This window comes from Lissotriton helveticus, chromosome 8, assembly GCF_964261635.1.
Source record: "Lissotriton helveticus chromosome 8, aLisHel1.1, whole genome shotgun sequence".
Classification (NCBI taxonomy): domain Eukaryota; kingdom Metazoa; phylum Chordata; class Amphibia; order Caudata; family Salamandridae; genus Lissotriton; species Lissotriton helveticus.
Window position 1 is genome coordinate 1225550273 of NC_136069.1, and position 72089 is coordinate 1225622361.

Genomic DNA, 72089 nt, shown 5'->3' on the forward strand with positions numbered 1-72089 from the left:
AATATAAAGCGAGGTAGGCACTCGCTAGGCCACCACGAGCAGGGTGGGCACCTGCACAGCAATTGGCGCGCTCCCAAGCGCTAGGCAGATAATCACAGCGCTCCAAGCGCTATAATTCAAAATAAAGCGCTCTCAGCGCTGGGGTGAAGGCACAGCGCTCCCAAGCGCTACAAGCCAAATAAAGCGCTCTTAAGCGCTATAAGTAAAATAAAGCGCTCCCAGGTGCCCTCAGCAAGCAGGGCAGATTCCCAGCAGTCCTTGGGCAGGCAGGGGGGACCAGGCTGGGCCCAGAGCCAGCACACTGGGTCTCCAGGCAGGGAGACACCCCAAGTGGCGGTCCTCTGGCCCAGCGACAGCAGCAACAGCCCCCTCAGGATCCTGGAAAAGAACAACTTCAGTGGGGACACAGCCCCATTTTTATACAGTGCATTCCTTTGTCTGAGGGTGCAGAGTGGGGGCGGAACCAGTCGCAGCTGGTTCTTGAGTACTCTGTTTACCTCAACCACCCTCTCTATTCACTGGCAGGGCTGGGGTCATTAGACACACCACAGGGGGGCGGAGCCAGCATTGTGTGGGGAAAACCCAGCCCATCCAGGACACAGGTACACTCCTCCCACACATCACTCATGCTAATCTCCCACTCACCACCGGGCAGACCCATCCAGACTTCCTGGAGCCTGGCATGCCAGCCAGCTCCAGCCAATCACACGCCAGCACCTCACAGCACACGTACAGCCATGTCTAGAAATGGCGCTTCGCTACTAGACACATACATGCTGCATACACCGTCTCGCAGCATTCACTCTCACGAGTTCACACATACCAGACTCAAGCCTGTACACCCCACGCATCAGGAACTACCAGGGACACATACATTCCCCATGCATTCCTATGGGCGGGCAGGCCTAGCTCAGCACATGCACTCAGAGTGCGCACGCACTTTCCACTGGGACACAGTGAAAGTGCGCAGAATCCCAAAATCACCATCTCCAGGTCACCATTTCAAGCAAAAAGTCTAGGGGTGAACCTGCCCTAAGGGCCAAAGTCCAACAGGGCGCTCATCTCCAGGACCTTTCCATCAAAGGCAAATGGACGGCGACACAACGAACCTGGCATATCAACCGGCTGGAGTTGATGGCGATCTTCCTAGCGCTCAGATCATTCTTGCCCGTGGTGCAGGGGGAGTCGGTGCTGGTTCAGACAGACAACACCACCAGCATGCACTACATGAACAAACAGGGCGGCACAAGATCTCAGCCACTGTCTCGACTGGCTCAAAGGATTTGGGACTGGGCTCTTCGTCATGAAATTTCTTTAACGGCGGTCCATCTGCCGGGGGTATCCAATATCCTTGCGGATTCGTTGAGCATGTCCACGTCATCCACTCACGAGTGGGAAATACATCAGCCGACTCTAGACCTGGTTTTCCGCAGTTGGGGTCGTCCCGTGATAGACCTCTTTGCAACCCCAGCAAATCGGAACTGCCGATCCTTCGCAAGCTGGCATCCCCACCCAGAGTCCAGCGGAAATGCCCTCCTCATGGATTGGAACGGGCTGTTTGCTTATGCATTTCCACCGATCCCGTTGGTGCCGACGACGTTGTGGAAGATGCGCAGGCAACCCTGCCACTTAATACTGATCGCCCCTCGTTGGCCCAGACAGGCATGGTTCTCAGAACTGCTTCTGTTATCCCAATGCACACCCATTCATCTGCATCCACGTCCAGACCTCCTGACGATGGACGAAGGTCAAATTTGCCATCCAGACCCATCCACGCTTCAATTATGGGCATGGAACCTGAATACATCGAATTTGCAAATTTAGATATGCCCCAAGAATGCAGAGACATTCTAGCGTCTGCTAGAGCTCCATCAACCATCAAAACGTACAAGCTAAAATGGAAGCGTTTTTGTCATTGGTGCGCTGCATCTGATATCCATCCAATCAATTCCACTCCGGAGCAGCTTTTGCCTTTCTTTTTGAGCCTCGCTCAGTCTGGTCTCTCTCTTGCCACCTTGAGAGTTTTTCTAGCAGCTATTTCGCGCTTTCGACACGATGGTTCAACGTCTCTCTGTTCATCCAGAATAATCCGACAGTTCTTTAAAGGTCTCTTCAGGACGTTTCCTCCTGTTAGGCGCCCTCCTCCGGCATGGCACCTCAAGTGGTGTTGTCACAGCTTATGAAGCCTCCTTTTGAGCCAATTCACAGAGCAGACATCAAGTTTCTTACCTGGAAGGTTGCATTACTTTTGGCCTTAACATCTTCTCGTCGTGTAAGTGATCTTCACGCTTTCACGATCAAGCCTCCATATTTGCAATTTAAGCCCGATGGAGTGTCACTTCGTACCAATCCTTTTTTTTTTGCCGAAAGTACCTACTGATTTCCATTTGAACTAACCTGTCTTCCTAAAGAATTTTTTCCCGGATCCAAGATCTCCGGCAGAACAACGATTACATTCTTTAGACATCAAACGTTGCCTAAAATTTTACATTTCAAGGACTACCCCTTTCCGTAAATCCGATCAACTGTTCGTAGCATATGGACGGATGCGGAGGGGACACTCAGTGACAAAACAAACAGTTGCAAGATGGCTCTCAGCAGCCAAATCCTTTTGTCACCAGCAAGCTGGCAAGCCTTTACAGTGTTCAGTGAAGGCACATTCGACGAGAGCGATGGCGTCATCCACCGCTTTGTTTGCTGGAGTGCCTCTACACCAGATTTGCCGGGCAGCGACATGGTCCAGCAGGCACACCTTTACCAGACATTACTGTTTGGAGACCATCAACGAAGCGGATACCGCAGTGGGGCAAGCAGTGCTTCGTCATCTTTTTAAATAAGGTGAGCCTCTGTTCCCTCCTCCTTTTCTTTCTGTGATTGCTATATGCTTTTAAGCTGTATGTTTTTGTCTTCAAGTTTGGAAAATGTGTTTAGCAATCCCAGTTCTAAGGAGATTACTGCTATCTATTCTATTCAAGCATGTGAATCTATGAAAGACACCCCTAATACTGGAGAAGAACAATTCTTACTTACCTGTAAACAGGTCGTTCTCCAGTATTGGTGTCTTTCATAGATTCACATGCGACCCACCCGTCCTCCCCTCAGAGGCTCTCTTCTCCTCATGCACTCTACTTCACTTTGGTGCTACGAAAATCTGAGGACTGGAGCTTCTGAGGAGAAGGTTCTAGAGGGTGCTTGAGCCTGATTGGCTGCAGTTTGGACTAACATAATGACACTGATATGTTACAAATGAGTTTTTCTCTTTATAATGCATTCCTATGGAGAACCATTGTGAGGTTTTTTTTTCAGTGTGTATTATCTCTATTTTATTATGTATTATGTTATTACATATATATATATATTAGCATTATTGCTATCTTTATGTACCGTGGGACTCCCACTTCGTCGACGAGGAATATTCAAGCATGTGAATCTATGAAAGACACCAATACTGGAGAACCACCTGTTTACAGGTAAGTAACAGTTGTTCATCGTCTGCGATACTTATCTGAAAGAGACACGTTAGTATTAGATTCCTTACCTTAGAATATCCCCAGGCGTCAGACTGGATCCGGAAATTTTTGCGTAGCAGTACCCTTGCGCGTCGGTAGGCGTCGTCTGCGGCTCCGCGTCCGTCGTTGGCGTCGTGGGCACCGTGATGACGTCGTCGGAGTACTTAGACGCCGCCTCCGCGTGCTGACGTCAGTTCTTCTTTTTTCCGCGCCAGCAAGCGCAGATCTGGAAAAAGCAGTAACCCTGGTAATTTTTTGACTAACTTTTTGATCTCTTTTGATTGTTCTCGAAGTCTATCGACTCCGACGGTGCCGTAGGGATGCCCGGGTTTAAGCACGGCGATGATTGCGACCGCCTGATGTCGGTCACGGATCCTCACCGCGTGTGTTTATCTTGTCTCGGCGTCGACCACGACGACAAGGTCTGCTCCGACTGCCGGGCTCTCTCTTCGAAGGCCAGACGGGAGCGGTCCCACAGGCGGCTCGAACTCCGGCAGTCGGTCCCGCGCCGCGAGAGGTCCCGATCCCATGGGAGGTCGAGGGACAGGTCGCGGGCTCGGAGCCACCACAGTTCCGAGGGTAGGCCGCACTCCTCCGGGTCGAAGTCGTCGTCAGGTAAGCGGCACAAGAAGTCCAAGCGGCATCATCGCTCCTCGGACTCCCCCCGACGCTCGCGCGATGCGGCCAGGGGTTCGGGTGACACCACCCACGCGGCTCCGACTGAGTCGCAGGCGCCGCGTCCAGTCCCATACCCTACGGTCCCTGGGCTCAACGCGACGCCGGAGGAGATCGAGCGCTTCCTCATGGCCATGAGGAAACTCTCTCCTCCGATGGGCTCCGCGGCGCCTTCGGGCCCAGCGGACCCGTCTGGGACCCCTTGCGGTTCGGGGGGATCTGCCCCGACGCCGTCGGGTGCTTCGGCCCCGGCGCCGCCGACGCCTTCGGGCCCGGCGCCGCAGGTTCCCGTTATCCCGACTCCGGACTACGAGGGGTTCAGTTGTTCCAGCGCCGCCGGCGCCTTCGGGCCCGGCGCCGCAGGACGCCGCTGGACCTCCTTCGGGTTCTGGTTCGTCGCCGGTGGACCTTACGACCTCCCCGGCGTCGGACCCTCAGGTGTCGCCTCCGGCGCCGTCCTCGGGCGGCGCCGTCCCCGGTTCCACCTTCGTTCCTGTTCCGGCGCCTGGACGGCCCCGCTGGGCACCGCTCCAGACGTCGTTTTGGGGAGTTTCACTTCTATGAACAGGCCCCATTAGCTGAGAACCCTGAGTTTCAGGAGATGGGTGATGAAGAGGACTGGGAGGGGTCTGAGGACCCTCTGACCAGGGAGTGTCAGACTCATGAGGACTGGACAGGAGACCTTGGGGAGGCCAGTGGCCTGGACACCTCTCCAGACACTGGTTTTGTCTCCCCTCCTACCGTGGCTTCGGAGGAGGGGGCAACATATAGTGTGGTGCTGATGAGGGCTGCCAAGGCCTTGGGCCTTGAGCTCCCCATCGCGGCCGTGAGGACTAACCTCCTCACTGAGGTCCTTAAACCGCAGTCAAGCTCGGCCGAGCCTCTGCTGCCCTTTAATGAGGCCTTGACCGACGTTCTTCAGGGCACTTGGTCCAAGCCCGCTAGGGGTTCGTCCGTAGATAGGAACGTGGCCAGACGCCACCGCCCAGCCCCGGGCGACCCATGTTTCCTGTCCTCCCACCCTACCCCCGAGAGACTGGTCATCCAGGCCTCCAATTCCCAGACCGTATTCCCGTCGGCCCCGCCGGACAGGGAATCCAAGAGGTATGACCAGTATGGGAAGAAGATCTTCTCATCCCTTAGTCTAGGCCTGCGGTCTTCCAACACCGCCTGCCTCTTGGGACGTTACACCCACTCTGTGTGGGATAAGGTCGCGGAAGTGCTGCCAGAGTGTCCGTTGGAGGTACGGGCCAAACTCGGTCAAGCCCTTGTGGAGGGCCGGGATGCAGCCAAGTATTCTATCAGGTGTGGGCTGGATACCACCGACTCGCTAGGTAGAGCGATGGCAACGACGGTGGCGGTCAGACGCCACGCCTGGCTGAGGTCCGCCAACTTCTCGGCAGATGTCCAGAGCACACTCATGGACATGCCGTTCGATGGCCGTCGCCTCTTTGGCGACAAGGCAGACCATGCGCTTGAGCGCTTTAAGGACTCCAGGGCTACGGCCAAGTCCTTGGGCCTCTCGGGCCAGCGCCAGCAATCGGCTGCCTTTCACTCCTTTCGTGGCCACGGAAGGGGTGCGCCCACATGCGCCACCAGCCACGCTCCGCAGGGCAATACCCAACGCGGTGGCGGCCGTGGGAACCGCCCGTCCGGGCGGTCGGGGGCAGCGGCGAGGTCAATCCACACCTTCCCCCGCAGCATCCGCCTCAAAACCCTCCTAGTCCGTGCTTTCAGGCCCATGTGACGCCAGTGGGGGGCAGGGTTCGCCATCACCACCTCCACTGGCGCACTGTCACGTCGGACAGGTGGGTGCTGCAAATCGTCTGAAGGGGCTACTCCCTCCCCTTCGAGGCGACTCCTCCAGCCATGCCACCGCAGAACCACCGTGTGTCGGAGGATCATTTGCGACTTATGCAGGAGGAAGTTACGGCACTCTTGCCCAAGGGGGCCATCGAGCGCGTTCCTGGGCCAGAAGTAGGGTGTGGTTGCTACTCCCACTACTTTCTGGTACCCAAGAAGGGCAAAGGGGGCCTACGCCCTATCTTGGACCTACGGAACGTCAACGGCTTCCTCCGGAAGGAGAAGTTCAAGATGCTGACACTGGCTCAGATCCTGGCTGCCCTGGACCCAGGAGACTGGATGGTAGCGTTGGACTTGCAGGACGCTTACTTTCATATCCCCGTCCTGCCTGCCCACCGGCGCTACCTGCGGTTCATGGTTGGCCACGGGCACTTTCCATTTACCGTGCTCCCCTTTGGCCTTACCAGTGCCCCACGGGTGTTCACAAAGGTGATGGCGGTGGTCGCAGCTCCTCTGCGCAGGTTAGGGGTTTCAGTCTTCCCCTACCTCGACGACTGTTTGTTGAAGGCGGGCTCACCCCAGACAGTCGTCAGCCACCTCCAGACGATGGCAGACCTCCTGCACCAGCTGGGGTTCTCCATCAATGTGCCGAAGTCACACCTGTGCCCCTCTCAGAAGCTCCTCTTCATCGGAGCAGTTCTGGACTCGGCGCGGTTTCGGGTTTATCCACCCGAACAGAGGGTCCGGGATATTCAGGCTCTGATTCCCATCTTTCAGCCGTTATCCCGGGTTTCTGTCAGGTTGATGCTGCGGCTTATGGGGCTGATGGCCTCCTGCATCCTACTGGTGCATCACGCCAGGTGGCGGATGCGGGCTCTGCAGTGGGACCTGAAGTTTCAGTGGGCCCAGCATCAGGGCAACCTATGCGACCACGTCCTGATCTCGGAGGGCACTGCGAGACAGCTGCAGTGGTGGCTTACGGACCGCGATTGGGTCAGCGGCAGATCCCTCTCCCTTCCCCAACCGGAGCACGTAGTTGTGACGGACGCGTCCCTCCAGGGCTGGGGAGGCCACATGGGAGAGGCGGAGATCAGAGGCCTCTGGTCTCCGGCGGAGACCCGGCTCCACATCAACCTGTTGGAGCTCAGGGCGATTCGTCTGGCACTGAAGGCATTCCTCCCCTCTGTCCGGGGGAGTGTAGTGCAGGTGTTCACGGACAACACCACCGCCATGTGGTACTGCAACAAACAAGGCGGGGTGGGGTCGTGGACCCTTTGTCAGGAGGCTCTTCGCCTTTGGCAATGGCTGGAACGCCAGGGCGTGACCCTGGTGGCTCAACACCTGGAAGGTTCTCTGAACGCCAGGGCGGACGAGCTCAGCTGTCGGTGCCTAATGGATCACGAATGGCGTCTGAACTCGGACATGGCGCAAGGCCTCTTTCAGCGATGGGGAGAGCCTTGGTTAGATCTATTCGCCACCGAAGAGAACGCGCAATGTCATCTGTTCTGCGCGTTGGAATTTCCAAGGCGGCACTCGATCGGAGACGCTTTTCATCGCGAGTGGAGTTGCGGTCTGTTGTACGCCTTTCCGCCTATACCACTTCTGCCCAGAGTGCTGAAGAAGATCAAGCGCGACCGGGCCCAAGTCATCCTTGTGGCTCCGGACTGGGCGAGAAGGTACTGGTATCCAGAGCTACTCAGTATGTCAGTCGATCCCCCGGTTCGTCTGCCTCTTCAGGAGGACCTTCTGTCACAGCAGCAGGGGACGGTCCTCCACCCGAACCTGTCCAGTCTCCACCTCCATGCTTGGAGATTGAGCGGCGACAGTTGAGGCCATTTGACTTGCCTCCTGAAGTTTGTAACATCATTCTGGCAGCCAGGCGTCCCTCCACAAAGTCGGTATATGCCTGCAGGTGGAACAGATTTGTGGCATGGTGCACAGCAAAGGCTGTGGATCCCCTCAATGCCCCTCTTTCTGAGGTCCTTCTCTTCCTTCTTCCTCTTGCTCAGCAGGGCTCGGCTCTGGGCACTATCAAGGGCTACCTTTCTGCCCTTTCAGCCTTTCTCAGGCTGCCTGATCAACCTTCTTTGTTCAAGTCCCCTATTGTTAATAGATTTCTTAAAGGCATCACACACACGTTTCCTCCTGTTCTGTTTGTGATGCCTCAGTGGGACTTGAACCTGGTTCTTACATTTCTGATGTGCGCTCCCTTTGAGCCACTTCACAACTGTCCTCTCCGCCTTCTAACTCTGAAGACTGCTTTCCTGGTTGCCATCACCTCTGCCAGGAGAGTGAGTGAGCTCCAGGCCCTTTCTTGTACTCCACCTTTCCTTTCTGTCCATCCGGACAAAGTGGTGCTGCGTACCAAACCTTCTTTCCTGCCCAAGGTTGTCACGGCCTTTCACATCGGGCAGTCTATCACCTTGCCAACCTTCTTCCCGCCACCGCATCCCTCTAAAGAGGAAGAGCGGCTCCACCGTCTGGACCCAAAACGTGCGCTCTCATTCTACTTGGATCGCACACGCCAGTTCCGGGTGGATGACCAACTCTTTGTTGGTTACGTGGGCGCGAAGAAGGGGAAAGCGGTGCAAAAGAGGACCATCTCCCGGTGGATCATCCTGTGTATCCAGGCATGCTACTCCTTGGCTAGAAAGGAGCCTCCTGCTGGATTGCGGGCTCCTTCTACAAGAGCCACGGCGACTACCACTGACCTGGGCAGGGGAGTGCCCTTACAAGACATCTGTCAGGCAGCTACGTGGGCATCGCTGCACACGTTTGCAAGACACTACTGCCTGGACAGCCAAGTCCGGAGGGATGGCTTCTTTGGCCGTTCCGTCCTCCAAGACTTTCTGCTGTGATTATTGGTTCGCAGACCCACCACCGGGGTTGGTATTGCTGGGGTATCTATTCTAAGGTAAGGAATCTAATACTAATGTGTCTCTTTCAGATGCACAAGTTACTACTTGTGTAACGATATATCTGTAAGAGACATTAGTTAGCATTAGATTCCTTACCGACTCACCCATCCTCCCCGTTCTGCGAACCGATATCTAGGGTTAGGGTTATCCCCTTTCAGGGCCCTAGTTTCAATGGCACCAGTGTTGGTTTTTAACATGGCTCTGCGTTTCTGGCGCGGAAAAGCTGTGTCTAAGAACTGACGTCAGCACGCGGAGGCGGCGTCTAAGTACTCCGACGACGTCATCACGGCGCCCACGACGCCGACGACGGACGCAGAGCCGCAGACGATGCCTACTGACGCGCAAGGGTACAGCTACGCAAAAATTTCCGGATCCAGTCTGATGCCTGGGGATATTCTAAGGTAAGGAATCTAATACTAACTAATGTCTCTTACAGATATATCGTTACACAAGTAGTAACTTGTGCATTAAGAGATCATCGTCGACACCCAAGATCCCGCTGACGATTTCCTCGCCGCCGATGGCGTCGACGACGAGATCATCACCATCGACATCGACACCGTTGACGCAGGCACCGTCGACGAAGGCTTCCTCGTCGAAGGCACCGTCGATGAAGGCGCCGTCAACAAAGAAACCGTTGACGAAGACACTGTCGACGACGACCCTGTCGACAACAAGTTCACAGGCTATGACAACTGTCAGCACTACTCTGTCGGGGATCACACCGTCGACGGGGCCGTTGACGCTGAGTGATTCTGGATTTCAAACAGCTTCTGTGCGTCTAAAGATCACGAAAAGGACGCTGACGCCGGAGTTAACTTCTCCTAGCCGTGTGCAACTTTTGCCACCAGCATGTCTCCTTCAAGATGAGGATTCTGATGACGGGAATATGTTTCAAGCAAATAGCCCCTCAGAACTGCATGTTAAATGCCAGAGCTCAGATGAAGAGGATGTTCAGGAAGAGATCGTTCATCCACCTCTTACACCTATGGTCTGTCTTCCAGCATCCCTAGTTACAGATCTGCAATACTTCATCCAAGATTAAAAACAGAGGTTCCCAGAATCTCCAGCTCCTCCAACTTCAACGGCAGCTCCATCTCCAAGACCGCGACCACCGCCCTTATCTATTCAGAAAGAAGCGGTGCATTTGCCAAGTCCTCAGTCTTCTGATGAAGAAGAAGAAGAGGAACAACAAGAGGAAGGTGAATTGCAGGATGTTCAATCTGTCCATGATGAGCGGGAGGATTACGTTATACCTTCCCCAGCATCTCCAGTGCCCGCGACCTCGGATTCTCTGCCGTTTGACATCGGTGGTTTCCATAATGTGGTAGAAAGGGCCGCTAAGCGCTTCCAAATTACATTGGATTCACAGGAGCAGGACTGCTTCCTGTACGATTTCAAGGAACCTCTCAAGTAGTCAACGAGGTCAATTCCTATTATTGAGTATGTTTGGACACAGGGTGTTCAAGTTGTGCAAAATCCCGCCTCTGTTTCGCCACTGGTCAAATATGGCACCAGCCTGTCTGACAGGACATCCTAAACCTGATTCGGTGGTGACGCAGGCGGCGCTGAAGAATTCCAGGAATCCCTCATCGCCTTTATCAGCTCCGCCGGATAAAGAGGGAAGGAAATTGGACAACATCGGAAAACGATTTTCCACAATGTCGGCAATGACTGTCAAAGCGGCAAATGCCCTAGCACTTCTTGGGCGTTACAATAGACAATTGTGGGCGGATATAGCCCCATTATAGCCCCATATCTGTCTGAATTAACTGATGCATCCAAAGAGGAGGTGAAGGCAATTCTTCTGGAGGGTCAAACATCAGCATCAGAAATTATAGACTGTGCAATGGATGTCGCTATGACAGGATTCCGCCAACTAGCTGGAGCAGCGGTTTTGAGGCACCAAGGATGGCTGAAAGCGACCTCATTCTGTCCTGAGGTGCAATCAAAGGTTCTTGATGTGCCATATGACGGCCAACTTCTATTTGGCTCCAAAATTGACGAGGCATTACAAAATATTAAAAAGACACTGACACTGCAAGGGCCCTCCTTAGAAGGGTGGGGAGCCTTTCTACAGGAGCTAACCTAACGGCTAGGGCGCTCGACCTCGGACCTGGAGGAACTCGGTTCGAGTCTCGGTAACAACGCCAAACTTCATGTGATTCTGGGCAAATCACTTTATCTCCCCGGGCCTAACAAAAATGAATGTGTGCACTAATGTAACGTAACTGGAGCTATGTAAAGCGCTCTGATACCCGATTCGGTTCGGGTCTAGTTCGCGCTATATAAAACTCTGCAAAAAATAAATAAATAAATAAATAAATAAGTGGAAAATGGTCAGCTGCAGAGAAAAAGCTCCATATCAATCTGCTCGAGCTGAGAGCAGTCTTCCTGGCCCTGCAGTCTTTCCTACCAAGGATCAAAAACTCCCTAGTGCTCATCAGGACAGACAACACTACGACAATGCATTATCTCAACAAACAGGGAGGAAACGCGCTCGCTGACACTCTCTCGCGAGTCGCAGAAAATCTGGAACTGGCTTATAACGAACAATGTAGCCCTGCGGGCGGAATATGTCCAAGGCAGGGACAATGTGCTCGCCGACTCGTTGAGCAGGCAGAGGACATCATCACACGACTGGGAGCTAGATCAGAAGATCCTCAACCAAATCTTCTTCAGATGGGGCACGCCACGGATCGATCTCTTTGCAACGAGGATGAACACCAAATGCCCACACTTCGCAAGTTGGCATCCCCAGTCAGGGTCTCTAGGGAATGCATTTTCCATTGCATGGCGCAATGTCTTTGCGTACGCTTTTCCGCCATTCCCGATGCTTCCCAGAGTCCTCAGGAAGATGAAGGCGGAGCCTTGTACTCTAATTCTAATAGCCCCAACTTGGCCGAGACAGCATTGGTTCACAGAACTCCACCGTCTGTCCCTGAGACCGCCGATCTGTCTGAAACAGTGTCCGTCTCTGCTCACAATGAACGACAAGCAAGTTCAACATCTGGATCTGAAATCTCCCAGGTTGGCCGCCAGGCTCCTGAGTTCCGAGAGTTCTGAAATTTGAATATTCCACAAGACTGTAGAGACATTCTTGCCGGAGCACAAGCGGATAGCACTACCAAGACATATTCCCTGAAGTGGAAGCGGTTTGGTGTGCAGATCAAGGGATATCTCCTTTCTCTTCCTCACCGGAACAAGTCTTACCTTACCTGTTACATCTGGCAAATCGGGCCTAGACCACTCCTCCATTAAAGTCCACCTGGCGGCGATATCCCGTTAGAAGAGAACTTCAACGGGTCCATCCCTCTGGTCAAGCAGGTTGATCAAACAATTTCTGAAGGGATTATACAGGTCTTTCCCGCCGGTAAGGATGTTGCCACCTGCCTGGCATCTGAATGTAGTTCTTAACAGCTCATGAAGCATCCATTCGAGCCAGTGCACAGAGCTGACCTAAAATACATCTCTTGTAAAACAGCGCTCCTACTGGCGCCCACCTCTGCAAGGAGGGTGAGTGAACTGCAGGCGTTTTCAATTCAGGATCCTTTTTTATAGTTTAAAAATGACAGGGTAATCCTGAGGACCAATCCGAGGTTTATTCCGAAGGTTCCGTCGGATTTCCACCTTAATGAGCCTGTGGTTTTGCGTTCCTTCTTCCCAAATCCGAGCACAGCAGCTGAGAGATCATTACATTACTTAGAGCTCAAACGATGCTTGAAATTTTACATTGATTAAACAAAAGCGTTCAGGAAGTCAAACCAGCTGTTTGTAGCTTACAGCAGACCTAGGAAGGGTCTCCCACTTACTAAGCAGAGCATCTCCAGATGGATTTCTGCGGCCATCTCTTTCTGTCATGAACAAGCAGGACAGCCACTACGCTCTAAAGTGCGAGCCCACTCCATGAGAGCTATGTCCACTTCTATGGCACTCTTTGCAGGGGGTGCATGTCTGAACTGGGGTGGCGGAGTGAGCTAAAGAACGGTGATGGATTAAACCCAGATCAGTTGACTGGGGGTGAATGTTTGTATTGTCAATGCTCTGTCCATCACCACCCTTGGTTTTTCTACATACCTTCACTAGGCATTACTGCCTAGACACGGAGCTGATGAAAGATGCAGCAGTGGGACAAGCAGTATTACGCTATCTATTTCACTGAGGTGAGCCTTCTTTCGTCCCTCCATCCTTCTCTAGTATGCACATTTCTTTGCTACACATTTCTTTGCTAATACTTGTTATTGGTGTCTATTGGCTATTACTAGTCGCATGAATTGTTATTATCTAATGACTTGTATATACTGTACCATCAGAAATGTGCATTCTGCATTGCTTGCTACTCTGATTCAGGCATGTGAATCTATGAAAGACACCCATAATACTGGATAAGAAATGCGTTACTTACCTGTAACTGCAGTTATCCAGTATTGGTGTCTTTCATAGATTCACATGCAACCCTCCCGCCTCCCCTGGAAGGACTCACCTAATTCTCTCAGTGACACGCCTACTTAGCTTAGTGTGTACAAAAATCTGAGGGACTGAGGCTCCTGCCAGGAGGGTTCTAGAGGGAGGTGGCAGCTCATTGGCTCTTCTGTAGAGTTTGGTCCTTTTTACAAAAGGACCTGGATATGTTACTAAGGTGAGGCCTTTTGGCCTACTATTCTCTATATGTCTATAGGACATTACTTATTTATGTACCGGGGACTCCCATCTCGACGACGGGGAATGATTCAGGCATGTGAATCTATGAAAGACACCAATACTGGATAACTGCAGTTACAGGTAAGTAATGCATTTCTTTCTGAAGTTCAGAGATCAGGGGAAGGATATACAAATTGAACAAAAGTGGTGAGAGGGAGGAGCCCTGCGGGACTCCACAGATGAGTCGCTTTCCTTCTGAGGAGAACGGGGGAAGGGAGACTGCTTGAAAACAGTCTTGGAGGAAGGAGGCGATCCATCTCAGCGGTGGCCCCGGATGCCGGTGCACTCGACATGGTCGAGAAGGACAGCGTGGTCGACGGTATCGAACGCCGCCGACAAATCCAGGAGCCCCCGTGCCTGTGAGATGTTCTGATCAGCCCCCTTTCTGAGCTCATCATGGACGGCCAGGGCAATTGATTCAGTAGAATGTTGAGGCCTAAAGACGGCTTGGTGGAGGTCCAGATGGTGGGTGGATTCTACAAAGGTACTTAGACAATTTGCCACAAAGGCCTCCAGGATTTTGCCCAGGTAGGGGAGGAGAGAAATTGGGCGGAAGTTACAGAGTGCCCCAGGATCGGATCCTGCTTTTTTGAGAATGGGCGAGACCACAGCAATTTTGAAAGAGGTGGGGACCACGCCAGAGGAGAGGGAGTTGTTCAGAAGGGAGGGGGGGGCATTAGGCATGTTAAGGAAGATCTCCCGGGTAATGTGAGGGGGACAGCTGTCCCGGGGAGAGCCGGACTTCACTTTTCTAAGGAGAGAGAAGAAAACTTCTTCAGTAAGCGTGGGGAAATTGGAAAACAGGACGGGGTTAAGGGGTGCCTCATTAACATCAAGAAGTGAGACGGCTTTGGGAATACTTGTTTTGATTATAATAATCTTTTCGATAAAGTAACTGTTGAGGGAGTCACAGATGGATTGTGAGGGGAGGGGTTTGGCGGTGACACGATCAGGTTTCACCAATTCGTCCACGATGGAAAAGATGGTTTTAGATTTACAGGTCGAATTCAAAAATATTGCGGAGAAGTATTCAGATTTAGCTAGGAGGATGGCTGCTTTGTAGTCCCGTAAGGCCGTAAGAAAGATGGCTTTCTTGAGGGGACAGTAATCTAGTCCCCACTTGCGCTCCAATTGACGCAGCGCGAGTTTCTTGTCTTTAAGGTTATTTGTGAACCAGAGTTGGGCATCGTGGGGCCTCTTCTTCTTGAGGACTTTCAGGGGGGCAAAGTTATCTCTCGCCTGGGCCAGCCAGGAGTCAAGATCTTCAGCATGTGTGTGAGAAGTTGGCCTGATGTGCAGTGTTCACTATTCTAGTGATCACTATATATCAGTCCAAACAACCCTTATTGATGATTGGTTGTAAGTCAACCTTATAGACCAGCTATCCTAGTAGCATGGATATGAGCAGTCTAAGGCTAAGACTCTAGAGGGCGTGTTAAGCCAGCTGTTTTACCATCACATTACCCCGTGAACACCCAGTGAAAGGACACCACACAAGTGTTATGAAAATAAACAGTGTATTTATTAGAATCACAACAACCCTGTACTCTTTATGAGGACAGGGTGCTAGGCACACAACAAAACTCTTACGAAAATACTTAAGTTAGCACGGTATACACAAATGCCCGAGGGGCACGAAAAACCATATACTTTAAAAGTGGAATGCGAAATTACTAGCAGGTAAGTACAGTACTAATAGGCTTTGGAATCGCTAGGACTTGACTAGGGAATCGTTAGATTACTTCTAGGAGACCTAGGGGACTCGGGTGCAGAGTGTGCACTCTCACGCGGGATGCGGGACAAAGTCTATGGAAGCTAGTAACGCTAAAGTTAGTGTTCACGGGCGAACCCGACCTGGTAGGGAGAAAACGACAGTGGATCCTGACCCTTGGATAGTGAGGCTATGCTGGGGCACCGAAATGCCGAAGTTACCTAGCCCAGGGGCTGCAGCTGCATAGGTCTCAAAAGACGTCGGGAATCCTCGTTGCCGGACCAGGAGCCTGGAAGAAAGATGCTGGCAGGCGACCAGTGAAGATTGTTCGAAGTGATCCGAGCCTGGATCTGGAAGATGGATGACACCTGAAAGCAGAGGGGACCAAGTTCGTGACTACTAGCCAGTAGTCAGTGGGCACCAGGAGGGCACCGGATGGTAGTCACCTCGACTAGGTGAGTGGGCGACGCTGGCTCGGCAGATCTCACGGACCAGGAGGCGTTGTCGGCGACCAGGATGGAGAGGCGAGCTGTCCCACGATGGATGAAGCTGTCGGCGTCGAAGAACCCAGGATTGGGCAACAAAGCCTTGGCTAATTCAAGCCCACGCGGTGGACTCAAAATGGCGTCTTGAGTGGACCAGGAGGGTCCAGGGTGCTCCTCTTCTGGAAGGGAGCAAGGGCCAGTCTGGAGCAACCAGACCAGCAGCAGTGATGTCGTCGGGCGTCGTTCAGAAGGCCACAAGCCAGCGGGCTAGTAGCCAAACAACGCGGTGAGCAGCAAAAAGCAGAAGGGCCCCACGCCGATCGTGGAGATGCTGGGGGGCTGATCTTCGGTGCTGGAGCTGCTCAGGGTCGGGGCTTCTCGGACCCCAAAGCACTCACCAGGAAATTACTCGGCGGGCTTGCTGTGCAGAAGTCGTGCAGTCTTGGCAATAGTCGGTCCCTTGAGGTCTCGTCGCACTCACGGTTCTCAGCTTGGCTGTAGAGGTGAGTAGAGGTCGGAGGTGCCAGGGAAGCCGGGTCTTGTCGAGCTGGGCAGTCGGATTCCGGAGGAAGGACTTACAGCAGACCGCAGTGTTCTTGCGATGGTGCCTGCGGATGCAGGGTGACTACTCCTTAGCCACAAGGGAGAATCTTGAAGAAGGAAATCTTGAAGTCCTTTCGTAGAAAGTCGTGTCTTGATTCCAAAGATGATCTAATTTGGAAGGGGGCCTGCTCCTACCTTTATCTGGGAAAAGGGGGCTGGCACGCGACTAAGTCCTGCCCTATGGGTGGGACCAGGAGGGGGGTGGTTACACCCCTCTCCTTTGGCGGGCTTTCCCCAGGCCAGGGGCTGGAGTGCCCCTGGAACTGGTTTCAGCCGGCCTATGCACAGTGAGCACCGGGGTGCCACTTGCAGTCACCTTCCTCTGTAGCCCTGCCTACCTGGAATACACAAAACCCTGTCTGGGACGGTGCTGGCACCGCCCCTGGCAGGAAACCCTTTGTCCTTGCCTCCTGCTCTGGGAGGACTCCCAGCAGCAGGAGGGCAGACTTGTGTCTCGGTGGCAGCATCCATTTTGTGGATGCTAAGGCTCTGTCTGACTTTAACCGGGGTTAGGGGTTACATACATGTTGTGTCCCTCTAGAAGGGTGGAATGCTAACCCCGTCGCCAGAATTGGCGAGGGGTTAGTATTCCTATTCGTATGACACCTTACTCGACATGTTTTGATAAAGCGATACCAGAGTTGGCATATAACCGCGAGGATTATAATGCACTTAAGAGTATATGGTATGCGATATCATGGAAACGGCTAAGGGATAGATCCCGAAAGCCGCAGACAGGCTCAGCTCATGCCAGAGCACCATCTCACACGATTCCAAGCACTCTGCCTTCAGGATTGTCAAGGCCTGCCATAGGAGTGACTGATAGGAGATCTGTGTGTCCATTTTTAGGGTTAGATATAGGTATACTATATCTAAAGCAAAGGGTGATTACACCACCTTGCCCCAGCTGTCAAGCAGCCAGTTGTGTCAGATTTGGATGGCCAGCCAGGGGTGGCATAATACATGCTGCAGCCCCTGGTAGGCCCTGGGTACACCTATGCCCTGGGTACCTAAGGTACACTGTACAGGGACTGATAAGGTGACTCAGTATCCAATTAGATATGTACCTAAGGTACATGGAATCCATTTTACAGAGAGAGCAGTAGGCCTGGGGTCCTGAATAGCAGGGCCCCAGGTCAACTAAGTCAGAAAACCAGCAAAACACCAGGCAAAAAGTTGGGGGCAACCATAGTCAGGGATCTACCTTCCTACAATGTGTGTGAGGTGAACAAAACAGGTCCGTTAAATAGGAGGGGGAGTGAAGTGTAGAGGTGAGGGCAGTACAGAGGGAAGGGATGTCTACACGAGTCCAGTTCCTGACCATGGTAGGGCCAGTTGTGTGGGCTTTGGTGGCGGTCTGTAGGATAATGGAGACGGAAATAAAGTAGTGGTCGGACCAGGTACAGGGGAAAACCCGGAGATCATTGATGTCCAGGTTTAAACTCCAGACCATTCACCTGAGAGTTTGGTTGTTCAAGCTTCTCGTTCATCAAGGATGACTCCTGGATCTTTTCCTTCTTCACCAGCAGTTAGGATATACAAAAAGATGGATCAGTTGGCAAAAAAGGTGTTCTCGTCAGACAGTACAGCACTGTAGTCTGGGTGTTGACTCGCTACATACATACTTGTTAAATTCTGTCAAGTCTGTTGTTGCAAAACTGCCTGATGATGTTTAGGGACATTTTTATGAATGGCCAAGGTACAGCCCACCAGGGTATACAAAGTACTGAGAGAAGGGGTCCCAGCAAATGAAAACATAATATATACAAAGTAACAGATAATAAAGAGACAATTATTTCACAGACATTGTTATTTAATCACAATGTAAGTATATAATTAATAGCACAAAGGTGTATATATAAATAATTTACAAAATATTTACACGTGCCCCTGGGGAGGAGGGAAGTGGTATCGTGAGGGATGGTGTGGGTAAAGGATAGTGACATAAAACTTGGCCAAATGGCCTCACTATACTTCGTAATTGTGGTCAAACACAGACAAAATAGACCTGCTGGTTCAAACAATCAATCATGTATATGTCCTACTCCACATAATTCGATAAATGTCAAGTTTATGGGGTGGAGCTGAAAAAGAACACAGAGCTGTCGACGTTTCCACCCCTTAAAAAACGCAGGTACTAATTATTCCCTTGCAGCGGGGTCTTCATCAGGACGGGGGACGGGGCAGGAAACCCAACGGTTGCTTGTCTTAGGTGGGGATGGAAGAGAGGAGAGACGCTCTCGAAGAGAGGAAACTCGGGATCTAAATTGGTGGAACAGGTTCGGCCATCAAAGGGTAGTCTTGATAATGAGAAAGTTATGGGTCCGCCCGTGGATCGGGCACCTCGTGGTTGAAACCGCTACGGCGTGGATCATCGTGACAAAATAACACGTCCGATGTAAGTGGAGTTAATCCATCTTAGCACGAAGCGCGGTCAGCTGACCCCGTCCTGATGAAGACCCCGCTGCAAGGGAATAAGTAGTAATTGGATGGAAGATTGGTCAGTTCTCTGGAGGACCAGCAAACCACCAACTGTGTTGCAGAGCCGTGCGATGTCTGTGGGACAACAGGATCAGCAAACAGTTCGTCGACGTCGAGGAGCCTATGGATGCAGGGAAGTTACTCCTTCACTTCAAGGGAGACTACTTGAGGCTGGGATGAAGGCTGATTCATTGGTGACTCGGAGGATGCACAGCCACAGATTTGCAGAGCTTTGGAAAAGAACAGGGAGGAAGATTCAGCAGGATTCTTCCTATCAGGAGCAGTCTTGTTGTGGGTCCTAGCTTGAAGAACAGCAGAGTTACAGTTTTCACCAGTAGAAGAGCATTTGAACAATCTTCAGATGACAGACAGTCGGTTCCAGAAGTTATTGTGGGAACAAATCTTGGTACCCACCCTCAGGGGAGCCCTTAAGTAACCCTAAAAAGGGGATGGGCTTCTTCTCTGCTGGCCTACGTCTCAGAGGGGGTGAGGGACGCTACTAGCCAGTCAGATGCTGCCAAGGGGCCAAGATTCAACATGGTAAAATCAAGCAGCCACCTGGAGGAGCTTTGTGGCACCTCCATGGAGAGGAGCTGGACAAGGGGCGGTCACTCGCCTGTCCGTGGTATAAATTTGTGCCAGAGCAGGAGCTGGACAAGGGGTGGTCACTCCCCTGTCCGTGGTATAAATTTGTGCCAGAGCAGGAGCTTGGGGCTTCTGAACTGGGCAAAACTGGTTTATGCATGGAGTGCACCAAATGTGCCCTTAAATGCAGTCTGGTGCCGCTCGGAAGCACCCCCACCATACATAATTCTAAAGGAGAGGTGGTCACACCTCTCCGTCATAGGAAGTTCTTTGTTCAGCTTCGCCTGCCTGAGTGAAGATCATCAGCGTGGGGCAGAACACTGTCTAGGGTTGGCAGCATCGCAGGCTGGCAGTCAGACCCTGTAAGGCTACCCAGGTAGGTATCGGGGTCCTCTAAGGAGACCCCAGTACATGGTATCATGCAACTAACATTGGAATCGGCATAGGTGCATGATTCCAACATATTTGGTACCAAACATGACCAGATTCGGGGCAGCCATTATGTAGTTAGACATCTCAACTTGCCAGTGTCCATTACATACCTTATAACGGCTGCCCCGTCCTTACAAAGCTCAGAAAATGGAGTACGGGGATTTGATGAGGTATCTATGCTCATTTAGGGTACCCACACACTTAGAACCATGCACCCTGCCCTTGGACTAAAGGGCCTACCTTAGGGGAGACTTACTGATTTAAAGTGCAGTGACCCACATATAAGGGAAACCTTATAGCTGAAGTGAAGGGTGCATGCACCCAGTCACGCAGACTGCAGTGGCAACTCTGCAGACATAGTTTGCATGGGCGCCTATGGGTGTACAATACATGCTGCACCCCATAGGAGACCTCTGATGTACCAATGCCCTGGGTACATCAGTACCATATACCAGGGATTTATAATAGTACCCCAGCATGCTAATTATGGGGTTTACAAAATACCTACTGTAGCAAGGTAGGACCCTTCTACATGGTTACCCCCACTTTTTGCCTGGTGTTGCAGTGTTTTTCTGACTAGTCTGACTGGGATACTGCTAATCAGGACTCCAGTTGCTGTGCTTCTTCCCTAAATTGGACATGGTGAGTGTGGGAGGCTGGATTAGTATATGGTGCTCACTTATGTAAGTGTAGCACCCTGCATTTATCCAGACAACCCTTATGGTGATTTTAGTGGTCTTAGACAACCTAAGAAGCTTGCTAAGTGATAGCTGTGGAGAGCAGCCTTCAGGCTTAGTTCAGAAGGAGTGTAAAGCAGCTTGTTTTACCAGTACGTAATCTTATGGTGTAGGTTAAGTAAATAAGAACCACACAGTGTAGCTATAAAAATATATATTTATTATTAATACTCACTAACAATACAATATCTTCTACCCGGAGATATATGCACAAAACACAATATACTTTGTCATTAGAATACGTAAATATCACAAAATACACAGTGGTCTATAGGGGGAGACCAAACCATATACTACAATAGTGGAATGCGAACCATGATTTAAGTCAGGAATGGACCCAGAAGATGTAGAAGAGTTGGGAACCAAAGGAAACACCCAAGGTGCGTATCTAGGAAGCCCAATGAGGCAGCATACTCAATGGAAGACCATGGGTAAGTCGCGATTGCAATTTTAAAAAAGAAGGACCCTTCCCGGAGGACCCTGAAGAAACCCCTTGGAAGACTGAATGAGCCACCCCACCTGTGCATACCCCAGGTACCAGGATATCTGCGCCAGGGAAGCCGAGTCCATAGGTGTGAAGTGGCGTTGGAAACCACCAATGACTACAACAAAGAACTTCAGGAAAGATGCCACTGGCAGAGAAGGTGAAAGTGTCTGATGGAACCCAAGGGTGGATTCAGGATGAGAGATACCTGCAAACAGGAGTGACCAGGAGGCACAGAAGACAAATGCCCCCCAATGTCAGAGATGCAGAAGAGTTTGATTGTGCCCTTGAACTTGCAGCTGTACAGACCGGGCAACGCAGAGGAAACCATGAGCTGTTTGTGGTATATAAATAAATAATACCGGATCTAGGTTTGACTGGACATAGTAATAACAGATAGCTCAATAAATAAGAGTCAAGATTCGAGGTAGTAGGAGTTTGCAGGTTTAATACAGCATAAGGACAGGAACAGGACAACCTGCACAGGAATAGGATGGCAGCGCTGCCTGGGACAGGATTGGACTGGCGTAACATTTAATAACAGTACACAAGCATATATACTAAAACAGTTGCATTGCAATACATACAATAGGCGGAGCAGTGGGTGTGGTCAATAGCAGTTGCGAAAGATAAGGGTGAAAGTAGGTGTAACAGGAGGCGTATACATAGACATGTGATGTAAACGTAACAGAATATGTCATAAATGGGGCGGAAACATGGAGGGGGCTACCTAAGGAGCCGGGACCTCTAACCTAATGGTGCGCGCAAACTGACAATGACGTGTTACTAGGAGAAGCTGGGGGCTATGAACTCTGTGCTAGGAGTAGAGACTGAAGTCTGGAGAGTCAGGGCGACATGTACCTAAACCCTATCTAGTATCTAATGTTTTAGAGGACATGTTGATATAAACTAAGAGTCAGGAGGGGAGAGGCTAACAGACTCTAAGACTGGAGCATGCATTATTCTACATGTAGTGCGTGTTGAGGAATATTAAATGACCATTAAATGCAGTATTTCCCTTACATGGAGACGTAAAGGCTAGACAATGACGGAAACTATTGATGCGATTCAGTAGCTTAGGAATGCAGAGAAGGAGGGCTGGACTGATAACTAGAATCATAACATACTCTTGGCAGACTCGTAGGCAGAGCCAGGCCGAGCCGGGTACTGCGAGGCAGGAAGTAAGTGAAGGGTCGAGGATACAGGTGGGGGCTGTATCGCTCCTCAGTGAGGGTTCAGGAGACAGGAGCTGAATCTGGTGTCCGGGCCCTTTTGAGGCCTAGAAACGGGGACTTTTCAATGAAATAACGTGCACACTGAGAAACGTGGCAACGTAACCTTACATAGGCCTAATACTCGTAGCTTTCACGAGAACTGGGAACTGGCATACTAGAGATGGACACAACTGTAATCGCGTCTTTAATCGAACATGGGGGATACATATGCATATTAATCATGCACACATAACATAAGATGGGGAACACGTAGGGACATAGAACATGGCAAAATTAACTTTTCCACATTCCCTCCTTGTCACTACGTTTCCATCAGGAAACATCAGGAAACATCAATATTCATGATACCATCTATCATTTCATACAGTATCATTTGTTCGTCTCGAATTGTCTTGGAACTGGATTTAGAACGGGACTTGGGACTAGGAATACAAGAGGTAGCACAAATGCCACAAATCGCAGGGCCATATTGTATACAGAGGCAGCAACTGAATATGATCGCTACTGCAATACCCAGAAATGACAATACTTTCCATCCCCAGGCGGAAATTATATTCCAGAACCAACCGGACCATGTCCAGGTGCCTGGATCTTGGTGTAACATATGGGCAATATTATGGAGTCTGGTAATAGCTGAATAAACAGACGCTGCGTTATTAGGAATGAAAATGCAGCAACTAGATCCGATGACTCTACATGCCCCGCCCCTATCGGCCAGTATGACGTCAAGGACGAGACGATTCTGGAGCACGACAATTCTCATAAAGGATTGCTCTTCGGTTAAGTTACCTAGAGCAGAAGTAGTCTCAATCACTACTGCTTCGAGGGTTCTCGTTAATCTACGTATCAGTTTACTATTCACGACAGTACCTAAATAAGGGAAGACACCTTTATTGATATCTATATATTGTTCTAGAGCAGTTTCAGTATAATCGACAATCGGGAGGTCTCTCTTGTGTCTAGTATGTACTAGGTGGGAATTCCTATGATAGTCAGGTGGGGCTAGAAAAACTGGTGGCAGTAGGAAGGCAATGTAACAGGTTCCCTCCCAATCGAGGGGCAGACGAACATATGCGGTCTGACCACAAACAAAATAAGAATGACGTGAAGCTTTGAAAATAGATTTCCCACTGTCACTATAATTGACAATAGTAGTACAATCACTATGGCCTACATGTACGGAACCATTATTTCGGACACATAATTCACCTTTGACTGGTAATACTGACATAGCAGGTAAGTCTGGAGTAGTATCAGACTGAACATTCAGGACCATGAAATTCGAAGAATAATTACCCAAATTATAAACTTCATTTTCTAGATCTAACCCTGTTCTGTGGGGGAGACCTTGCTTGTCTGGGAAACATGTACTGTTAAGAAAAGACATATCTGTTGAGGATGACGTTAACGTGGACCATGCTCCACATGAACCGTTATGTGAAAATGGATAAGGAAAGAGTGGCAGAACTCCCTTCGGTGTCTGGAAAGGGGGGAGTCGACCACACACCCAACAATTAGTAGCATTGCTGGTCTGGTGTGAATAATGTAACATGCGGATAAAGGAATTATTACGCATAGCAAGACGATATGAGAGTTTATGAGGAGGCAGATCACTAAACGTGTGCTCTACTGTAACAATAGAAGACTTATTTACATGAGAAACTGGAAAATACAAATAAAATGCATAACATGTGCAGGTAATCATAAGGCTGAGATATAGCAGAAAACATAAAATAATAATACAACTTTTAGAGTTCTCACTAACTCTCTCTCTGTGGGGGTCTATTTTATACATGTCAGAAACCGGTCTAACCGTTTCACCTAGGGGAGGACTTAGACAATCAAACTGGCTGACTTATTTTACTAGACCTTAATTTTTTCTTATACTCCTGTTGTGGAGTTTTCTCTAACAGGGAGGAATCTGTATCATTGTCTTTTGCGGGACAGTCCTTAAGAATAGTACTTTGGCAATCTTTGAAATCCTCGGAAATGTTCTTGGAAACAGTCTTTAGTTCGTAAAATCTTTTCACATGAGACAGGTGGACCCAGCCCTTCCTGCCTTCCAGCTTGACGGCAGTACGGGTGGCCAGGAGGACCTGCTTGGGCTCCTTCCAGCGGGGCTCCAGCGGACTTGAACGATCAAAATTCCGGACAAGAACCATGCATCCGGGAACGATTTCATGCAGTGCCACCTCGGTATTGTCTGGAAATGCGGCGGCAACCTGTGAACGACAAGAGTGTAGGGCAGACATCAAGGAAGCTAGGTAATCTGTCAGCATATTACTTGAAACATCGGTAATACTTCGGGGTCTAGGTGTACCCCACATATTAGGGGGGCGGCCGAATACGACCTCGTACGGGGACAGACCTGATCTGGAATGTGCGACCATGCGCATATAAAACAAAGCGACTGGCAGAGCTACTAACCAGTCCACACCTTTCTCTTTACATACTTTGGCGATGCGGATTTTCAGGGTCTGGTTATGTCTCTCTACGAGACCGGCTGCTTCAGGATGGCGTACACAATGGAACTTCCACTGGTACCCTAACAAAAGGGAAACATGTTTCATGAGTTCAGATGAGAATGGCTGGCCGTTGTCAGAATATACGACCCTAGGGAGTCCGTAGCGGGGGAAGAATTCACGAACCAACTGCTTGGCAGTGGTCGCGGCTGTGTAATCTGGGACCGGATATGCTTCTGTCCACCTGGACAAAGCGCATACAACTACAAGGACATACTTGAAACCTCGACATCGCTCCATCTGAATATAATCCATTTGGAGGACTTCAAAAGGGTGGTCAGGGGGCTGGAATCCACCTTGTTCCACCGGGACACTTTTACCTGGATTAAACTGGCAACATATCATACAGGTACGGACCTTCTGCTTGGCTGCAGCTCGTAAATGCTTGTTGAACCAAATGTTCTGGATACTATCTAACATAGCTTTTTCTCCTAAATGTGCTGGACTATGTGCGGTATTGATAATGACTTGAACCATTGAGTCGGGGAGAAACCATGTGGCTTTTCCCTTCGTTACCCATCCCTGATCTGTCTGGACCCCTCCTTGTTCGGACCATTTCTTGATTTCATCGGGAGTAGCATGTAACTGGATATCTATGACATCTTGAGTGGGGTCCTTAACTGTCATACAGGCAGTCGGATCTGGAGTATGTGTCTGTGTCGGATTAACTGGAATGTCTGGAGTCTGTGCTGTAAGCTTGGCTGTGCGATCTGCTAGATCATTACCTTGAGAAATAGTATCAGTAACTTTCGTATGTGCTTTGCATTTCATGATAGCAATAGATGTCGGTAAGTGTATGGCATCTAACAGAGCTTGAATAAGGAGACCATGCTGAATCTTGGTTCCATGAGAAGTCATGAAACCTCTCTCCTGCCAGAGCACTCCAAAGTCGTGTACGACTCCAAATGCGTAACGTGAATCTGTGTAAACATTGACTTTCAGGTTCTTGGCGTGTATGCAGGCTTGTGTCAGAGCAACTAGCTCTGCTGCTTGAGCAGACAGGGTGTCAATACGGTGTGTTTCTATAACTTCAGTGTCAGTAGTCACTGCATACGCGGCTACTAGTTCTCCTGTACTTGTTCTCATACATGAACCATCCACATAAAGTGTCAGGTCGGGATCTGGTAATGGAATATCTGTCAGATCTTGTCTTGGCTTAGTCATAGTATTAACTACTTCCACACAGTCGTGTGTGGCAGGATTCGAATTAACTGACGGTAACAGTGTAGCAGGATTTAGAACGTTGCAGCGTCTGATTTCTATGTGTGGCTGGAACAGTGTCAGTTCATAACCTGTTAAACGTGCAATTGTCAAGTGCTGAGTCTGTGTTCGGTTTAAAAGAACTTCCACGGAGTGTGGAACTTGTACTGTCAAGGAGTGTCCTAATACTATGGAATCACTTTGTCTGATAGCTAGTGCTGTGGCTGCAACTGACTTGAGGCACGCAGGCAGAGCCTGGGCTACAGGATCTAGTGTGCTCGAAAAATAAGCACAGGGCTTGTATTGTCCTGCTTGATCTTGTGTGAGAACAGATAATGCTGTACCTTCACGTTCTGTGACGAAAAGTGTAAAAGGCTTACTGTAGTTCGGTGTAGCTAGAACAGGAGCTTGACATAAAGCTTTCTTTAACTCATTGAAACTAAGTGTATGTTCAGATGTCCAAGGGAGGACAGTCGATACGGCTGCCTCCTGTGTCGTTAACTGTATCAGTGGCTTAGCTAGAAATGCATACTGAGGAATCCATTGTCTGCAATAAGAAGTAAGGCCGATAAAAGCACGTACCTCCTTCTGGGTCTTGGGCTGAGGAAGACTCGCTATTAACTGGATACGGTCTGGTGTCAACTGCCTACCCCACTTGGACAGTAAGTGGCCTAAATAGATCACTTGCTGGACACAGAATTGAAGCTTCGAAGGGGACACCTTGTGCCCCATCTCGGCAAGGAAATACAGGACTGTAAGTGATGCTCGCTCGCAAGCACGTTCAGAACGGGCTGTGATCAGTAGATCATCGACATACTGGAGCAGGGCAGTGTCAGTTGGCATGTGAATATTGTCTAGTTGTCTCTTAAGTGCTTGACTGTAAATACTAGGACTTTCTGTGAAACCTTGAGGAGCTCGTGTAAATTGGTAGCTCCTTCCATTTAAACAAAATCCGAAAAGAAACTGGCTGTCTGGATGAATGGGGACACTGAAAAACGCGTTCTTGAGGTCTATGACTGTAAAAAATGAGGCTTCGGAATCAATAGCTGTCAGTAGGGAAGAAATATCTGGAACTACTGGATACTGGGGGATAATACATTTATTGAGTTCTCGAAGGTCAATCACTAATCGATATACTGGGGGTGCATTTGGATCAGTACGTTTCATGACTGGAATGATAGGAGAATTACATACATTGGAGTCAGTTTCTACAACTACTCCTTGAGCGATGAGCTCATCAATAATTTTGGATAAGGCTGTTACAGCCTCAGGTGGCAATCTGTACTGTCTGATTCGTGGTAACACTACACCTGGTTTGAGAGTCACACGATGGGGTGTGATTTGCATATAACCTACATCAGTTGGACCTTGCGCCCATAGATGCTGCGGAACATTAGACAATCTCGGATCAAAATCTCGTAATACATAGTGACCCTTGAAGTCACGTAAGAACAAGCGTATTCCCTCTGGGGAGCAGCAAATAACTGCACCTAATTCTTTCAGTGTTTTAATACCTAACAGATTTTCTGGACATGACTTCGTAAGTAACAGATCAGTAGTGCGGGACAATGGACCTACTTCTAGAGTAACTGGTTTAGATATCTCGTTTACAATAGGCTTTCCTGAAAATCCAAGGGAAACATTTCTAGAGCCTGAGAGCGGAGCCCCTGGAACTTCGGCGTGACTAATGGTGGTCCTACTTGCCCCTGTATCAATCAGAAACTTTCTGTCTTTCCCTAATACTTGACTATGAACATAGGGACCCTCTTGATCTACAGGAATCTCGATAAGAGGCAAGCCTACCTCCCTCTCTAGGCTGTTTCATGAATATGGCTGATACTCTGGATACTCTGTCTGAGCATACTGGTACATCTGCTGTGTAACATGCTGTGTTGCAGCAATAGGCTGCGGTGCTGAAACTGTCTGTTGTGCATTCTGTGGCTGGGAAGTCTGTGAAACTTGTTCTTGTCTAGGCGGACGTGGTCTTTCTTTAGTCTTACCAGTAGCTATATTGTGTTTCAGAACTGCACACTCGTTTATATAGTGACCTGGCTGTTTACAATAATTGCAGGTCCCTTTAACGGGAACTGCAGGATGACTGGCTTGATTCGTACCCCTCTTCTGACTGTCTTGAGGAACAGATTGTGCAACTAGTACTTTCATTTTCGTGTCTTTCATACGTTTTCTTTCATGATCTTGTTCTTCTCTGATTCTATTCTGGTGATACTGAAGCATCTGTAACATCTGGGACGGGGTATTAGCTTGCCAGGTACTTTCGACTTTCAAAACTCGATTCTTAACTTGTGGACTTGAATTCTCGACTAGTTTAGTAACAAAGAGATGAGGGTATGACTCGCTACTTGTCTTGAGGCCACTGTTAATACTAAAGCATTCCTCAAATCTAGAATAAAAATCACTAGTGTCTTCGTCTTGTTTCTGTTTACAGGCTGAGATTGCATCCCAGTCTTCCTTTTTAGTTGCTAATAATCTTGGCAAAACTTGTATCAATAATTCAGGTAATTCTTTACATTTCTCTCCAAGACCGGTACCTGGTACTCGTATCTTATCTTCAGCTTCTAGAACTGCCCAATCGATCTTTTTCTCTCCCACCTCCCATTCTTTTTCCTTGAGTTTTTCGTATACCCCTGCGGGCAACAGGACCTTTAACATTTTAATAATATCTGGATACGTGTATTCTCCCATACGGAGCATGTCTTTTAATTCTCGGTGGAACCCTGCTGGATCTTTGTCATGACAGGGAATTAATTTCTTCATCTCTAAGAGTTCCATCTTTGTAATCGGGGTGTAAACAAATACTCTTTGCATTTCACCATCTGCTGTCCTGACTGGGTGTACTTCTCGTAACGGATTCTGTCTATCTATGTAAAACGGTTTACTTTCTGGAGGTGAGACATGAACAAAATGCGGGTTCTGGAACGTTCTATATTTGTTCTAGAATAACACTAATTAAATCGGTACCTAGACCTTTCCATCTATACTGGAGTAACTCGTTCAGGACATCATGTAACGGACCTGGATCAGAGTGTTGACCCTCATACAGAGTAATGAGGTGCTGGATCATATACATACCCACCAGTCGTTGCTCGGCTGGGGGCAGTTTCAGAAACATTTGAGCCACTATTTCGTCTGGAAAAGTGGTAGAATCAGTAATCCATCGGACTGCTGATCGGGCTAGTTATTGTTCATGCATAGTACTTAACTCACTGTAACCGATTCGTGATTTCAGAATGTGATCGGTAGCTTGAAATACTTGTTCTAGGGAACTTTGTTCTGGTGCTGGATGAGGGACAGTTTTCTTGTAGTCTAGACGTGAACGTCGGTCGGAAAGTCTAGTTCTACCTACATACGCTATTCTGGCGGGATTCTCGTCGTCTACCTCTTCAGTAGAAGAGTCATTTTCTTTCTCGCTTACTTGTGCTGCTTTACGTTGTTCGTGTAACCTTATTATTTCTTTACAAATTTTCTTGTACATACTCTCTATACTACTGATGGTTCTGTGCTTACCCTCGGCTATATTATCACTCCACCTTGTCAGGATTCTCATTTCGGCCGGATCTTTAGTCGGGGAATCTTGTTCTCTTATTAAACAATTAATCAGAAACTTTAATAACATGAGCTGGATCTCAGCTTTCCTTTGAGACATGGCTTAGCCAATACTTTCTGGATCATCCCCTGTACGGATGAAACGATATATTCTGTCTAGATCTTCTTTCATATTCGGTAGGGTATCCAAATACCCGGTCACCCGTCTTACACGGATGGAATATATAACTGTACTATCATCACCTGCAACTGGATCATAGCGGCATTCAGTAAGAGCTCGTCGGATGTCTGCAACGGACTTATATTTGGGCGTACGCTGTAACGCACTTTCATGTAACTCGACTAACGTTACTCGTTGGTGTGGTGGCGGGGTACCAGGAGGACCTCCTCCTGCGGCCCCTATACTGGAATCGTCGACTGATACTCTTCGTGCTGGCAGAGTGGGAAATTGTAATGTGGACTGGACCGGGGGTACCGTAACAGGTACTCCGGTGACTGGAGGAGCAGGATTTACATTATTTACAGGGACTGGCGGAACAGGATTTGCATATTCTGGAACCGTGTCGTCCAAATAGGACGAAATAAAAATATCAGCTGCGGTCGGTTTGTGACGTAGCTTGGTCGGAACTAAGGGTGGCGGAAAATTACTGGATGCCTCCGGGGTTGCTTTTGGCAAGCCCTCGGCAAGAAGAGGGTACATACCCTTAATGAGGGCATTCCTCTGTCTGTCTGACTGTTCGGTTTTAACTCGTTCACCTATCTCGATTAGTTCCCTTTCTTGGGCTCGTTGTAAGGATTCTCTACTTAGTTCTGACTTTCTGATTTCTTTTTCGGTTCTTTTATGAGATTCTTTGCGCCATAACTCGATGGCATCTTTCTGTGACAGTCTGGCTTTCTTTTTCCATAATGCTTCTTCTACTCGCATGATGCACTCGGCATCCCATGTGCCTGATACGGGCCATCTATACTTTTCTTCTAACTGTTTGGTATACTCTACCCATAAATCTAGATATAATATGGCACTTATGCCATGCTTCTGATACATAAAATGACCTGGACTGTCCCTAGGCGGGACAGGAACTGCTGCTTCTAACAGACCTTTTCTGGTTTTTAACTGACGTAGTTTCGAAAATAGGGGCATGACTGAACTGTAATCTAGACACAATACAATACACAATGAACACGATAATTACACCACTTTCGTACCACGACATTAAAAATACATGAAGAACTTTTAAAATAACAGTTCGAACAGAATACTACCTGGAATACTGAAAACAGAATACATGAATCTTCTCGAGAACAGAACTGACTAGAACAGAAACTAGATGTACTGCTAAAACAGTACGAAACTTACCGGTCTCATAAAGAGACACGTCAGGACCCGCATCCACCGAAGTGGACACTTCGTTTTGGGATCTGTGTACCACCAAACCCCACGGACCAGAGTCAATTAAAATGACCCTGTCTAGATACTACCCCAGCAACGGTACTCACCGGGCAGCAAGAACGGAAGGCCTCGGACTGGACTGGACTGCTTCGACGCCGGACGGACGAACTTCGGACTTCAGTTACGGGTGGGCCTCCGGATACCTCGGACCTTGGACTCTCGGCTTGGGCTCTGGTCGGGACTCGCCGCGTTCCTCCACCGCCTCGTCTGGATGCTGGACCGCCACCTCCGTCTCCTCCGTGGGCCTGAGGGATACTTGAAGCAGAAATATCTGCACGTGCACGGTATGGTTCCGTCACGGCTGCAGAGGGTCAGGGGGCCGGCGTGGCTTCACCGGCGCGTGGGGAAAGGGCAAGTTCCTGTTCGGGCGCCATTATGTGGTATATAAATAAATAATACCGGATCTAGGTTTGACTGGACATAGTAATAACAGATAGCTCAATAAATAAGAGTCAAGATTCGAGGTAGTAGGAGTTTGCAGGTTTAATACAGCATAAGGACAGGAACAGGACAACCTGCACAGGAATAGGATGGCAGCGCTGCCTGGGACAGGATTGGACTGGCGTAACATTTAATAACAGTACACAAGCATATATACTAAAACAGTTGCATTGCAATACATACAATAGGCGGAGCAGTGGGTGTGGTCAATAGCAGTCGCGAAAGATAAGGGTGAAAGTAGGTGTAACAGGAGGCGTATACATAGACATGTGATGTAAACGTAACAGAATATGTCATAAATGGGGCGGAAACATGGAGGGGGCTACCTAAGGAGCCGGGACCTCTAACCTAATGGTGCGCGCAAACTGACAATGACGTGTTACTAGGAGAAGCTGGGGGCTATGAACTCTGTGCTAGGAGTAGAGACTGAAGTCTGGAGAGTCAGGGCGACATGTACCTAAACCCTATCTAGTATCTAATGTTTTAGAGGACATGTTGATATAAACTAAGAGTCAGGAGGGGAGAGGCTAACAGACTCTAAGACTGGAGCATGCATTATTCTACATGTAGTGCGTGTTGAGGAATATTAAATGACCATTAAATGCAGTATTTCCCTTACATGGAGACGTAAAGGCTAGACAATGACGGAAACTATTGATGCGATTCAGTAGCTTAGGAATGCAGAGAAGGAGGGCTGGACTGATAACTAGAATCATAACATACTCTTGGCAGACTCGTAGGCAGAGCCAGGCCGAGCCGGGTACTGCGAGGCAGGAAGTAAGTGAAGGGTCGAGGATACAGGTGGGGGCTGTATCGCTCCTCAGTGAGGGTTCAGGAGACAGGAGCTGAATCTGGTGTCCGGGCCCTTTTGAGGCCTAGAAACGGGGACTTTTCAATGAAATAACGTGCACACTGAGAAACGTGGCAACGTAACCTTACATAGGCCTAATACTCGTAGCTTTCACGAGAACTGGGAACTGGCATACTAGAGATGGACACAACTGTAATCGCGTCTTTAATCGAACATGGGGGATACATATGCATATTAATCATGCACACATAACATAAGATGGGGAACACGTAGGGACATAGAACATGGCAAAATTTACTTTTCCACATGTTCACAAGCTGTCCCACGTCAGATGTCGAGAACCCAGGGGTCAGTGTCCAGCAGGGGGGACAACAAGCCTTGGCAGCAGCAAACAATGTAGTAGTCAAAAAGGTGCAGTTGTTGGGTCCTGCAAGGTCCAAATGATTCCCCATGAGCAGGTAGGTCAGAACAGGCCCCTAGCAAGCAGGGGAGCACACTGGAGCCAAAGAAGACCCTCAAGAGAACCGACAGGCTGGAGGTCCAGGAGTTGCAAGAGGACCTCAAGCAGCTTGCCATAGCATGATGGCCCACAGTGCGAAGGATGGAGTGCAGATGAAGAGCTTGGCTGCAGGAGATGCTTGAGGCTAGAGCTTCTCTGATCCCAAAGATCTCTGGAGGAGAGAGTAAACAAGCCTTGGCAATGGCAAGTCGACACAATGCACAGGGGTACTGCTCCAGTGGTTCCGAAGAGTGATACTGACCTCCAACTTGCTAGGAAGACAGTGCAGGCCTTGAGGGAGTTGCAGAACCACCACTTGTGTTGCTGAAACATTCAGAGTCTGTAGGAGCTCAGGAACAGCAGACCGCTTAGCTTTGTTGCGGTGCCTGCAGATGCAGGGAAGTTATTCCTTCACTCCAAGGGAGTTTCCTTTCGGTGTCTTGCATGTGTGGAGCACAGGCACTGACACTGCAGCAGACTGGCAGGACAATGAGACCTTCTTTTGGTGAGCTGCTCGAGGTCGTCCTGCGACTCCTGTACCTTCTGCCTATGGGTCCTCTCAGGGGTCTTCTTTGGCTCCAGTGGGCTCCCCTGCTTGCTCTGGGCATTCTCTAACTTATCTGCTCATGGTATGTCACTTGGACCTTGCTGGTCCCGATACTGCACCTTTTTCTAAGACTAAGTTGGTTGCCATTGCCATGGCATGTTGGTGCCCCTGCCGGACACTAAACCCCTGGTCCTTGACATCCAACATGGGAGACCTCATGAATGGCTCCTAGTCTTCCATAGCATCGCCCGGTTGGCACAGCTGCAACTTCAATGGCACTGTCAACTCTCTTGCATCCCCGACATTGGTGGGCATTGGTCTTCCTTGCCTCCTGGTCATTTCTGAGTGGCATAGACTCTGTTCCCCCTGCTTGTTGGTACCTCTCCTCTTGAACCTACCTTTGGGGTCCACCAGACTCTTTCACCTACTTCGTCAGTGGCATCTTTTTTGGTGTCCGCCATTGTGGTCTACGGTGGTTTCGAATGTCACTTCGCACCTTTGCATCTGGCTTTCATGGTGTAGGTTTCCTGGTTCCTGGGGTATCCACCGGTGGGGTCACTCTCCAACCTTCCATCTTCCACTGGGTTTCTTCTTTTTTTTAAACTGCAACCGTGACTTACTCATTGACTTGCAGTGAGTACTAGGTGGTGTTCCCACATTGCACACGGCCTCCATGGGGTTCCTATATACCCTCCTTGGGTCCAGAATTCTTCTACGTCTTCTGGGTCCAGTCTGGACTTAGATCGTGGTTCACATTCCACTATTTTAGTATATGGTTTTGTCTCCCCCTATAGACCACTGTGTATTTGTGCTACTTAACGTGTTCTACTTCCAAAGTATTTGTGTGTATTGTATGCATATCTCCGAGTAGGAGATATTGCAATGTGTTAGTGAGTGCTTATAATAAATACATATTTTTATAACTACACTGTGTGGTTCTTTTTCACTTAACCTATACCATAAGATTATTAAGTACAGGTAAAACAAGCTGCTTTACACTACTTTTGTACTAAGCCTAATCTGCTCTCCACAGCTACCACTTAGAGACCTTTTGAAGGTTGTCTAAGACCACTAAAATCACCATAAGTGTTGTTGGATTTGTGCAAGGTGCAGCACTTACATCAGTGAGCACCATATACTAAGCCAGCCTCTTACACTTACCAAGCACATTTAGAGGAGAGGGCACACACACGGTGGACCTGGTTAGCAGTATACCAGTGAACTAATGTCAAAACACACTGACACCAGGCGAAAAGTAGGGGTATCTAAGCCAGAAAGATCCTATGTTCCTACATTTACTTGCAAATATTTTTGGAGGGTACCCTCTAGGACTTAAGGTGCTTAGGGGCAGAAGCCACAAAACCACCAGCAGTTCTGGTTTACATGCCCTGTGGTGTCTGGGTGCAGAGGTGCTGGTCGCATTGGTAGCCTCGAGCGCTACATGGCAAAGGCAATGGGCAGGTACCTGCAAAAAGAAAGGTTACAAGTGGGGACAAGTCTGGCAGAACCCAAAGGTGGGCTCGGCTCTTGAGGGTCTCTGGAGCTCAGGGACACAGTTGGTTTATGTGAACACAGTCTAGGAAGTTCGGATGGAAAGGTCTTTCTGATGGATACATTTGCCTGTGCATTATTCACCTTATAAATTACTCCTTTGTGCAGCATTTCACAGAAACATTTCTCTTCACCTCTCCTACGTCGACGAGGACGTCACAATGGAACAACTCTGCACGCGACTCCGCGTGATGTCATTGGAGCTATAAGAAGACCTCGACGGCATGCTGACGTCATTTCCCTTTTTTCTGCGCTGCTGAGGCGCAACGGTTTATCCTTGGGATCTTCATTTCTGGGAGTTTCTTTGCTGCAAGTCAAATGTCTTTGTAGCAGCGACTATGGCTACTCAGAGAAAATTTGGTGTCAAGCCATGAGGGAATGTGTGAGGACGAGATGTCTATCACTGACCACCATGAAGTGGTGTCTCTCGTCAGACCACAACGACGAGGAGTGTTCGTCTTGCAGGTGCATGAATCCCAAAGCACTGAAGGAGAGGGAGGCCAAATTATTCATGGCCAAAACCAAGAAACAAACAAGCATTTGCAATGGTATCGGTCTCACATTTGGTTGAGTTAGACCTATTGGATTTGTAAATGACAGTGTGTTTTACCCATGTGTTATGGAGTATATGCATGTGGTGTGTAGTGTAAATATATGGTTTGAATTGGAATTGTTAGTTGTAAAATTGTGTGGTGTGGAGTGGATTTGTGTTGTGGAATTATGTAGCATGGTGTGCAGAGGAAATATATCGATAATAATGATGTGGTATTAAGTGTATTGGAGTTATGTAGAGTGGGATTATGTGGAACAGTGATATAAATGTGGCATTAATCAGTACCGTGTCAATTACTCAGCTCCACTGACAAAGTACAGCCACCAAAATCAAATGAGTTGTACCCTAACGGAGACACGGGCTAAATGGCAGCCTTTGGGGTGTGCCTAAATTTACCAGTATTCCTGCCAGGTCAGGCAAAAAGATCATGGAGACAGTTGGCCATGTTGTAGTCAGGCAAAGCAGGCCATCAATCTGTGTTAGAGCTGGAAGAGTTAACACGTGACCGGTGTCTTTACAAGTCCTCCACATGAAGCTCTATGATTCACAGAGGTGGGCAGGCAGGCGGTCGCTGAGTGAGGCCTAGGACGCACTGATCTGGTGTTAGTGGGTTGTGGTGGGCTGATAGGCAGTCTTATAGATTCGAGCCAATAGGAAGGCTGTGTGGTGGAGCTGGTGCCTGTGCTACAGCACATGTAATACAGTTATCTGAGCCTTTTAATGCTTTGCATTTCACCATTCATCGACGAGTAGGCTGACACTGTCAGAGGCCCATGAGTGGGAGTGCTGATGACAAAGGAGACATTAAGCTTGGCACTCACATGCGCCAGCTATCCCAGTTGGCCCTGTTATTTCAGGAATGTAGGCAGTCACACTGAGTGTAGGCAAAAACAAGCTATAAATAAACCAGACAGGAGGAGAGGCTATCACATGCTGTACAGTGTGATGGCCAACCAAAACATTCTCTGAGTGAAATCCACAGAGGAGTATTACTGGCCCACAGTTTGGTGTATCATTCTCCTCTTGTGGAGTGTTTACATTGCAGTTTATTAGGGATTATGTGCCAGCTGAAAAATGTATCATACTTTGGTTTCTTGCCATGCAGACATCAGATCGTTTTTGTTCCATTTTCACTGCATCATCTTTTTCTGAATTATTTCGTAATCTGCCATCCTATTGTTAAACAATTCCAGTCTCTCCATTTTAACAGAGGATGATAGGCCATGTGCAAAAATAAATCTGTGAAGTTACGTCTGCCCTAAAGGATATAGCATGTGCTTCTGAATCTTAAAATCAAGTGCTTGCATCCTGCAGGTGTGGCGTCTTAACATTTTTGGTGAAAAGTCGTTTTTATTTTTATTTTTTTATGTAAAAATTTATTGAGAATTAATTGGCACAGAAGTCATTATAATACAAAAGAGATATTATCCGGGATTAATACAACTGGCAGCATTAAAAAAGAGAGAGACACAATAAATACATAATCATACATTTACAGGTTCTTCGATGATCGGGGAGTAGTATAAAACCATTATGTACATTATTAAATAGCTCGAATATACATTATTTATTACTGCAACCTTGTAACCCTCCATTTTTCCAAGGGTGCCCAGATCTTTGACCACAACTCCCGTTTTTTTATGCCCTTAAGCTCATATAAGGCAGCCTCTAAATTATGTATACCCAGAAGTCTGGTCAACCACATCTGGAAGGACGGGGCGACCGTATCCTTCCAAGCGGCTGAGATAAGAATGCAGAAAACTGCCACAGATATAAAAACCAAGGCTTCTGTCTCTCCCTTTAGGGCCAGCTTGCTTTCTGATGGATGCATCTGCCAGTGGATTCCTCACCTTGTGAATATCCCCCTGCGTCAGCAACGTTCGGAAAATTCTTTTGTAGCACGCCGGCGTGGAGGACGTCATAGGAGCACGGCATCGCGCACGACTCCGACTGACGTCACCGACTCCTTATTAGGCCTACGTCAGCGTGATGACATCAGTTCCCTTTTTTCCACGTCGTTGACGCTAACAGTTTCGAGGGATCTTCTGTTGAGTCGATAGTAACTTTGTTACTATTGTGAGTTTATTTATATCTCTTTGATGTTGCTGTCTTCTGTAGTGATGTCGTCGAAGAAGACTGTGTTTAAGTCGTGTGATTCCTGCGGAAAGATGATGTTCATTACAGATCCACATGGTGACTGTCTATGGTGTCTGGGTTCGGATCACGACGTCCAAGGTTGTCGATCCTGTTTGAAGATGAACCCGAAGGTTCTTCGAGAACGTGAGGCAAAACTTCTTGTTGCCAAATTGAAGGATAAGGATGCCAGGAAGAGTTCGAGATCGAGACGCCCGAAGTCAAAGTCGAGGTCGAGGTCTAGGTCCCGGTCGAGGTCGGCATCAAAGTCGACTTCGGGACATGCTTCCAGATCGTCTAAGAAGAAGCATAAGAGAAGGAAGCATAGTTCAAGGAACCATTCCGGTAAGGAGTCGGATTCGAAAACGAAATTGTCTTCTAGAAGGCATTGTAAGGGCCTGGTATCACCCTCTCCAGTTCAAAGTCATGGAGGTGAGGCCTCACCTTTGGAGTCACAGGAACATTCGCCGGCTCCGGTGTTGAATCCGTCTCCAGATCCATCTCAGTCTTCGGAACACAAGGAAGAAGAGGAGGAAGTTCCTGTTGCTCTGGGTTCGACGACTCCGGTAAACCAACCCGAGGAACAAGAGGAGTCGAATCCGGTGAAGCCTCCTCAGGAGCAGCCGGTGGGTTCGTACCCTCCTTTTCCGGGTCCAGGACAGGATCCTTCACATTTTTTAAAAGCCATGTATGGTGTTTATGCGAGAGCCATGTACCCCTCTGGAGCACCGGCTGGTCCCATGGGTCCGTTGGCATACAATTTGGGGGTTCCCCAAGCCTATGCTCCGGCGCCGTTGTTGCCGTTTATGCCAGCTCCGGCTCCACCTTGGCATCTCTCGGCGCCGCCGAAGTCATCGACGCTGCTTACGGCTTCACCGGCTCCGGAACGACTTCGAGATCAAAATCGCGGTTCGACGCCGTCTCCAGCTCTTCGTTCGACGCCAGCTCCGTCTCCACATTCGACGCCGGCTCCGGCTCCTTCGGAGTCGATACCGGATCCGACGACGTCGGTACGAATAGAGTGGTCGAGGCGCAAAGCACAGCGCCTTTTGGAGGAGAAGAGTTATGGGGAAGCTGAAGTTGAAGAAGGTGAGCTTCAAGATCAGGAGGATTATTTTGATGACCTTCAGGATGCAAGTGGTCTAGAGCTGTCTCATAATTGAGAGTTGGCCACAGTATCTGATGTTCCTTCAAAAGATGTGGCTCCCTACCATGTGGTAATTAAAAATGCTGCAGATCTGTTAAATTTGACTTTGCCATCCGTTGAATATAAGTCAAACATTCTGACTGAAGTCCTCCATTCACCTTCATCTGTGGTTGAGCCTTTACTTCCTTTTACTGAGGCTGTGACTAATCCAATCTTGGAGGTATGGAATAGACCTCTTACGGCTTCTGCAGTTTCTAAGGCCGTTGCAAGACGTTATAGAGTGGCTCCTGGCAACCCTGAATTTTTATCAACTCATCCCTTGCCAGAGAGTTTGGTAGTACAAGCTGCCTGCTCTAAAAGATCTGCAGGTGCTTTTCCCCAGGTACCTGGTGATAAGGATTCCAAAAAGCATGACCAAAATGCAAAAAAAGTGTTTTCGTCTGCCAGTATGGCACTAAAGTCTACAAATGCCACTTGTTTGCTGAGTCAATATATCCATCCTTTGATGGGTACTGTTAAACAGCTCTCTCCTAAGCTTCCTGAGGAGGACAGAAAGAATTTTAATGAGGTGATTTCTGACACTCAGGCTGCTGCTCGGCAGGTCATACAAAGTGGTATGGACACAGCGGATTCAGTGGCTAGAGTCATGGGGTCGTCGATTGCCACCAGAAGAGCTGCTTGGCTGAAGACTTCCGAGTTCTCTGCGGATGTTCAGGCTGCTTTAATGGATTTGCCCTTTGATGGTCGGCCTTTTCAGGAAGAAAGCTGATCCTGCACTGGAAAGGTTCAAGGACAGCAGAGCTACAGCCAGATCTTTAGGTTTGCAAACTAGAAGATCTGTGGGAAAAAGATATAGGGGCTTTGGAAGATCTTCTTTTCATCCCTACAAGCAATCACAGCAGCAGCAACAAAATCCTTTGTATAAATCTTACAGAGGAAAACAAAGGGGTCGTCCTCGAGGACGTCAGGCCTCCTCCTCCTCTTCCTCTACCCGCCCCCCTCCTACTACAGCAAAGCAGCCCTATATCCGCCATTCCGGATCATGTGAGTCCTGTAGGGGGTCGGCTTACCTATTTTCTACGGGATTGGGAATCGGTCACGTCGGACCTTTGGGTTCTCAATCTCGTAGAGAATGGTTATGCACTTCCCTTTTAGGAATTCCCTCCGAATTACCCTCCTTGTCAAGGCTTTTGCTCGGAGGACCACCTGCTACTTCTGCAGGAGGAAGTCCTGGCATTGTTGAGAAAGAGTGCGATAGAGGTGGTTCCGGAGCAAGAAAGGGGTCAGGGATGCTACTCCCGGCATTTCCTGATCCCCAAGAAGGATGGCAGACTTCATCCTATCCTGGATCTCAGGATCTTGAACCTTTACCTGAAGCAGGAGAAGTTCGAGATGCTCACCCGTGCGCAGGTTCTTCAAGAGCTGCTGGAAGAAGACTGGATGGTGTCGATCGACTTGCAGGATGCATATTTTCACATTCCCATCCTGAAGTCGCACAGGAAGTATCTCCGTTTTACGGTGGGAAAGCAGCATTACCAGTTTGAGGTCCTTCCGTTTGGTCTTACTACTGCGCCTCAAGTCTTCACCAAGGTGATGGCTGTGGTGGCAGCACGTATCAAAAGATCAGGGATTCCAGTATTCCCATATCTGGACGATTGGCTGATCAAGGCGGAATCTCCAGAGAAAGTGCTCCATCATCTGCAAGTCACAACTCAGTTGTTGTACAGGTTGGGTTTTTCGATAAATGTACCCAAATCTCACCTGGTGCCCTCCCAGCGCAGCCTGTTCATTGGTGCGGTACTGGATACAACTATATGTCAGGCATTCCCTCCTCCTCAACGGATTCGCGACATACAGGAAATTATTCCTTTATTTCACAATGGAGCGGTCGTTCCAGTCTTGAAGGTCCTACGTCTGCTCGGTGTGATGGCTTCCTGCATTCTGCTGGTCAACCATGCACGCTGGCATATGAGGGCACTCCAGTGGTGCCTCCGCAGGCAGTGGTATCAACACAACGGAGATCTAAGGGAGTCGATCAGGATCTCCAGAGAAACTGCAGCGGATCTGTCTTGGTGGAGTGTAGAGGGCAATCTGTCTCAAGGAAAGCCCTTCCAACTACCTCCATTGGTGGTCACGGTAAAAACGGATGCATACACTCTCGGGTGGGGTGCTCATCTGGGGGATCTGGAGATCAAAGGTCTTTGGTCTCCAGAGGAAAGGTTGCTTCACATCAACCTTCTGGAATTGCGGGCGATACGTCTGGCACTCAAGGCCTTCCTCCCTTCCCTTCGCGGTCGGTCGGTTCAGGTCCTGACGGACAACACCACCGCGATGTGGTATGTCAACAAGCAGGGAGGAGTAATGTCGCAGTGTCTCTGCAGAGAGGCTCTGCGTCTCTGGTCCTGGGTTCAGGATCATCAGATTTGTCTGATGGCAAATCATCTGTCCGGAATTCTGAACGTGTGTGCAGACAGTCTCAGTCGGCAGTTGTCGGCCGACCACGAGTGGAGGCTTCATCCAGAGGTAGTTTGTCACGTCTTTCGGACGTGGGGAACTCCTCGGGTGGACCTGTTCGCCACTCACGAGAAGGCTCACTGCCCGTCATTCTGCAGCCTCCAGTTTCCGATACAGGGAGCCTTGGGGGATGCGTTTCAGTTGAGTTGGGACTCACAACTCCTTTACGCGTTTCCTCCCATACCCTTGATTCCCCGGGTTCTGAGGAAGATACAGTTAAGCACAGTATTTGAGAAAGTTGGAATCAACCTAAAAGTTCGCATTCGGAGTCATTTAGGGATTTTTCTAGAAGCCCTCACTCACCACCCTGGGTGGTGACATGCTTCATCATCGGGCCCACCAGGATAAGCCGAATGCCTCCCTGGTGTGCTACAACGCCAGGTTACTGCGGAGCTGGTTTTTTGTGACAATAGTGTGAAAAATAAGTGAATTAAAAAATGCCACAAAGCTGTACCAGACAAAAACTTTATTCTGTGGTCAGCCAGACATTGGTTAAAATATATGTGTCGGGAAACTTACCAACTAATGTGTTGGGTATTTCCACTTAGAGTGGGGTCGACATTTTTCTGCCAATTTATGTGTAGATTTTACAGGGCTTTCATCAGGACGGGGTAACAGTGTAACTCGGTGGTGTGGGCGCGCTAAGGCCCACCCTTACCAGAGGACGTGAAAGTTAAAATTCAGTGTAAAATAAGTGCAAAAAGAAACAAACCAGAAAAAGTGGGTGTTCCTTCAGAATTTGAGGAACCTGTGGTTTGTTATTTAAAAGATCCACACCCCATGGGTCTGACATGTTTCTGTCCATTTATGTGTAGATTTTACAGGGCTTTCATCAGGACCGTGTAACAGTGTACCTCGGTGGTGTGGGCGCGCTAAGGCCCACCCTTACCAGAGGACGTGAAAGTTAAAATTCAGTGTAAAATAAGTGCAAAAAGAAACAAACCAGAAAAAGTGGGTGTTCCTTCAGAATTTGAGGAACCTGTGGTTTGTTATTTAAAAGATCCACACCCCATGGGTCTGACATGTTTCTGTCCATTTATGTGTAGATTTTACAGGGCTTTCATCAGGACCGTGTAACAGTGTACCTCGGTGGTGTGGGCGCGCTAAGGCCCACCCTTATCAGAGGACGTGAAAGTTAAAATTCTGTGTAAAATAAGTGCAAAAAGAAACAAACCAGAAAAAGTGGGTGTTCCTTCAGAATTTGAGGAACCTGTGGTCTGAAAGAAAAATGACAAACACACATTGAAGACAATAACATGACATTAACATTGTAGGACTGGAACGTCTTTTGCAATAACTGATCTCAGTATACTGTGCTGGGCTAGTCAATATGCGTGCCCATGGTGCTATGTAGTACTACATTAGTGCCTGAAACACTGTCCTGGGGTACAGGCAGTCTCGGGGCATGCATTGAGGCAAAAGGAAACGATCGTCGACTATCAGGATAGTTGCATTAACATCACTCGTGGTTCAACGATCAATGTGCCCGAATGCGGGGCTGGTGGTGGTGATAATAAAGGTAAGCATTACTCAAATGTTTAAGGAAAATAGATAAGTTCTCACTTGTTATTTAAAAGATCCACACCCCATGGGTCTCGGGAGGGGGGTGCAGGCGACAATGGCACACCCTGGTAAAGGATATAGAAGTTTGATGCACATTTTAAATAAGGAACACAAGTTACAGATTACTTAACTGAGTGCTGCTCTAATGGATGATCTTACGCCCGCAACGCCAAACACCCGCTCGGCACCTAGCGATTCCTTCTACCGGACTCCGTGGATGGGAACCCGGAAGCCGAGAGGTGGTAATGAGGCGTGTTCGCGGCGCTTTGGGCGTGGCTTGGGCCCGTGAGAGCGAGGCGAGGCCAGCGAGAAATTACGCTAGCGTGTGGGCCTCCAATCGCCTGATTGATTGGAAACAAGGCTTGGTTCAGTGAGGGCGAGGCGAGGCAGGCGTAAGATGACTCTAACGCATAGGCGTCAAATCAACACAATGGATCATTGCGAGGCTTGGAGTGCAAGCGCTCGCATGGTTGTCCGAGTAACCACTATATGTATACGTGGGTCGGGCCGTATGCTCAAGTGAGACTGGGGGGCCTTGTATTGAAATTTGGTGAAACGGGGGACCGTTGATGGGTATTTGGGACGGCACCCAGATGTTAAAGGAAAATGGAACGTGTTACGGAGATGGACTGTGTGTCCATGTTGTTTGGGGGTTACTTACATAGTCAATATACACATTAACTGGATGGAAAAATCAAATAAATGCGGGTAGGAAGGAATACATTTATACCATGGAGGAGGATTCAGTTCTCAGTGGAGGGGGGAATTTTGAGCAGAATCTGATCTCAATAAAGACATAAGGACAAGAGAGTGGAGATGAGATGTTCAATCTTGGAGCCTGGGGAAAGGAAAGATTGCAGGACTTTATCAACGCTTGAGCACTGAAGACCAAGGTATTTGGTCGTTCAGGCCGTTGTTTTGAGTTCCCAATCTATAAACCCAGCGCTGTTCTTTCTCGAAAAGAATACTGGCAGTATTTCTTTCCGTTGTAATCTGTTCAATTATAGTCCAGCGAAGGTCATTTGGTGTATGGTTTTCTTGGAGGAAATGTTCGCTCATCTTAGTTGTTAACTTGCGGCACCTGATGTTGCTTCTGTGCTCGCAGATTCGCTGTTTTACCTTGCGTGTTGTCATTCCTACGTATCTCTTCAGACACGGACATGTTATCAGATAAACTACATTCATGGAGTTGCAGTTGGTATGTGTCCTCTGTGTCCATATTTTGCCTGGTTCCAGTGAGAGTTGTTTGGTATGTGTTGTCAGGTGGCAAACACTGCAATTGGAACAGGGGAAATGTCCAGTTACTGTATGTACCAGGAAATCTTTTAGGCTTATTCCTTTTTTGAACGAGAAGAGGGGTTTCTCCCAGGTCTTTTTGTTGCTTGTTATGATTTTCCAGTGTTTGTTCACAGATTTCTTCATGGCATCTGAGATGGAACTATATGTAGTCACACATGTTAGTGGTATGCCAGACACTTCTTTGACAGTGTCTTCCAGGAGTGCTTCCCGGGGTTGATTCCTTGCGCGTTTGTTTCCTTTATCCAAGATCTTGCTTGGGTAACCTTGTGATTTTAGTCTTTTGGTGAGGTCTGCAGCTTGAGTTTTGTAGTCCTTAATGTCACTACAGTTCCTCCTTATCCTAAGGTATTGGCCGTAGGGTAGGTTCTCCCTCAAAGGTCTAGGGTGAAAGCTGGAGAATTCCAACAGATTTTTTTGGGCTGTAGGTTTGTAGTGTGTTTTTGTAGTTAAACCAGTTCCGCTTACCGTGATGATCACATCTAAAAATACCACTGTCTCTTTACTGAAATGGTTGGTGAACTTCAAGTAAGGGTCTCGAGTATTGATCCAGGTCAAGAATTGTTCGAGGTTGGTCTCATCATCCTTCCAAATCAGGCGGATATCGTCAATATACCTCTTCCATAATCCTATGGAGGAATGGTAGGGATTGTTGCTGGGCAGGACATGCTTCATTTCGAAGTCGTGGACATAGAGTCCCGCAATGCTAGGAGCAAAAGTACTGCCCATAGACGTACCTGTGCTTTGTAGGTAGAGTTGCCCTTGGTATTCTAAATAGTTTTCTTTCAGTGCCATCGTCGCACATTGAACTATAAATTCCTTGGGTGTTTTATAGTTCCACTCAATCGAGTCTAGAGCTCTTCCCATGACTCTAAGGGTATCGTCCTGGGGAATGCTCGTATAGAGACTCTCGATGTCAAGTGTGACTAAGATGATTGAGTCTTCTGCAAAGGTGACTTGTCCAAGTAATTGGAGTAGATTTTTTGTGTCCTTAAGGTACGTGGAGGTGTTCTGTACCAAGGGTTTTAGGTAGTGATCGCAGAAGGTGGAAAGGGGTTCTAGAACTGAACCGATGCCAGAGACTATCGGTCGCCCTGGTGGTGGGTTGACATTTTTATGTGTCTTGGGCAGGGTATAAAAGTATGGAATGGTGTTCCCCATCTGCCATAAGGAAAGCTGCCTCATGTTTTGAGATCTGGTCATTTTCTTCTGCATCCTTAACTAGGTTGTGGATGCGTGCCTTCAGTTCCGGTGTCGGGTCTGTGGTGAGGGGGGTATAGTTAGTTCTGTTATTCAGTAGGGTGCGGCATGCATGGTCATAATCTGGGGTATTTTGGATCACTATGCCCCCTCCTTTGTCAGCTGGCTTAATTGTTATTTCTTTATCCTTTTTTAGTTTCCCTAATGCTTGAAATTCTTGAGCAGAGAAGTTCTTGAACGGTGTCGTTAGAGGCAGGCATTCCATGTCATTAAAAACCGCCTGCTCAAAAGCAGTTATTTCTGCGGGGATATTATGTGGGGGCGGGACAAAGGTAGACTTTAGTCTAAAATTGGTGTCAAAATCAGAAGAATCGTTGGTGGCGTCTGCTCTAGCCTCAAAGAAAGCCTTCAACTTCAGTTTTCTGAAAAATTCAGATAACTCACAATGGAGTTTAAATTTGTCTGGTCTGGCAGTGGGGACAAAGCCCAATCCTCTCTCTAGGACCTTCTCTTCCACTGGGCTCAGAGTTTTTTTCGAGAGGTTTGTTATTAGACTTATTGGCCGCTGGTGCCTGGTGTCGCTGTTTTGCTCCTGGTGTGGTCGCCCACTCGGTCCTCCGTTTGCCAAGTGACTTGGGTGTTTTGGTTGTTCCCTCGTCTCCTTTCCCTTCCCCGCCCGCCTCTCTCTAAAAAAGGCAACTGATGTTGATTTTGGGTGTAGTGGGGTTGCATATAGGGATTCCACCCCATTAGGGGAAAAGGTGGTTGTTGTGGGAACATGAATGGAGGTTACCTGGTGTGCCGTATGGTGGCCAACCCGATTATTGAGTGTGAAAGTTAGGTCGGCCTCTTACGCCTCTTCGCCCTCTCTGTTTGTGGCCATAGTTGCTGGAATTACTGCTGTTCGAAGAGTTACTATCAGTGTCATCTGACTTGTTTGAATCCCGCCGAGGTGGAGTGTAATCAGGTTCTGAATAGGGGTATACAGTTTTAAACTCAAATTTCTTCAGATCCTTCTGAAATTTTGTTACCTTTGCCTGCATGAGAGAGTCTTTATACTCAGCCAGATCTTTATTGATCTCATCCAGCTTCTTCTTATAGCCAGTGATCGTTGTTTTGAAATGCGATTCGGTCTGTTGGATTTCGACCATTAGTGCTTCGGATAGACGTAACGCTGTTTTTATAATTAGCACAAGCCAGTCACTAGTGCAGTGCCAGGCTATCATTGCCCATTCCTTGCGAAATGTGGCATCGTTTAGAAATATACGTGGGGCATTCGTCACAAGAAGTTCCTTTGGTGCAGTGTTAGTTGACAAGTATTGTTTCAGAATTGTGCCGTGTAGAATAGTCCTTATTCGGTCGCGTTTTTGTTCAGTTAATTTCTCCCATTCTGCAGTGTGGGAAATGGCTTGTGATATTCCTGGGAACTTCTCTGCTCAAGAATTTCAAGCATTAGAGAAACTAAAAAAGGATAAAGAAATAACAATTAAGCCAGCTGACAAAGGAGGGGGCATAGTGATCCAAAATACCCCCGATTATGACCATGCCGCACCCTACTGAATAACAGAACTAACTATACCCCCCTCACCACAGACCCGACACCGGAACTGAAGGCACGCATGCACAACCTAGTTAAGGATGCAGAAGAAAATGACCCGATCTCAAAACATGAGGCAGCTTTCCTTATGGCAGATGGGGAACACCATTCCATACTTTTATACCCTGCCCAAGACACATAAAAATGTCAGCCCACCACCGGGGCGACCGATAGTCTCTGGCATCGGTTCAGTTCTAGAACCCCTTTCCACCTTCTGCGATCACTACCTAAAACCCTTAGTACAGAACACCTCCACGTACCTTAAGGACACAAAAAATCTACTCCAACTACTTGGACAAGTCACCTTTGCAGAAGACTCAATCATCTTAGTCACACTTGACATCGAGAGTCTCTATACGAGCATTCCCCAGGGCGATACCCTTAGAGTCATGGGAAGAGCTCTAGACTCGATTGAGTGGAACTATAAAACACCCAAGGAATTTATAGTTCAATGGGCGACGATGGCACTGAAAGAAAACTATTTCGAATACCAAGGGCAACTCTACCTACAAAGCACAGGTACGTCTATGGGCAGTACTTTTGCTCCTAGCATTGCAGGACTCTATGTACACGACTTCGAAATGAAGCATGTCCTGCCCAGCAACAATCCCTACCATTCCTCCATATGATTATAGAAGAGGTATATTGACGATATCCTCCTGATTTGGAAGGATGATGAGACCAACCTCGAACAATTCTTGACCTGGATCAATACTCGAGACCCTTACTTGAAGTTCACCAACCATTTCAGTAAAGAGACAGTGGTATTTTTAGATGTGATCATCACGGTAAGCGGAACTGGTTTAACTACAAAAACACACTACAAACCTACAGCCAAAAACAATCTGTTGGAATTCTCCAGCTTTCACCCTAGACCTTTGAGGGAGAACCTACCCTACGGCCAATACCTTAGGATAAGGAGGAACTGTAGTGACATTAAGGACTACAAAACTCAAGCTGCAGACCTCACCGAAAGACTAAAATCACGAGGTTACCCAAGCAAGATCTTGGATAAAGGAAATAAACGCGCAAGGAATCAACCCCGGGAAGCACTCCTGGAAGACACTGTCAAAGAAATGTCTGGCATACCACTAACGTGTGTGACTACATATAGTTCCATCTCAGATGCCATGAAGAAATCTGTGAACAAACACTGGAAAATCATAACAAGCAACAAAAAGACCTGGGAGAAACTCCTCTTCTTGTTCAAAAAAGGAATAAGCCTAAAAGATTCCCTGGTTCATACACGCCAGAAACTGGATGTACCAAACACGTTCAATGTGCGATCTGTCACTGATGCATGGCGTCTTCCTCCAGTAACTGGACATTTCCCTTGTTCCAATTGCAGTGTTTGCCACCTGACAACACATACCAAACAACTCTCACTGGAACCAGGCAAAATATGGACACAGAGGACACATACCAACTGCAACTCCATGAATGTAGTTTATCTGATAACATGTCCGTGTCTGAAGAGATACGTAGGAATGACAACACGCAAGGTAAAACAGCGAATCTGCGAGCACCGAAGCAACATCAGGTGCCGCAAGTTAACAACTAAGATGAGCGAACATTTCCTCCAAGAAAACCATACACCAAATGACCTTCACTGGACTATAATTGAACAGATTACAACGGAAAGAAATACTGCTAGTATTTTTTTCGAGAAAGAACAGCCCTGGGTTTATAGATTGGGAACTCAAAACAACGGCCTGAACGACCAAATACCTTGGTCTTCAGTGCTCAAACGTTGATAAAGTCCTGCAATCTTTCCTTTCCCCAGGCTCCAAGATTGAACATCTCATCACCACTCTCCTTATGTCTTTATTGAGATCAGATTCTGCTCAAAATTCCCCCCTCCACTGAGAACTGAATCCTCCTCCATGGTGTAAATGTATTCCTTCCTACCCGCATTTATTTGATTTTTTCCATCCAGTCAATGTGTATATTGACTATGTAAGTAACCCCCAAACAACATGGACACACAGTCCATCTCCGTAACACGTACCATTTTCCTTTAACATCTGGGTGCCGTCCCAAATACCCATCAACGGTCCCCCGTTTCACCAAATTTCAATACAAGGCCCCCCAGTCTCACTTGAGCATACGGCCCGACCCACGTATACATCCAGTGGTTACTCCGACAACCATGCGAGCGCTTGCACTCCAAGCCTCGCAATGATCCATTGTGTTGATTGGACGCCTATACGCTAGCGTCATCTTACGCCTGCCTCGCCTCGCCCTCACTGAACCAAGCCTCGTTTCCAATCAATCAGGCGATTGGAGGCCCACATGCTAGCGACATTACTCGCTGGCCTCGCCTCGCTCTCACGGGCCCAAGCCACGCCCAAAGCGCCGCGAACACGCCTCATTACCACCTCTCGGCTTCTCGATTCCCATCCACGGGGTCCGGTAGAAGGAATCGCTAGGTGCCGAGCGGGTGTTTGGCGTTGCAGGCGTAAGACCATCCATTTGTGCAGCGCTCAGTTAAGTAATCTGTAACTTGTGTTCCTTATTTAAAATGTGCATCAAACTTCTATATCCTTTACCAGGGTGTGCCATTGTCGCCTCCACCCCTCTCCTGAGACCCATGGGGTGTGGATCTTTTAAATAACAAGTGAGAACTTCTCTATTTTCCTTAAACATTTGAGTAATGCTTACATTTATTATCACCACCACCAGCCCCGCATTCGGGCACATTGATCGTTGAACCACGAGTGATGTTAATGCAACTATCCTGATAGTCGACTATCGTTTCCTTTTGCCTCAATGCATGCCCCGAGACTGCCTGTACCCCAGGACAGCGTTTCAGGCACTAATGTAGTACTACATAGCACCATGGGCACGCATATTGACTAGCCCAGCACAGTATACTGAGATCAGTTATTGCAAAAGACGTTCCAGTCCTACAATGTTAATGTCATGTCTTCAACGTGTGTTTGTCATTTTTCTTTCAGACCACAGGTTCCTCAAATTCTGAAGGAACACCCACTTTTTCTGGTTTGTTTCTTTTTGCACTTATTTTACACAGAATTTTAACTTTCACGTCCTCTGGTAAGGGTGGGCCTTAGCGCGCCCACACCACCGAGGTACACTGTTACACGGTCCTGATGAAAGCCCTGTAAAATCTACACATAAATGGGCAGAAACATGTCGACCCCACTCTAAGTGGAGATACCCATCACATAAGTTGGTAAGTTTCCCGACACATATATTTTAACCAATGTCTGGCTGACCACAGAATAAAGTTTTTGTCTGGTACAGCTTTGTGGCATTTTTTAATTCACTTATTTTTCACACTATTGTCACAAAAAACCAGCTCCGCAGTAACCTGGCATTGTAGCACACCAGGGAGGCATTCGGCTTCTCCTGGTGGGCCCGATGATGAAGCATGTCACCACCCAGGGTGGTGGGTGAGGGCTTCTAGAAAAATCCCTAAATGACTCCCAATGCGAACTTTTAGGTTGATTCCAACTTTCTCAAATACTGTGCTTAACGGTATTTTCTTCTGACTACACTATTTTGTTGTTTGACATAATTATCTGGGGGACTGAGAGTGTCCTGTCTCTTCCCTCGCTCTCTAGTTGTTCTATTTTATTATTTATTTTTTTTCTGAGGAAGATACCCCAAGACCGGGCCCAAGTTATTTTGATCACCCCAAATTGGCCAAGAAGGGTGTGGTACACAGATCTTCTCCACCTCTCCTTGTGCCTGCCGCTCCGTCTCCCTCTCAGGGCAGACCTCCTCTCACAGATGGAGGGGCAGGTTCTACACCCCCACCTCCAGACCTTACACCTTCATGCCTGGAGATTGAACGGGGAAACTTGAATTCCTTTTCTCTCCCACATGATGTGGTGGATGTCATTCTATCGGCCAGGCGTGACTCCACTAAGTCAATCTATTCATACAGATGGTCTAAGTTTGTGACTCGGTGTGGGGAGAAGTCCATTGACCCTTTGAGGGCTTGTTTATCTGATATACTACAATTTGCTCTTTTCCTAGCTCAGCAAGGGTTTGCTGTAGCTACAGTTAAAGGTTATCTTTCGGCTTTGTTGGCATTTCTCTGCCTGACGGATCACCCGTCTTTATTTAAATCTCCTGTAGTTCTAAGGTTTTTAAAGGGTCTTACAAATAAATTTCCTCCTACTCCCTTTATTGTGCCTCAATGGGACTTGAATCTTGTGCTTACATTTCTGATGTGCCATCTGGAGGAATAGAGTGTTGGCTTGAAAGAGACACTAGGATCAGTTAGCCTACATAATTTTTTCAAACATTTGCCGTTTGTTGGCTTATATTCCTCGTTCTATTGAGTTTGTCCATTGATTTCTTTGTATGTAATGTTGTGCTGTTGTAACGATTCTGTGTAGGATGATTTATGTTAGTTTGTAACCTTACATGCTATGTAGTATGAACAATAGTGTAAATATCAGTGTACAGTGTGTTTTGTCTTTTTGCTATTTAATGTGTAGTAGAAATGTAATGAAAAATTATTTAAAAAGTGGCATGAAATAATGATGCCACGTTCTGGTCACAATAAATAGTCCTCTGACCCCAAAAGTCATCTTTACTTTCAGTAAGTGTGGTTTAGGCAATTTCTTGTTGTATACCTGAGTTCATGGCATTATACAAATGTATTTATTTGTATATATATTTGTATATATATATATATATATATATATATATATATATATATATATATATATATATATATATATATATATATATATATATATATGTATATATATATATATATATATATATATATATATATATATATATACATATATCGCAAATAGCTCTCCCCGAAGAAAAGAGATGAGGCCCAAATGAGGATGCAAGGGGGTCTTTTATTTTCAGCGTGGACAAAGGAGAACTGCACAGATAACCAGGCGTATGCATTTCGGCTCCTGCCTCTTCAGCGCCCATAGTGTAGATGAGACGAGGGAAATGTGTCCGGATATAAATACCCCGCCCCCTTCTCATTACTGGTGAGGTACTGGGTTTTTCAGAACCGGTACCGAACCGGTAACCCAGTGGTGTCAGGGTACACACCCAAAGACCTCGAGTACTTTCCTGATTTAGACCACAGAAACTCAGAGTCTTCTAGGTGAAGTCTAGGATCGATTTTATTGGCTGCAACCAAGTAACTGGTCCTAGAAGTACAACAACACGGGATGTATATTATCAGGAGACTGCTCAATCTTACAAAGCCAGGCTTCTCTTTTTATACAAAATATTATGCTTCAGGCAAACATTCTTAAATTTACAGTAGGCCATTCACATATTTTCACTACAAAGAAAAAGCAGAGTCATGATGACAAGCCCACATTACAGTTCGTCCAGCCCATAATAAATCACCCGGCAAGGCCCAACAGTTTCATCAGATATCGGTGGACCCCCAATAAAAACGGGCACCTCCTCCTCGTAAAGCAAGTAAGAGAGAAAGGAACAGGGACAGGTGGGAGCAAGATTAGGCAGGGTGTGTGTGCGATGAAAAGGTTTTATGACATGTTGTGCCTTGATGCTATCTCGTTCGGCCACTGGGAGAGGAACTGACCAAACAGGTTCGGCCTGAGGCAAAGGTTTCAGCATGCCCAGGTCAGAGAAAAGTCAATCAAGGTGTACGTGTCCTTTGATATCGAATTTAGCTGTATTATAAGCCTATGTCAGGGCAACCCACAAAATGGCTGCCGTACACAAAATGGAAGCCAAGGGTTCAAGACAAAAATGACGATTTCGAGGTGAAATCATCACTCGAATATGACGAAAATGCTTGTACATAGTGTACTAGCCATTTTCGGTCTTTTGATCTAAAAATCGTCATGCTACGACGAAGTTTTATTCACGAGTTCAGAATTTTCAGAACTACACTGGTAAGCCGCTCCGCCACCAAGTGAAAAAGTTCCAACACCTGCGGTATGTGTGGCGCCCTTGATGTTATGCCGCCTACATGTCCCAAGATGCAATACTTTCACAGCATTCTTGAAATGGGGCTGAATGAGCGTGCTGGCTAGAAACTCCAATCCAGCGCCATGAAACAAAGTCCCCCAAGTCCTCACGCCCGTACCAACCTCCAAATCCACAGGAGTCCATCTTTGCGGGGGCTCGGCAACAGTATGCCTTGCCCAGCGTGTAGCTAATAGCTGCAACACCGCAGCAATCTTGTCCCGTGTGAGGAGGTGGACCCAGGTCATCCAGTCACCTGGAAAAAGTAGCAAATCCACCGGAGTGGGAGACCAATTGTACCTGGGCCAGCTTGTGGTGTGGTGGCCTCATGTGCGCGATACTAGTCACTCGCGCTGACAAATCACAAACAGCTCCTCCCGAAGAAAAGAGATGAGGCCCAAATGAGGATGCAAGGGGGTCTTTTATTTTCAGCGTGGACAAAGGAGAACTGCACAGATAACCAGGCGTATGCATTTCGGCTCCTGCCTCTTCATCGCCCGTAGTGCAGATGAGACGAGGGAAATGTGTCCGGATATAAATACCCCGCCCCCTTCTCATTACTGGTAAGCCGCTCCGCCCCCAAGTGAAAAAGTTCCAACACCTGCGGTATGTGTGGCGCCCTTGATGTTATGCCGCCTACATGTCCCAAGATGCAATACTTTCACAGCATTCTTGAAATGGGGCTGAATGAGCGTGCTGGCTAGAAACTCCAATCCAGCGCCATGAAACAAAGTCCCCCAAGTCCTCACGCCCGCACCAACCTCCAAATCCACAGGAGGCCATCTTTGCGGGGGCTCGGCAACAGTATGCCTTGCCCAGCGTGTAGCTAATAGCTGCAATACCGCAGCAAACTTGTCCCGTGTGAGGGGGTGGACCCAAGTCATCCAGTCACCTGGAAAAAGTAGCAAATCCACCGGAGTGGGAGACCAATTGTACCTGGGCCATATATATATATATATATATATATGTCCAAGCAATATCAATAACGTACGCCGCACTCTTCCTGATTAGTTTGTCAAAAAGCAGATTTATTGATCCTTTACATCTCGCATTCCTACGCGTTTCGAACTTAACAGTCCCTGTTCACGGTAGCTTTGTAAGTCCCTTGTTACTTTTTAGTTATTTATACTGATACTCCACTTTTGCATTTATGATGCATTGTGGGCTCTGTAGTTATCTTTCACAATTATCTTTGGCATTGCCTGTCGACATTACGCTTTTTCCTTCCCTTTGTCACTTGTTTAATACCTGAGTGGTATTTTGGCTGAGAAACATGTTAATTAAATGATATACATTTTTTAATTACATTTTTTACATGATTTCTGCTCAATTCTATTAGTGATGACTGAGTGCCTTTAAACCGTTATTTACTCAGTTTATTTAAGATTGGTGAGACAAGTGCTCATTTTTTGTGCTTCAGGGTGTGTACTTGGCGTAAATGTTTTCAGGCATGTACCTCCGATACTAATAAGGATGATTCAAACAAATAATAATTTCAACTATTGATAACATGTTACAACACATTACACTATTCCAATCACAGTATTTTCAATAAATTCATATTTCAGTTGCATTATTTTTGTATCATGAGGTCTAACTAGACCATGATTACTAAGTTTGCTGCCAAGTTCCAGATCTCAGTCTGTTTCAATCTTGAGGAAATATGATTTAGAGTTTTTAATTTATTAGAGCTTTTTATAAGTGTACATACATTTCCTCATCCCCGTTCAGTCCTTTGGGAACCTTAGTTTTAAAGCGAATGATAAGTTTGGATTCTAGGCGTCTCAGTCTTTTAAGCCTGTCTCCTCCTCTTTCATGTTCCAATATCATGGCAATCCCAGAATATTTGATGTTTTTCCATGTTTTGTTCTTGTGACTCATCATGTGCTTCGCTATAGCATAAGATATATCCTTGTTCTGGATTGCCCTGATGTGTTCTAAGATCCTTTTAAAAACATTTTTTAAGGCACACACTGTTGATCCGATATATCGTTTGCCACATTCACATTCCAATAGGTAAACTACAAAATGGGATTCGCATTTAATCTTGGTAGTTATTTCAAAGATGTTTCCGTTGGGATCTTTTAGAGATTTCAAATTCCTTCCAACTTTGCATGCTTTGCACGACATGCATTTTGTGAATCCTTTTTGGCGCTTTTCTAACCAGGTTTCCGGTGTCTTTACAGTGAAATGGCTATTTACTAGTATGTCGTGAATCGATGGTGCTTTCCTATATGTAATGAGCGGTTGATCCCCAATCATCTTACCAATGTCTGAATCTTTTTTGAGAACATTCGAGTATTTGGTGAGTGTTTTTCTGATTTAGAAGCTTTCCTTTGAATAGGTTAAGATCAAAAGGGGAATGTCCTCCTCATATTGTTCATTGGGTTTTTTGGTCTTGACTATTAAAGTTCCTGCTCTTGTTTTTAATCTCGCTATTTTTTCCCCACGAATGACATCACCATATTTGTAACCTCTTTTGCAGAAACGTGTCCGTGTTTCCTCAAATTTGCTTTCCATTTCATTCGTTTCCGAACAAATTCTCTTCATTCGGAGAGATTCTCCGTACGAGATGCTTCTTTTTAGGGATTCTGGGTGAAAGCCTGTCTCCTCCTCTTTCATGTTCCAACATCATGGCAATCCCAGAATATTTGATGTTTTTCCATGTTTTGTTCTTGTGACTCATCATGTGCTTCGCTATAGCATAAGATATATCCTTGTTCTGGATTGCCCTGATGTGTTCTAAGATCCTTTTTTTTATTTTTTTAAGGCACACACTGTTGATCCGATATATCGTTTGCCACATTCACATTCCAATAGGTAAACTACAAAATGGGATTCGCATGTAATCTTGGTAGTTATTTCAAAGATGTTTCCGTTGGGATCTTTTAGAGATTTCAAATTTCTTCCAACTTTGCATGCTTTGCACGACATGCATTTTGTGAATCCTTTTTGGCGCTTTTCTAACCAGGTTTCCGGTGTCTTTACAGTGAAATGGCTATTTACTAGTATGTCCTGAATCGATGGTGCTTTCCTATATTTAATGAGCGGTTGATCCCCAATCATCTTACCAATGTCTGGATCTTTTTTGAGAACATTCCAGTATTTGGTGAGTGTTTTTCTGATTTGGAAGCTTTCCTTTGAATAGGTTAAGATCAAACGGGGGATGTCCTCCTCATATTGTTCATTGGGTTTTTTGGCCTTGACTATTAAAGTTCCTGCTCTTGTTTTTAATCTCGCTCTTTTTTCCCCACGAATGACATCACCATATTTGTAACCTCTTTTGCAGAAACGTGTCCGTGTTTCCTCAAATTTGCTTTCCATTTCATTCGTTTCTGAACAATTTCTCTTCATTCGGAGAGATTCTCCGTACGGGATGCTTCTTTTTAGGGATTCTGGGTGAAAGCTAGACCCATGTGGGATACTGTTCGTTGACATTTTTTTTCTGAACACAGTCGTTTGAAGTTTATTGTTCTTTATGTACACTTTGGTGTCTAAAAACTCTATTTCTTGGTTTTGAATGTTAAATGTGAATTGAAGTCCCACATCATTTGTATTGAGGATTCCGATGTATTCCAGAAGTGTGGCCTTGGTACCCCTCCATAGTAGATAAGGTCATCAATAAATCTTAACCACAAAACCACATGGGTGGTGTATTGGTCATTTTCCTCTCTCCAAGCCACGCATCTCTCCCACCATCCCATGGTGAGATTTGCATAGTTTGGAGAGAAGGAAATTCCCATCGCCATCCCCCGTTTCTGTGAATACATTTTGTTGTTGAACATGAACACATTGTTTGTTAAAAATGTTTCGATCATGCTCATGAGCATTCTAGTATGTTGAACTTCACCAATAGGTCTTTGTTTCAGGAAATAGGATATTGCATTTAAACCTATGTTGTGATCTATGGACGTGTACAAAGAGACAACGTCAATTGTCACCAATAGGTAATCTGATTGCCAGGTTGTGTCCATTAGGATTCTCAAAAAATCACCAGTGTCCTTTATAAACGAACTCAAAGTGGGTACAATTGGGGCCAAAAAGAAATCCACATATGATGCTATATTTTCAAATAGAGATCCACAACTTGATATTATTGGGCGTGCTGGGGGTTTATGTAATGTTTTATGCACTTTTGGCAGAAAATATATGGTTGGAGTTATTGGATGGGTGACTGTTAAAAAGTTCTTCTCATCCTGGGATAGTAATCCTTTGTCATGCCATTCCTCAATTTGTTTGTGTATTTTATTTGTCATCTCTTTTATTGGATTGTCTAAGATTAACGTGTAGTTGGCCTCATCTTTTAATTGGCGATTTGCTTCCTCCATATAGTCTTGTTTGTCCTGAATCACAATATTTCCGCCTTTATCGGCTGGCTTCATTTCAATAAAGTTGTTTTCTTTTAGTGATTGAAGTGCCTGACGTTCCTTCCATGAAAGATTTTCCTTGTTTTTGATGTTTGTGTTTTTCATGGTGTCCAATTCTGTGGTTACCAACTCTTGGAACATGTCTATGCGATACCTGGATAGAGAACAGGACAAAATTTGGACTTGTTTTTAAATTTTGTTTTAGGACGGACATCTGATTTAATGCCCATGTCTGTTAGCAGTTGAGTATCCGTCATTTCCGTTTCCTCTACTTGGTGTATAAGTTCAAATGCTGTTCTCATGTCTGGTATTTCAGAAATAATCAGTGTTGCTGGTTGCTCATTTGGACTTGTAGATGTTTCAGTTATTTTTTCCTTCGGATTTTTTTAAAAGATTTTTTTAAGCTTTAGTTTCCTTATGTATTTATACATATCAATTTTTGTTTCCACACTGTCCTGGTGTTTTTCAGGGCAAAATGTAAGTCCTTTATTCAGTAAGCTTTTTTCTGTTTCTGAAAGATTGTGACTTGATAGATTGATGATTAGGTTGGACTCAATGTTTTTTTCTCTACTGTTACAGTCTATTTCCTTATCGCTGTTCGGTTGCGTAACGGGTATCTTTGTTTTTCTTCCTCTACTGGTTTTGCGTTTTGAGGTTTGTTTACGAATTGGCCCCTTCCATGTCCACGGCCCCTGACATTTCCTCTGCCTCGTCCTCCCCCTGTTTTTTTCGGATTCTGGTGATCCTGATAAAGCATTTGCATCTTGTCTACAAAAGAGATTTTCTAATGGTTGTTGGAATTGTTGATCTTTGTTCTCCCTCACTTATATCAGATTCTGTCTCACTTGAAATTGCAGTTGGGGAGACTCGTGCAGTTGTCTGTTTTGTGCTTGCTTGTTTTTTCAGGATATCAAATCTTTTCGCAAAGGTAAATATGGTTCCGTTTGCATAATCAGTTTCGTCCCTTCTGAATTTACGCCGTTTTCTTTCCTCAATTTCACTCTCATGTTTGTCAAGATTTTTTTCATGATTGTTCGTAGTTTATTAATTTCATCTTCTCCTTCCCCAGTTGCTGTAATTTGCTGTTCAATTTCTTTGATTTTTATATGTAATTCTTCCACATTTTTCTTTCTGTGTTTGACTATTATTAATATCATTTTCCGTGAACATTCCATGTTGTTATGGCCCCATTCTTCAAGCATTTCGGGGCTTGTGTCTGGATGATTGGGTAAGGTGAAAATACGTAGTCCCCGTGGTACTAAACCCAATTCTAGATATTTTTCGAGGGTGATGATTTCCCAACTCCTAGATATTTCTTTCGCATGAGTTTCTCTAACTGCAGAAATAGTTGTTTTAGTGTACTTATTACTGGTCTTGAGGAGGATACTGTTGAACTTGCCCCTGTCGTTAGTGGGGTTTTTAAGAACATGTTTTCAGCTTTCTCTAGTCGCTTGGCAGCTCTCTTTTCCATGGTTTGTTACGTTTAAATTTGTAATTTTGAACTGAAAAAAAGATTTTTTTGTTGGGCTAGTGATCCTGTGTATCACATTAATTTTCATAGAGTCTCAGTCCACTTGTTAGCTCAATTTTTGTTAATGTTGCATGGCTTGCTTTGCTCCCAATGCGATATGATGTGATTACTGTGAGGTTTTACCCTCCTGGATTCAATCTGCCTACAGGATAGTGCTTCAGTTTTTATTTGCTCTCTCAGTTCTTTTGAAGTAAACCGAGTGAGTGGCACTCGCTTTCAGCTTTTTATTAGATAACAGCTTTAATATTGGCTTGCAAACAAAGTAGTAGTCACTTACCCAGGAGACTCCCGACTCGCTTAATTCCCTCCGACACCTCGCGTCGACGCTCTACCGGGTGTTGCAGACCACAGTCCCAAGCTGTTTATCTTATTTTATATCCGTGTTTGGAAAGGCAGCACTTGCATCTGGAGCGGGAGCCGGTAATATTTGTTTGTTTTTCACAAAGATTCCGTTCCTCGGCGTCCCGTTTATTTGTTGCTGACTCGTGGCAAGTTTTCAAACAAACACTCGATCGTAAAGCTGGGCTCTCCCCCGTGATTCAATACAAAATGCAAATGTCCTCGGCGGGGGGAGCAGACGGCAAGCTGGTGCAGGCGGCAGGAAGAGGACACTCCTGCAAATTATGTCCAAGCAACATCAATAATGTACGCCGCACTCTTCCTGATTAGTTTGTCAAAAAGCAGATTTATTGATCCTTTACATCTCGCATTCCTACGCGTTTCGAACTTAACAGTCCCTGTTCACGGTAGCTTTGCAAGTCCCTTGTTACTTTTTAGTTATTTATACTGAGACTCCACTTTTGCATTTATGATGCATTGTGGGCTCTGTAGTTATCTTTCACAATTATCTTTGGCATTGCCTGTCGACATTACGCTTTTCAAAGGGAAGGAAAAAGCGTAATGTCGACAGGCAATGCCAAAGATAATTGTGAAAGATAACTACAGAGCCCACAATGCATCATAAATGCAAAAGTGGAGTCTCACTATAACTAACTAAAAAGTAACAAGGGACTTGCAAAGCTACCGTGAACAGGGACTGTTAAGTTCGAAACGCGTAGGAATGCGAGATGTAAAGGATCAATAAATCTGCTTTTTGACAAACTAATCAGGAAGAGTGCGGCGTACATTATTGATATTGCTTGGACATAATTTGCAGGAGTGTCCTCTTCCTGCCGCCTGCACCAGCTTGCCGTCTGCTCCCCCCGCCGAGGACATTTGCATTTTGTATTAAATCACGGGGGAGAGCCCAGCTTTACGATCGAGTGTTTGTTTGAAAACTTGCCACGAGTCAGCAACAAATAAACGGGACGCCGAGGAACGGAATCTTTGTGAAAAACAAACAAATATTACCGGCTCCCACTCCAGATGCAAGTGCTGCCTTTCCAAACACGGATATAAAATAAGATAAACAGTTTAGGACTGTGGTCTGCAACACCCGATAGAGCGTCGACGCGAGGTGTCGGAGGGCATTAAGCGAGTCGGGAGTCTCCTGGGTAAGTGACTACTACTTTGTTTGCAAGGCAATATTAAAGCTGTTATCTAATAAAATGCTGAAAGCGAGTGCCACTCACTCGGTTTACTACAAAAGAACTGAGAGAGCAAATAAAAACTGAAGCACTATCCTGTAGGCAGATTGAATCCAGGAGGGTAAAACCTCACAGTAATCACATCATATCGCATTGGGAGCAAAGCAAGCCATGCAACATTAACAAAAATCGAGCTAACAAGTGGACTGAGACTCTATGAAAATTAATGTGATACACAGGATCACTAGCCCAACAAAAAAATCTTTTTTTCAGTTCAAAATTACAAATTTAAACGTAACAAACCATGGAAAAGAGAGCTGCCAAGCGACTAGAGAAAGCTGAAAACATGTTCTTAAAAACCCCACTAACAACAGGGGCAAGTTCAACAGTATCCTCCTCAAGACCAGTAATAAGTACACTAAAACAACTATTTCTGCAGTTAGAGAAACTCATGCGAAAGAAATATCTAGGAGTTGGGAAATCATCACCCTCGAAAAATATCTAGAATTGGGTTTAGTACCACGGGGACTACGTATTTTCACCTTACCCAATCATCCAGACACAAGCCCCAAAATGCTTGAAGAATGGGGCCATAACAACATGGAATGTTCACGGAAAATGATATTAATAATAGTCAAACAAGCAAAGAAAAATGTGGAAGAATTACATATAAAAATCAAAGAAATTGAACAGCAAATTACAGCAACTGGGTAAGGAGAAGATGAAATTAATAAACTACGAACAATCATGAAAAAAATCTTGACAAACATGAGAGTGAAATTGAGGAAAGAAAACAGCGTAAATTCAGAAGGGACGAAACTGATTATGCAAACGGAACCATATTTACCTTTGCGAAAAGATTTGATATCCTGAAAAAACAAGCAAGCACAAAACAGACAACTGCACGAGGCTCCCCAACTGCAATTCCAAGTGAGACAGAATCTGATATAAGTGAGGGAGAACAAAGATCAACAATTCCAACAACCATTAGGAAATACTCTTTTGTAGACGAGATGCAAATGCTTTATCAGGATCACCAGAATCCGAAAAAAACAGGGGGAGGACGAGGCAGAGGAAATGTCAGGGGCCGTGGACATGGAAGGGGCCAATTCGTAAACAAACCTCAAAACGCAAAACCAGAAGAGGAAGAAAAACAAAGATACCCATTACGCAACCGAACAGCGATAAGGAAATAGACTGTAACAGTAGAGAAAAAAACATTGAGTCCAACCTAATCATCAATCTATCAAGTCACAATCTTTCAGAAACAGAAAAAAGCTTACTGAATAAAGGACTTACATTTTGTCCTGAAAAACACCAGGACAGTGTGGAAACAAAAATTGATATGTATAAATACATAAGGAAACTAAAGCTTAAAAAATTCTTTTAAAAAAATCCGAAGGAAAAAATAACTGAAACATCTACAAGTCCAAATGAGCAACCAGCAACACTGATTATTTCTGAAATACCAGACATGAGAACAGCATTTGAACTTATACACCAAGTAGAGGAAACGGAAATGACGGATACTCAACTGCTAACAGACATGGGCATTAAATCGGATGTCCGTCCTAAAACAAAATTTAAAAACAAGTCCAAATTTTGTCCTGTTCTCTATCCAGGTAATCGCATAGACATGTTCCAAGAGTTGGTAACCACAGAATTGGACACCATGAAAAACACAAACATCAAAAACAAGGAAAATCTTTCATGGAAGGAACGTCAGGCACTTCAATCACTAAAAGAAAACAACTTTATTGAAATAAAGCCAGCCGATAAAGGCGGAAATATTGTGATTCAGGACAAACAAGACTATATAGAGGAAGCAAATCGCCAACTAAAAGATGAGGCCAACTACACGTTAATCTTAGACAATCCAATAAAAGATATGACAAATAAAATACACAAACAAATTGAGGAATGGCATGACAAAGGATTACTATCCCAGGATGAGAAGAACTTTTTAACAGTCACCCATCCAATAACTCCAACCATATATTTTCTGCCAAAAGTGCATAAAACATTACATAAACCCCCAGCACGCCCAATAATATCAAGTTGTGGATCTCTATTTGAAAATATAGCATCATATGTGGATTTCTTTTTGGCCCCAATTGTACCCACTTTGAGTTCGTTTATAAAGGACACTGGTGATTTTTTGAGAATCCTAATGGACACAACCTGGCAATCAGATTACCTATTGGTGACAATTGACGTTGTCTCTTTGTACACGTCCATAGATCACAACATAGGTTTAAATGCAATATCCTATTTCCTGAAACAAAGACCTATTGGTGAAGTTCAACATACTAGAATGCTCATGAGCATGATCGAAACATGTTTAACAAACAATGTGTTCATGTTCAACAACAAAATGTATTCACAGAAACGGGGGACGGCGATGGGAATTTCCTTCTCTCCAAGCTATGCGAATCTCACCATGGGATGGTGGGAGAGATGCGTGGCTTGGAGAGAGGAAAATGACCAATACACCACCCATGTGATTTTGTGGTTAAGATTTATTGATGATCTTTTTCTACTATGGAGGGGTACCAAGGCCACACTTCTGGAATACATCGGAATCCTCAAAACAAATGATGTGGGACTTCAATTCACATTTAACATTCAAAACCAAGCAATAGAGGGGCATATTACCAACAACTAGCGATAATTTTTGTCTCTAACTTGTTTAGAGACAAAAATTATCGCCGCACATCGGCGATTTTTATCGCAGATAAACCTTGCCATTAGCAAGGTTTATCGCAAATGCGATAAAAAACGCCCGCAATGCATGAATATCGCTGAAAAGTCAGCGATATTCATGCATTATCGAGCAAATGCTCTTAGCCATGTTATCCACCTCCCATTGGATAACATGGTGAAGAACTGCTCAGGGCAGGTGTTAGCTTTTGGAGATATTCGCGCTTAGCGCGAATATCTCCAAAAGTTGGTAATAGGAGATAGCGATGTTAGCGACTGTTTCCAGTCGCTAACATCTTGGCACGCCCACTTTGCATGTCATTAGTGATAAATATCACTGACATGCAAAGCGGGGCCCAAGATGGTCGCTATCTCCTATTAGCTGTCACTAACTGGTGTTAGCGACAGCTTGGTAATAGGGAGATAATTTTATCTCCACTTTCTTGGCTTTTAAAGCCAAAAAAGCGGAGATAAACCCCCTTGATAATATGCCCCAGAGTTTTTAGACACCAAAGTGTACATAAAGAACAATAAACTTCAAACGACTGTGTTCAGAAAAAAACATCAACGAACAGTATCTTACATGGGTCTAGCTTTCACCCAGAATCCTAAAAAGAAGCATCCCGTACAGAGAATTTCTCCGAATGAAGAGAAATTGTTCAGAAACGAATGAAATGGAAAGCAAATTTGAGGAAACACGGACACGTTTCTGCAAAAGAGGTTACAAATATGGTGATGTCATTCGTGGGGGAAAAAGAGCGAGATTAAAAACAAGAGCAGAAACTTTAATAGTCAAGACCAAAAAACCCAATGAACAATATGAGGAGGACATTCCCCTTTTGATCTTAACCTATTCAAAGGAAAGCTTCTAAATCAGAAAAACACTCACCAAATACTGGAATGTTCTCAAAAAAGATCCAGACATTGGTAAGATGATTGGGGATCAACCGCTCATTACATATAGGAAAGCACCATCGATTCAGGACATACTAGTAAATAGCCATTTCACTGTAAAGACACCGGAAACCTGGTTAGAAAAGCGCCAAAAAGGATTCACAAAATGCATGTCGTGCAAAGCATGCAAAGTTGGAAGGAATTTGAAATCTCTAAAAGATCCCAACGAAACATCTTTGAAATAACTACCAATATTAAATGCGAATCCCATTTTGTAGTTTACCTATTGGAATGTGAATGTGGCAAACGATATATCGGATCAACAGTGTGTGCCTTAAAAATTTTTATAAAAAGGATCTTAGAATACATCAGGGCAATCCAGAACAAGGATATATCTTATGCTATAGCGAAGCACATGATGAGTCACAAGAACAAAACATGGAAAAACATCAAATATTCTGGGATTGCCATGATATTGGAACATGAAAGAGGAGGAGACAGGCTTAAAAGACTGAGACGCCTAGAATCCAAACTTATCATTCGCTTTAAAACTAAGGTTCCCAAAGGACTGAACGGGGACGAGGAAATGTATGTACACTTATAAAAAGCTCTAATAAAATAAAAACTCTAAATCATATTTCCTCAAGATTGAAACAGACTGAGATCTGGAACTTGGCAGCGAACTTAGAAATCATGGTCTAGTTAGACCTCATGATACAAAAATAATGCAACTAAAATTTGAATTTATTGAAAATACTGTGATTGGAATAGTGTAATGTGTTGTAACATGTTATCAATAGTTGAAATTATTATTTGTTTGAATCATCCTTATTAGTATCGGAGGTACATGCCTGAAAACATTCACGCCAAGTACACACCCTGAAGCACAAAAAATGAGCACTTGTCTCACCAATCTTAAATAAACTGAGTAAATAACGGTTTAAAGGCACTCAGCCATCACTAATAGAATTGAGCAGAAATCATGTAAAAAATGTAATTAAAAAATGTATATCATTTAATTAACATGTTTCTCAGCCAAAATACCACTCAGGTATTAAACAAGTGACAAAGGGAAGGAAAAAGCGTAATGTTGACAGGCAATGCCAAAGATAATTGTGAAAGATAACTACAGAGCCCACAATGCATCATAAATGCAAAGGTGGAGTCTCAGTATAAATAACTAAAAAGTAACAAGGGACGTGCAAAGCTACCGTGAACAGGGACTGTTAAGTTTGAAACGCGTAGGAATGCGAGATGTAAAGGATCACTAAATCTGCTTTTTGACAAACTAATCAGGAAGAGTGCGGTGTACATTATTGATATTGCTTGGACATAATTTGCAGGAGTGTCCTCTTCCTGCCGCCTGCACCAGCTTGCCGTCTGCTCCCCCCGCCGAGGAGATTTGCATTATATATATATATATATATATATATATATATATAATAGCAAAAACTCCGCTCCTCAACGAAATCAGACAGCACTCCAAGGTCGAGTTCAAAAAAGATTTATTGGCAGACCCCCTGCCCCCTCCGACAGACGCGTTTCACCTTTCGGCTTCATCAGTGTCAGCGAGTGTATTGAAAGGAAACCATTATATCGTCCACAGCATTCGTAGAAAGTGAAAGTGGACTGTCCCAACCTGTATTTTACGGTGGCCATCTTTCAATGGACTCGTGGGATAAGTTTTCTTAGGTTACATTCTTGTTAAAAATAATGGTTTCTAAAGTGCAAATGTGATAATAATAAAAACAGATTCTGTTGCACAGTTCATAATCGAGCTGATAATTTTGCACATACCACACATGTTATTTCAGGCAAAATCAATTTCTTAATAAACACAGAAAACATGTTCATATTTCAATGCTCATGGCTGAAATAGGTTTCAAGTGGCGCAGGTTCCCAAGTATTCATATAGGGGATCTTCTTTCGTCAGGACATATATTTGAATATTAATATTGTACTATTCCCCTTATGTTTTTCCGTCATAGCATGTTACAATGACATTAAGGTCATCTTTTGATATCTATGATCGCCCTCTTTGTGTTTGTAGGGTATGTGTCTGTATATGTAGCCCTGTATGGGCATTTTCGACTTCGTTGCTTTTAATGTTGTTGGTTGTGCCCTGTATGGGCCTATCTGGTCTGTTCTATTTCAGCTAATGGATGTTGAAGAGTGGGACCGGCCAAAGGACCACTAAGATGCTATATGTTGTGGAAGTACTGACATAGGTATAAAAACACTAATAGATGTTAGATCTTACTATGAATTAATCAAAGCTGCTTAGTACAATGGTCCTATTTTAAACACAGTTATCCGATCCTGTTTCTCTTTCTTGTTCATAACTTCTTACCCAGTACCTATGTTACCTGATCTATTCTAGATGAGCCCATAATTCCTCATCATTGTTCAGCCCTATCGTTTGTTTGCTCTGCAGGTCAATTATGTATTTTGATTCCAGGACCCTTAGATCTTTGATCCGGTCTCCACCTCTCTCCTTTCTATCTACCTGATCCAAGCAGAAGAATGTGAGTAAATCTCGGTTACTATTGTGGTGAGTCTCAAAGTGGCGGGCCACTGGGTAGCTTTTGTCGTGGTTAGTTATCGCACGCATGTGCTCCAGTATCCGCTTTTTTACCGGATTAATGGTGCTGCCAATGTACCTTTTAGAGCATGGGCATTCTAAACAATAGATTGCAAAATCAGAATTACAATTTAGGAATTTTAAAATTTCTCTAGTGGGACGTGGATCATTGGGTCTCCCTTCGTATTTTGTTCTTTTTCTGCTGTATTTGCACGCCTTGCAATGCATGTAGGGAAAAAAAACCTTGATGGATTTAGTCCTGATGGGTTTAGACGGGTCTCTGAAGTGGCTTTGTATCAGATGATCATTTAATGACTGGCAGCGTCTATAGGTTATGGACGGATGTGAAGGTATAATATCTTTCAAAATGGCATCAGTTTTTAAAATGTGCCAGTTGTTATTAAATACCTGAACCAGTTCTCTAGATCTCATACTGTAACTGGTAATCATCCGTGATATCCCCTCTGAATCAGTTTTCTTTTTCTCTTTTAGAAGGTCCTTCCTGTCAATAAGGTCTACTCTACTTGCTGTGTTTGTTAGCAAGGTTCTTGAATAGCCTCTTTCTTGGAATCTTATTATGGCAGCATCCCTAGCTTGTGCAAAATCTCCAGTGTCCGAACAATTTCTTTTCAGACGGAGCAATTCTCCGAATGGAATATTACGGATCATGCTTTTGGGATGATGAATTGCCGCGTGCAACACTGTGCTGCCCGCTGTAGGCTTTCTGTAGAGTTTTGTGTGTAGTGTATTCCCTACCACATAGACCTCTAGGTCCAGATAATACACTGAGTTGTTGCTGATAGTGCTGGTAAATCTCAGATTTAAATCATTACTGTTTAGAGCGGCCACGTACTCCTCAGCCGAGGCCCTGTCGCCGTGCCAAACAATAAAGAGATCGTCGATGTATCTGGCCCAGATCATAATTTGACCTAGCCATTTTTCATTTGTCCCGCCCCAGGCCACATGCTTCTCCCACCAGCCCACGTATAAATTCGCATAGCTGGGGGCGAAGCACGTACAAAAAAATATATATATATAATAAAGCGCTTCAGAGGCAATTCCCCGTGTGGCCTCTTCCTTTCTGCATTGGAGGGGTTAGTTGGATGTTTTCACGCCGGCCAGAGGCGTGTGAGAGGCCCCATTCCGAAAGTTGGCTGAGGGATTACTGGTGTCTGCTTTGCAGTTTTTTGGTTCCCGAGGTATCGGATTCATCTCAGCCCGCCTTTTCGAGTGAGATAAGCAAAGGGCTGCTGTGAAATACAGCTTGTGATTCTACAAGGAACAGGTCGGACTTCTTTCCTGTTCACAGCCTGGCGGACACTCATTTCTACAAGGCTGGAATGTATATGGGGACCGAATGAAGTGCTTTTGGTATTTCATCATTCAAGACTTTCCAAACCGGCCACGAAGCGCTTTGTCCTGCCCAGCATTACCCTAATTGGATTGAATTATCAACATACTCCCCACGTAACATCAGTCCCGGCAAGGTGATTCCTGGGAGTTGCAGTGCCTACAACACTGCTACAGATGCGCAGTCAGGTGATCAGGGACTGTATGCACTCCCGCCAATGGGAGGGTGCAGGACTATTCAAAAGCGCGGGTGGGGCAGCACCTTGAATAAACAGAGGCATCCGAAGAAGGCTGTTGTAGCCGAAATGCATCATGCCAGTATGCTGTTTTAAATAAAGCGCTTCAGAGGCAATTCCTCGTGTGGCCTCTTCCTTTCTGCATTGGAGGGGTTAGTTGGATGTTTTCACGCCGGCCAGAGGCGTGTGAGAGGCCCCATTCCGCAAGTTGGCTGAGGGATTACTGGTGTCTGCTTTGCAGTTTTTTGGTTCCCGAGGTATCGGATTCATCTCAGCCCGCCTTTTCGAGTGAGATAAGCAAAGGGCTGCTGTGAAATACAGCTTGTGATTCTACAAGGAACAGGTCGGACTTCTTTCCTGTTCACAGCCTGGCGGACACTCATTTCTACAAGGCTGGAATGTATATGGGGACCGAATGAAGTGCTTTTGGTATTTCATCATTCAAGACTTTCCAAACCGGCCACGAAGCGCTTTGTCCTGCCCAGCATTACCCTAATTGGATTGAATTATCAACATACTCCCCACGTAACATCAGTCCCGGCAAGGTGATTCCTGGGAGTTGCAGTGCCTACAACACTGCTACAGATGGGCAGTCAGGTGATCAGGGACTGTATGCACTCCCGCCAATGGGAGGGTGCAAGACTATTCAAAAGCGCGGGTGGGGCAGCACCTTGAATAAACAGAGGCATCCGAAGAAGGCTGTTGTAGCCGAAATGCATCATGCCAGTATGCTGTTTTAAATAAAGCGCTTCAGAGGCAATTCCCCGTGTGGCCTCTTCCTTTCTGCATTGGAGGGGTTAGTTGGATGTTTTCACGCCGGCCAGAGGCGTGTGAGAGGCCCCATTCCGCAAGTTGGCTGAGGGATTACTGGTGTCTGCTTTGCAGTTTTTTGGTTCCCGAGGTATCGGATTCATCTCAGCCCGCCTTTTCGAGTGAGATAAGCAAAGGGCTGCTGTGAAATACAGCTTGTGATTCTACAAGGAACAGGTCGGACTTCTTTCCTGTTCACAGCCTGGCGGACACTCATTTCTACAAGGCTGGAATGTATATGGGGACCGAATGAAGTGCTTTTGGTATTTCATCATTCAAGACTTTCCAAACCGGCCACGAAGCGCTTTGTCCTGCCCAGCATTACCCTAATTGGATTGAATTATCAACATACTCCCCACGTAACATCAGTCCCGGCAAGGTGATTCCTGGGAGTTGCAGTGCCTACAACACTGCTACAGATGGGCAGTCAGGTGATCAGGGACTGTATGCACTCCCGCCAATGGGAGGGTGCAGGACTATTCAAAAGCGCGGGTGGGGCAGCACCTTGAATAAACAGAGGCATCCGAAGAAGGCTGTTGTAGCCGAAATGCATCATGCCAGTATGCTGTTTTAAATAAAGCGCTTCAGAGGCAATTCCCCGTGTGGCCTCTTCCTTTCTGCATTGGAGGGGTTAGTTGGATGTTTTCACGCCGGCCAGAGGCGTGTGAGAGGCCCCATTCCGCAAGTTGGCTGAGGGATTACTGGTGTCTGCTTTGCAGTTTTTTGGTTCCTGAGGTATCGGATTCATCTCAGCCCGCCTTTTCGAGTGAGATAAGCAAAGGGCTGCTGTGAAATACAGCTTGTGATTCTACAAGGAACAGGTCGGACTTCTTTCCTGTTCACAGCCTGGCGGACACTCATTTCTACAAGGCTGGAATGTATATGGGGACCGAATGAAGTGCTTTTGGTATTTCATCATTCAAGACTTTCCAAACCGGCCACAAAGCGCTTTGTCCTGCCCAGCATTACCCTAATTGGATTGAATTATCAACATACTCCCCACGTAACATCAGTCCCGGCAAGGTGATTCCTGGGAGTTGCAGTGCCTACAACACTGCTACAGATGGGCAGTCAGGTGATCAGGGACTGTATGCACTCCCGCCAATGGGAGGGTGCAGGACTATTCAAAAGCGCGGGTGGGGCAGCACCTTGAATAAACAGAGGCATCCGAAGAAGGCTGTTGTAGCCGAAATGCATCATGCCAGTATGCTGTTTTAAATAAAGCGCTTCAGAGGCAATTCCCCGTGTGGCCTCTTCCTTTCTGCATTGGAGGGGTTAGTTGGATATATATATATATATATATATATATATATATTGTTTTAAATACATTGTCTACACACTAAGGGGCCGATTAGGATGGCGGACGGACTTGCGTCCGTCTGCCACCCCTGAGTAGGAGGGACCGTCCGCATGGGCAGCGGCGGTCCCTCCATGGCAATTAGGATGTGACCGCCACCCTGGCGGTCACATCCTGTATGTTTTACATTGCGGCGGGTGCAGCTTGAAGCAGCACCCGCCGCAATGTAAAAAACGAAAGCTGTGCATTTGCATGCACAAAGCGGCAGGCACCGCGCGGTGCCTGCCGCTTCGTGCACGCAAAGGCAGGGGGGTACCATAGGTACCACCCATGTGCACCCCCACGCAACCTTCACCCAGGGGGCCCGCAACGGGCCCCCAAAATGATTGTCCGTATGCTTTTCCACGGCGGAAAAGCCGCCGCGGAAAAGCATTACTTTCCCTACATCCTAATATGGCTGGCGGTGTCTGATAGACACCGCCAGCCATGTTAGTGCTTTTCCGCCGTGGTCGCCTTCCGACCGCGGCGGAAAAGCGGCGGACACATTGTGAGACCCACCAGCCATCCTGATTTGGCGGTGGGTCTTTCAGGCCTCCTCGGCGGATTTCCCGCATACTCCGGGCCGGCGGTGGCTTCCGCCGGCCCGGAGTATGCGGGAAATCCGCCATCATAATAACCCCTTTTTGTGTGTTATTTTGGATATTATGTACTGTGTACACTGTGTATGTATATATCTACTGTCATTGGTCCGTCCGGGTGCCTCGAAGGCACGGAAAAAAGGGCGGAACTGATGTCATCAAGCCGACGTAGGCCTAATAAGGAGTCGGTGACGTCAGTCGGAGTCGGGCGCGATGCCGTGCTCCTATGACGTTGTCCACGCCGGCGTGCTACAAAAGAATTTTCCGAACATTGCTGGCGCAGGGGGATATTCACAAGGTGAGGAATCCACAGGCAGATACTGTATCCACCAGAAAAAGCGTTACCGAAGGTAAGTAACTTTTTCTTCACTTCCTAAAATCATCATGGTTGGGGATAGGTTGATCTTAATGCCTAGCAGCCCCTCCCTGAGGAGCAGCGTGGTGTTTTAGCTATTAACGGGACCGGGAGTTTGCAGCGGCAACCGGGACCAGAGAACCTCCGCAAACCCCGCGAAAACGAAGACTCCGCGGCTTCTGACGATCCCACAGCCACAGCCACAGCACAGCAAGACTACGCGGGGGGACACGACCAACCAAAAGGGTTAAAGGGACAACCGGCTAACTAACCCCCCATCTAACAGCACAGCCCAGCCCAGCCCAGCCCAACCCAGCCCAGCACAGCCCAGCCCAGCCCAGCTTGTGAAGGCATTGATAGCACCGGGCAGGCAGGCAGCACCAGGCAGTACCGGCAGTACCGGCAGTACCAGGTACACACCAGGACTAAGCCGGTGAGTGCTGTGTTGGGGGTGCGTGGGGGGGGGCCAAAGGACCAAAGGACTAGTGCACCGGCCACCAAGCCAGCAAGCCACGATCAGTGACAAGATTAAGCGGGAGCCTGGGCGCAGCCTACACTCCAACTCCCCCAAATCTTGGACAGAGCCCGGCACTGAGGGGGAAGGGCCACTGCCGGCCAGTACTGATAATGTCAATGTACCCAGGGGTCGGGGGCTAATTGAGCAACAGCTCACTGAACTACAGCCAGAGCACCGCCACAGCAGAGGCACGGAAGCGATACAGACCCTGTTTACAGCCTAGTGCCTTCAGCCTACAGCCTTACCACGGCACTACTACCCACCATCCTTACCTGAACTCGTACTGCCCCCCCGGGCCACAGCACCTGACCTGACGGACCCCCTGCTCCCTCCCTGACGGCAGTAGCCCTTCTCGCGGGAAGGGTCGACAGGCTTGGGAGAGTGAGCGGGGCTG